The sequence below is a fragment of the Calypte anna genome, chromosome 6, assembly GCF_003957555.1.
Source record: "Calypte anna isolate BGI_N300 chromosome 6, bCalAnn1_v1.p, whole genome shotgun sequence".
NCBI classification, from domain to species: Eukaryota; Metazoa; Chordata; class Aves; order Apodiformes; family Trochilidae; genus Calypte; species Calypte anna.
The window spans coordinates 6,995,285-7,066,760 of record NC_044252.1 but is presented as its reverse complement, the minus strand read 5'-3'; the positions used below and the strand labels follow the sequence as shown (position 1 = coordinate 7,066,760).

Sequence of the window (71,476 nt, the reverse complement as noted above, 5' to 3'; positions counted from 1 at the left end):
TGGTAGAGAAATGTCTTCTTCAAGTTAACTTCCAGCCCCAAAAGATCTGTAGCCTCTGCACAGCAGGATGTTACATACTGCAGAGCTGCCTCTGTGTGAGCAACGAGGGCGGCATCATCAGCAAAAAACAGCTCTGGGACCTGGTGATTTAGGGTCTTGGTGTGAGCCTTCAGTTGCCTTAGATTGAATAGGCTCCCACTGGTACCACATCAGATGTAAATACCATTCTCTTCATCGAGGTCTGCAATGGCCCTTTGGAGCATCATGCTGAAGAAGACTGTGAATAGAGTGGGTGTGGGAACACAGCTTTGTTTCACACCATTGATTATTGGGAAGGATTCAGAGAGTGCATCACCATATCCGACTTGACCCCACTGACCCTCATGTAGCAGGATGATAATTTTGAGAAATCTGGGGGGGCATCCTAACTGTTCCAATATCTGCTACAGGCTTTTTCTGCTCACAGAGTCAAAAGCTTTACTGAGGTCAACCAATGTCACAGAGTCCTTTGTTCTGTTCCCTGCACTTCTCTTGCAGTTGTCTGAGAGCAAATACCATGTCTGTGGTACTCCTATTGTCTCTGAAACCACATTGGCTTTTAGGTAGAAGTTCCTCTGCCTCCATGCTTCCAGACTTCTGATGGAATTCCATCACCCCAGCTGCCTTGCCAGTTTTCAGTTGCTGTATGGTCTTAAGAGTCTTTCCCAAAGTAGGGGCTATGTCTAATTCGGTTTTCACCAGTTGTTGTGTAATGTGCTGAATTGCTGAGCCTTGCACTACATGGCTGGCACTGAGGAGAGTCTTAAAGTGTTCAGACCATCAGTCCACGATGGAGGCTTTATCTGTGAGAAGTACTGGGCCATCTGCACTGAGTAGGGGGTTTTGGACCTGGTGTGTGGGTTCATACACTGCTTTCAGAGCTTCATAGAGCTCTCTGTGGTCACCTGTAACTAACTGCACATAGTTTGGTGTTTTCTGCTAGGTTAATCCACCACTTGTTTTAGATGTCTGAAAGTTTCTGCTGGAGCTTACTGCATGCAAGACGAAAGGCTGCTGAGCGAGGTGTGCTTGGTGAGCAGTTCTCTTCTTCATCAACAGTTCTTGGATTTCTTGGTTGTTTTCATCAAACCAATTTTGTTTTTCTTTGAGGAGAACCCTAGGGATTCTTCAGAGGAGAATGTGTTGCCAAAGCACTTCAGGAGAGGGAGCTATGAGATGATCTACAAGTCTAGTTTGAAGGTTTACCTGGAAGCTGTTTCTCATTGTATCTTCTTGAAGATCGTTAACTTTGAGCCTCCTCCTTGGGATGCCTCCCCTCTTAGGCTTGGGCTTAAAGTAGAGGGTAAGTTTGCATCACACAAAGCAGTGGTCTGTATGACATTCTGCACTGGGCATCGCTCGGGTACGACAGACATCACGGACATCTCTCTGGTGCACTAAGATACAGTCAATGAGGTGCCAGTGCTTGGATTGAGGATGCATCCAAGTTGTCTTCATGCTGTCTTTCTGTTGGAAGACAGTGTTGGGGATGATGAGCTGCTGCTCAGCACAAAACTCTAGCAGGAGGCATCCATTGTCATTACTCCTTTCCAGGTTGCACATTGACACAGAAATTCAACATACTTGCAAGAAGCAAATGGATGAATATTGACACATTTCCAATTGTTGCATTTTTAAAAAAACTGCTGCAACCCCTTCTGATTTTTGATATGTCTCAATTCTTCCTTCAGATTGTGCTATTCTTAATGCCACTATTTTAAATTTATCCTGTTATCCAAAAGGAATAAATTAGTCAGAAAAAAAGAATATTTAAGAGATTTATTATCTTTGATAATGTTTCAGAGAGTTCTTCAAAGTTTTCAATTATTAATAAGTGCACCAGGTGGTTCTTTTGTGATTCTTAAGTGAGGCAGTCACTAATGGCAAAAGGAGTTCTGATTAGAGGCAAAAACAATTGTCATCACTAAAGATGCTGCGTGAAACACTAAATGATAATTTCTGTTGCAGAAATCTTTACCTCCTATTCAGTACCCCATAAATTGAGTAGTACTCTCATAAAGGAGCACAGACAAACCTGTCCGTGTCACACCCAGCCAGCCTCACATTCTCCTCCCCTTCAGGATGCAGGGTGTCCTCAGACTATCACAAGTGATGAAGCTCTGCGTAAGAGCTTGGCTGGACTCTTGATTTCCCTTGGATTGATGTCAGACACTGCCATTATAATGGGTTTGTTTTAGCAGTGGTTTAAGTGACCACATTTCAGCTGGCCTTGCAGTGAAGTACCAGATGCCTGCACCCTGGTCTGGCTGAAGGGCACTGATGTTAAGTGCTCTCATAGATTTCTCCCTGCACCTGCAATGCTACCTAGGGTAGAGGGAAAAGTGCAAGTTAAAAGGTGCCTGAAAATGCACCCTGGGTACCCTCTCTCTGGGGCTTGGCAGTGCTGTAGAGGAGACCCTGGCTCTTCGTTTTAGACTCTCAAAATGCCCTTCCCAGGCTGCAAGGTTACTTCTGTACTGATGCCTTGGGTGGTCTTACTGGGGTTTCCAGTAAAGCTCCTGTAGTTGTATAAGTCAGTTCCACAGCAGAGGCTGTCAAGTAAATGTGAATTGTCAGTGTGCACTGGCCAGGACTTTTCAAGGGGAGACTTAATTAGTAAAAAGCAAAACACACTTGAAGAAAGAGTATGTTTCCTCATATTTGAGGGAAGAGTACATTTCCCCAAATAAATATCTCCACTGCTGTGGGTAAAATAAAATTGTCTAATACAGATGACAAAATCATTGTACATAATTCACCATGACTAGAAATAGCTGTTTAACCAACTGCTCCCAAAAGGCTTGTTAAATATGAAATATTTATTACTATATTTTAATTACAGGTTTTAAGCAATACTTAAGTAATTTAAAGGGATTGGCTTCATCTTGATTTCAGAATTTTTTGTGCTTAAATTCTTCTTCATCAGTTGGTCTTTGTGCTAAAGTGGTTTGCACAAACATATCCTTAACTGAACAGTGTTTGCAATGTTGGTTACATTGTACAGGAAAAACAGTGGGCAGTTCTTTTGGGGTGTGCAATATGTGAGAGAAAAACATATACATAGAGTACACAGTCTAAGTCTTCTTTCTTCCCTTGAGCAGCTTAAGATATCAAAAGAACAATAAATATTCTGATTTACACCTTTAAACCTTAAATACTGTTCTGTGCCAGCATATTTTGCAAATAATTACTTTGAGGAAAAATTTTGGTTTATCAGAACTTCAAACTATTGTTGACAAAACTGTCATCTTAGCTGAAGCTTCGTGTTGCTGTGGGACTCTTCATTGCAACAACTTACTGCCTATTCAGAAGGAAAACTGAACAGAAATAAGGCAATTCAATCTCCAGTGATTCTAAACAGTTCCCAGTTACACTCTTAGATAATTAGCTTCTCCTGTGATGTGTTCATTTAATAGATACCTGGTCATATGTGACCATGTTTATTTAATGTACTCTGCAATATTTATACCACAATACACCCGTCTCATTATAAAACAGACACTCTTTAATTTATTTACACACACATTTTGAAGCTCTGGCTTAGACAAAACTCCACAGGCTTCAAGAAAATCTGAGTATGCACATGAGTATATGACTGCACATAAATAATTTTTTGCAGAGACTTTCAGCAAAAAAGAATTATCTTTTTCACTTCAGCATCACTGTTCTATTTATGTTCATTAAAAACTAGGCACATGCTACACGATGTGTGATTTTATGTTATTTTTTTTCCTTTTAATTTTTTCCTTAAGCCTTTATCACAGCCCTCAGACCCCTCATTAGACATATCAGTAAATTTGTAATTTTCATGAGCACTGTGCTCTGCAGCTCATAAGCTTAAAAGATTTATGCAGAACTTTGTAACTTGTACCTGTCTCTGTAGCAAAAACCATGGGTAAGTAGAGATCTCATATTGTTCCTCAGAATTAATTCTAAAGCCCTCTAATTTGTAGTGTTTCTGGCTACACTTTGTATCACCTCAGTGGCTGTCCTCCTGGGTACATTTACACATACACCTGTATGTGAGTAAATATGTGTCTGAACAGTGCTTTTGTGGGGGTGCAGAACAAACCTCTCTTTTTCTTTAAAACTGCCTTCCAAAACTGATCAAAACTGAACGTTGTAGCAAGGAAATGGCCACATTTCCAGTCCATCTTAAATTAGTAATGCATCTTGTCTTTTGCTTGAATTAACCTATGTTGAGTTATGAGTCTTGTAAATTGTGCCTTGACAAAGCAGAAGATTCCAACATGTATTCTCTTGGGCTGCTTTCCACTCGTAACACATGTGGGCATTGATAGGGCATGTTCTCAATATTAAAAAAAAACAAAAAAACATAATAACCGAAGGAAATATGGGTGCTTTAAAACAGCTGTTAAAAACAAGTATCACTTTGTTGCCTCTCTTTTAAGCTGGAAAAAAATATTTAAGAAAGAGTTTACTACCATAAAGAATTTCCCTGAAGAACTGTGGAGTGCCATACAGGTAGCTGTACAGCACTTCCCTTTTACTGAAGAACTGGAAAATGTTTTAGGGAACACAAGATCTCTGCAATTCAAATCTGTTATCTCCATTTCAGATGAAGGAGATGGAGAAGGGATTTCCTAGAGACTGCAAAGTGAATCTGTCAGACTTTCTCTTAATATGTAAACATGATGCATGGAAGTTCTTAGTGCTGCTGTGCTTAATATTCTGATACTGGATGGGCAATATGCAAAATGAACAGGAAGGAAATTTAGCTATATATAGTATCACTGGTTTTTTATTTAAAAAAACTCCAGCCATTAAAATAATTCAACTTTGTTCTTCCAATGAAGTTTAAACTGTGAACTGTGCTGATATCAGCTGTAAGTTGCCTTATTTTTTTAAGTATATGATCAGCAGTGCACCTGTGGGAAGTTGATAATTACCACTGCACAGACACTTTGAAACTAACAAAAAAAATCTTCTTGTCTTTTCTTGAAGTATTTACAGGGAGTGATTTCCTTTCCATTCATTACTTCCATATCCACAAAAAAGCCCCTAGGCCTCTGCAGATTTTTCTTTAAATCAGGCTGGCCACCATGTGAGTGTGTATCTCTGCTGGGAATAGCTGTGACACTTTTGCATCAGGCTTCTGAGAATACATTACTTCAAAATTAAGTGGCTGCTGTCTTTTATATGATAATGTATGGGATAACCACCTGCAACTCTGGTAAGGGTCTAGTTACACTGGTGGCCAAAAAGAAAAATCTTTTTGCTGAGAGTGTAAAGAAGCACATCAGTAGAGTGCTGGAAAATGCCAGCTTGCTGCTCTGGAAACGTGCTCCTCAGATGGGAAAGAGGCTTCGTCTCTCTTGATCTCTATTTTGAAACCAAACACCAAAAAAAGTTCCTAAATTAGGACTCCAGAGATCCTACAGTCTATACCCAGTACAGGTATCAATTGGTCTGTGGAGTTGGCTCTCTACCAGTTGCAGAGGTAGTCTAGGTCAAGTCAGCTTCTAAATTATGTGCTTGAACAAAGTGTCTGCCATTAAATAGGACAAACTCATTCTATGGAGGTGCAGTCTGTGAGGAAGGCTGGGTGCCACACAGCCATGCTGCTGTGTAGCCTGTGTTTGGTGTAGTTGTTTTCATCTTTTTGTTTTGTTTTGTTTTTAATGTATCGAGTATTGTTAATTTGTTTCTTGATAGCTAATGATTTTTTTTCTTCTCTTCTCCCCTTTATAAGAAATTACCAGAAAAATTGTCAGATTTTTTAAAGCCACTTACAAACCATCAGGAAATGTGCATGATAGAGCTTAATCATATTATAGGAGCTTGTTACTCTAAAAGACAAACTATTTTAGTTATATTGTGTTATTGTGCCATTAGTACCGTTTGACTGCCAACTGTGCAGCAGCAGGGCTCCAATCAACAGGAGCATTTGTGTGTTTTCCATTGCAAGTAGTGCCAAGTATAGGAGGCAGAGAGGCTCTTAGTGGTACAGTTCTTTCAGTGATTAAAAATACTTGAGAATCCATTTCAGTGATCAGAAATGTGTCTTAATGAGACAATTAGTCAAACCATAAAAGCTGCACAGCAATTTAGTTGGCGTTACGACTGGAATAATTTGCTGCTGCTGTTTTCTTTCTCCCGATTTGACTTTAACACAATAGTCTGGATAAAAGTCACTGTAGAGAGGACTCACAGGTGAGGTGCAGTTCTCAAATGGCCATGATTATCCGTGGGGCAGATAATTCCCTTAAAAATGAGGGAGATTTTGAGGAAAAAACCAGTTGTTTCACATACAAAAAAAATCAAATGCCTCTGTCCAAGTGGCTACTACAGTAGCCTTCAAATATCCAGCTGCTTGCTAGTGCCATGGCAACTAATTACAGGTGTGTGGGGGGACAGGTACTGAACTGAAAGGGCTATTTCAAATTTGTATATATTTTTCCCTTCTGTAACAAAAGCACAGCACTAAGGCCCAAGATCTCTTCATGCCAGCTTTCTAGCCAGCTGTGATTAAAATGTCTGGTGGAGCTAATTTTTTATCACGCTGGAAGATATCTCGCTGTCATATTAAAAATCTTTTTCTCATCTCTCTCTGGTCTTTCACAATTCAATCATAATATTACTCTAGAGCAAAGTCAGAGCAGTTGTTTTCAGCCCTTACTTGTCTTGGCATTTGCTGCTTCTCTTTCAGACCTGTTCCTCAAAGCTTGTTTGTATTTCTTTCAGCTGAACAAGTTAATCTATTGAGGCTTAATATCTCCCTGCAAAACTTCTGGCATTCTAACTTGGAGGTATGTCAGAAATGTCTTCAGGGTGACGTTACAGAGGGCACTAAACAGAATATGACTAAAACCTTTTTTAAAGGTAAGCTACTGAGTTTACTGAGATACCCACTTCAGAGTTTATCTGCCTGGACTGTTGACATTGATGTGTCCCAGCATTCCATTCTCAAGAGGTTTGGGGGATCAGTCTTCTATTTTGGGGAGTAATTTCTACCCAGAATTAACATTATTTAAAGTAACTTCATCTAATTAATTTGCATTTACCTAAGAGGACCATAAACAATTTACTGCCAGAGAAGAAAGCCATTTGTTGATGGCCCACTGAAAAATGCAGTAGGGTGGGGTTTATTAAAAAAAATCACCTCTCTGCACCAAGGGCTGCACTGGAGCTGGAGGCAGGACAGCCTGCTCAGTGGTTACAGGTCAGAGTCACAGTCAGGTGAGAACTAACTCACTACTCTCAGGGCAGAAACCCCATTCTGCTGTCCCTGGGACTGCCTGCTGCAGGAAGTGCTTTCATTATCTCTGCCAAGCTTAATTTTATTGGTCTGCTCAATATGGTTCAGTCTGAATATTTTTCGTTTCTAATCTTGTACATGAAACTTGTAGAAAGCAAAAATATTTTGGACTTAGAGACAATTCTGCTTTTCTTGAGTATTGTTTTTTTCTCACTTACTAAAGAATATTTTTAAAGCTTCTGGCATCTTTAGATCATTGGCAAGGGACTGTATTTGGGCATAGTGATAGTGTTATTCTGACCACACTTGTGTGTTGAATCATTGTCACTGTAAATGTGGTTTGATTATTTGTGTCTGCAGCTATCTCCCTAAGAAACTAAGGCCCAAACAAAGAAAAATATTTGCTATTTTGAAAGCAAAAGGATATCACAGTATTTCTGTGGACTGAAACCTATTGGGTTTTCTTGCAAGCATATGCTGCAGGCAGGAAGGCCCTGAACAGTGCTCTCCCAAGCATGGCCTTACCTCAAAACCCCTCTTTTCTTCCTGACTGTCCCCTCAGATATAAAGGAGTGCAGAACTTAAAAGTGTGAATATTAAGAGAATTTGGACTGTTCATGCCTTAGGAAGCATGCATTTCAAAATGTAAGTGCTTTCAGTGAGAGACTGTGATGAATAAAACTCTGTATTTAACTAAAATTCAGGTTGTTGATATTGCAGTGAAATAGTCTTCCTGCTGACCACCATCTCTACAGTGTTCTGCTCTGGTCTCCCTTCCAGAATAATCTGATGCTCATCTGCCTGAAGGACAGCTGGAGAAGGGCAAAGAATTGGTAGCCAGTGCTGTGTTTGGTTTCCTGTGAACTCCCAGTATATCTACGTTTTTGCACTTAGGAGGGCAAGGAGCAAGTAACAGTGTTAATGTAGTTAAGTGCTGTACAAAATTCCCCACAAATCCTATCAGTTTTAATCTCTGGCCTCACTATTATTACTAATGGATTTCCTTTGAATGAAGCCTCCACCCTCTGTCATTTCTAGTTCTAGCAGTAAAAAGGCAAGAAATTCATTATGTACTTGTGTTTGCTATTAACTGGCACAGCAGCTGTAAGAAATGCAATGCATTTATTTGTAAGTACCATGGAATAAGACTAAATTCAAAAGAAATCTCCAATAAATGTTAAGATGGTGCTATAGAACAGCTGGAACTTTAAGTGAACAGCCTTGGTAACCCAATTGTTCATTGACGCATAATTCAGTTCACTTCTGCTGAAAGAGTAATTCCTCAGGACATCAAAGACTTGAGATTTTGTGAAGCTGAGAATCAAACCAGAAGGGACAAAATCCTTTGTTGACTCATGATCATTTGTTTAGATGAATTAGGTGTATTTTGGGTTTATTATGGTACATTGTATGGTGTAAATTAATCAGAACTGGGAAAATAAGAGAACTGCCTTATAAAGCAATTCCAGCAACACAGGAATGCCATGTGTTTCTGCCTGGGCTCCATAGGCTTATTGTTTTGCTTTGGTTTTTTCCAATTCATCTTATTCTATTGACTTGTTTTACAAGGCAGAAGCAGGTACCTGTACAGTCAAACATTCAGGCTCTTGCCTCTCTTTCTGTGTGAAGGCTGAGACAGCATACTGACCAATACACATTCATTATTTTGGTCTGTCTTTTGGAGGTAAAGGTTTCTGTCCCCTACCCTGGTTCTGTTGGAGCTTTATGACTTGCAAGATATTTTTAAACATGCCACCTAACTGTGTCCACCTATGACAACTGTTTGCAGCATTTTAATCCAACTTAATGAAAGGCTTCAGAAAATGGCTGAGGGAGAAGTCTGGTTCATAAAGCACCATGCTTTCAGCTGCTGTTTAGTCATCCTCATCAAGCAGCTCTCCCAGCTTTCTAGGAAGCTTAAATGGCCATCTCTGACAATTAATTTGCATTTATAAAACAGATGGAAGAGACGACATCTCTATCCTGTTAGCTCTAAATGAAAAATAGACCTTATCATTTACCCTACCTTGAGGTCTGGTCTGTCTCCCTCCACGTCAGGTGCAACCAAAGGCTCTAACTCAGTGTTCCACCTGTGTCCCTGCCCGGTTCCCGGCTGAGAGCTCCTCAGGTTGGGGAAAGCTCAGCTCCCAAAGCCCTCCTGGCTCCGGGAGTAGCTGCCACCCACGCCATGATGATCACTGGGAATTGCGGGTGAACTGGAGGCAACAGAAGTTACTTTTGTGCTCTCGAGTACTTTGCTTTAGAGCTAAATTTGTGCGTAGCCGTTTTATCTTCGTTAGGAGTTTATTTCAGTCTGAAAAGCTCGGTTTTAATGAGGTTGTGTAATTGGAACAGAAAAGAATATAGACGCTGTAATAAAAGCTTACTTTAGCAAACGTAAACGATGGAAGCCTCTGTGATTTTCGAGGCGTATTTAAGGACCAGCTCTCTCCTCTGTCACACAACACACCGGCTGGCGCCTGCCCAGCGCTGCGATCCTCCCGTACAGCGCGGCCGCAGCGAATCCACGGCAAACCGGGGCCGGAGGCGGACTGCAGGGGGGACGCGGAGCGCGGCTCCGCCAGGTGAACAGCGGGGTCGGGGGCGGCGGAGGAGACGGCGTTCAGCCGCCAGCGCTGGTGGATGCCGGCGGCGGGGCCGCCCCAAGGCACGGGCAGCTCCAGGGCTTCGCTTGGTGCCGCCCGCACCTCGCGGCCGCGGCGGGAGGGAGAGAGGCGCGCGCCGCGGCCGTTGGGACCGTTGGCAGTGCCGCTCCCCCCATTCCCTCCCCTGAGGGACCGCGCCCGCTCTGCAGAGAGTGGCGGAGGAGGGGACGGGGTTCGCGGAGGGCTGATGGGCACAGAGAGGCGACAAGGACTTTGCTCTGGTACTTTTTATTTGCGGCGTGGAACTCCGCCTTTAAGTCAGCTGAACTGGTGATAGCAGCGTAGACTTCAGGTCAAACGTGTTATTGATATAGACAGATGGATATATTTCAGTAGAGCACAAAACATAACAGAAACAAGGCGCTATAAATACACATGTACATTTGTCATAAATCTATACTATATTATAAAAATAAAAGAATCGCTAAGATAGTTCTGTGTCTTCTGCAACTCGTACACCAGAAGTTCAGCTGCACTGTCACAACCATGAACTGCTTAACTACAGATGGCACAGGGGCTTTGGCAGCACTAAAGGAGTGAGGTCAGGTTCTTACACCCTTAAACCACCACTGTTCTGCAGTCAAGCTTCTTTCATTTTTGTTCACTGTGAATATAAAAGTTCAAAAAAATCAGCTTTAAATTTCTGCACCCAGTAGAGAATGTATGTGATTGTACACGTACAGAGAGTGTGAAACAATTACCTTCTTAAAATTCTCTTGCAGGGTGTTTGTATGTCCCAGGCCCCACCAAGAGGTCTCATTAAATCATTGCCATGCGTTCATGTAATTACTCAGTCTGCCAATCAAGATTTTTCTCTCTTTTTATAATGAACAATCTGTTTCATAGTTTTCTGGTTGGAAACATTTTAATAGCTTTACGTTTGGTTTCCCTAAGTGCATGATCATAGACTGTGCATTTTTAAACTTCAGAAGAGAACTTCATTTGTGTAACACAAATAATTTTGAGTAAGTGCCTAAGATAGATGCAGCTGCAGCATGGGATCATAGCACACAGGTGCAGGAGATTCCATTAACAGAGAAGAAGCACAGTCCCTTATGATGGTCATGCTGGTAAACTGAGAAATCTGTAATGCCATGTGCTGTTTTCTCCATCTGTAACTTCATCAGGACTTTCCAGTTTAATCAAATCTAAACTGAACCTGAAGTTTCTTGAATGAAGCCAGACACTTTGCAGATACTTCTTTTAGCATGGGTAATGGCTTACTTTTAGCACGAGTGCAAATGCTTTCCTCTGGAGGGACTAAATTTGTTGAAGGTGCTCAGTTCACATATTGAGGCCAAATGCTAAAACTAGATCTTTAAGTTTGTAAGATACAAGTATGGAATGGCGAGGTAAATAAATAGGAAGTATGAGTTGTCACTGGTTTCTTCTTTGAGCAAAAATCTGGTGGCAGTATTTTCTACCAATGGTATTTTTGAATGTTGGAGAATCCAAAACACCTGTTACAGCAGCTGTAGTCAAATAGAAGGCTCTTAAGAGTAAACTGGCCTAAAATTCCAGGTGTGCTTATAGTTTCTGCCTGAATTCTCAGTGACTAGGTGTTGAGTACAGGGTCTGAGCTACTGTTAAAATTCCAGCCAAAAAAACTGAAAGCACAGGTAATATTTGTAAATAAATATCAGGAACTAGGAATGGAACCAGGGATACAAAATAAAATTATATATTTTGTTAGAAACAAATTCATAAATAATATCTAGTCATGACATTTTTATACATTTAAATACAGTTAGAGTTTTAAACATACAATTCTACAAAAAAATCCTGAGATTATAGTGCTACATTTATGTTAAAAGTGCAGGATGCCTTTGTAGTGAGATAGGACAGAAGAAAGAAAAAATACTGGGAATGTTTCAAAGAAATTTTTATAGAGTATATGAACAAAGTCATATTTTGAACACTATATTCCTTACCTGAACATTTGCTTTGACTATTGGTTTTCTTTATGTATTTTTACATATTAACTTTTATGACATAATATTATTTATATAATCTAAAGATAGACCACAGCTCTCTGGAGTAATAAAACATAACTATTCTTAAATATGAATGAATTAAATTTAAAAAAAATGGGCCCAGCCTTCAATTGTTGTAAATCAATTTATTTGCTCCAACAGAGCAGACTTGCTCCAATTGATTAGCAGGCCCACTATGCTTTCATATATGGGGTTGTGGACAGCCTTCATCCAGCAGACTTGCTTAATTGCATGTATGAAACTCCAAAGAGGCAGTAAAATAAGCATGGTAATACATAATCTACTGAATCTGTATCTAGAGTTCTTAGACAGAAAGGGGTCTGCACTTCTGGTTTATTGTAATAAATCTATTACTCTGCTTTTAGACTTGAAAGTTCTCAAACATGTGATTATTCAGTCTTCAAAGGAAGAAAGGAAAACTCTTTTTCTCCAGAGAGAAGTAACCAGTCCCTGGCCAGGCTTTGTGCTCCAGACTGCCTAGGAAAGGATCTTCATTGGAGTTAGTAAGTGTCTTCAGTCAGTGAGTAAGTTCTATTCTAACAATGATGATGTGTAACACCTCTAAGCAAGGCAATGTATTTCATCTTGAGAGAAGGGAACTGAAAATACCAGTCCTTGGAAGGATTCATAGAGAGTGAAAGAGGTAACGAGAAAACCCTCAGGATAACACAGAATATGGGAACTACCAGATACTATATTGTTTTCCTAACTGAATTTACTGCATAGTGCAGAATATGATACTGTACATCTACTATTTAAAATATAAAATATAAATCCCTCCCAAGTGGGATGATGCAAAGCTGATATGAGTACCAGTATTCTCAAACTGGTATTTTTAGCTCTAGCTTGGAGACTTCCTATATTGCAAGTTTGCCTCTTCATTCCAGTTATTTATTGCTCTTTGATTTTTTAAGTGGCTGCATACACCCTCTTGCTAGTCACAGTGATTAAATTCATTCCTATGTGAACAAAAAAGGTCTTAAATAGGACTGAACTGAACTTATGCATTGTCTCCGTGTCAGTCTGGATTTTGCTCATTGACAGAAATATTTAATTTCTTAGAGAAAAAATTCCCCAGTTCTCTGTTGCAGGTCTTATCTCCAATATGCTGCTTTCACAATGGGACTGGGTTTGAGGCCAGGGCAAATCAGAACAAAGGCTAAAATCTTTCTGCAGCACTTTTGAATTGGAGAAACATACAAACACTAGCATAATCTTCCTATACTCTTTTTTGTGAAAAATGCAGTGGCCATTCTCAAAAATAATCTGCTTTTCTTCTCTAGGAGATAGCATTGTGGTGTAAAATACTCCTCCTGCAATTTCTCAAGATTTAACAGCATCAGCCTATTATTTAACAATGTTACTCTCAAGATTCCTGATAGGGGAAATTTCTTTCTTATTTCTTTACATTCAAATCTTGCAGGAAAAGATGTATTTCAGAACCACTTGCAGGGGGTATTACTTACTTGGTGTGCTTTAGTATTTAATTGAGGCCACATACAAACTTACTCAATTTTTAGGCAATAAAATGGCTAAGTTGATTATGGTTAGAAATGGCAGTACATACAGCACATACTCGTATTACTTAGTCCTTCATTTCAGCTCATGACACCAAACCTTTTTTGTTGACTCTAAAGCAAGAAATGGTAGATTTAGTAATTATAGGGTTTTAAAGGTTAGCAACAATGCAAAACAAATTATATTTTGGTTCTACACTAATATATTTCTAGCACTATCTTGCCTTTGAATGGCTAAGTAATTGTTTCTTCATAAGGTGAATTCAGGGGAATAATTCACACAGCTTCCTAGAGTTTGCGGTCACTCTGCAGCTGTGTGTCTGCTTCTTGATTAGCAAGTGGCTTTGCCATGGTAGAACTGCATTTGTTGCACAGATCTCTCATTTCTAGGAGACTTTCTTCTACAGCTTTTGCAAACTTGTCTGAGGAGGTTTCTTTACAATCTTTAAAGCTTGAGATGCAGAATAATATATGCTCTGGCTGAGGGTTATAGCATGCCCCATAACCATTGGGCACCACAGGCCCGTAGCAGCAGAACATCTCCATAGTAGTCGGAACCTGGTTGCAGGGAGAAAGTCAGGAATGAACTCTGGTTAATCAGGGCACCTGAAATCAGCTTGTTAGGAATGAGGAAAGACATGAACAAATGCTACAAATGCTGCCACCTATCAAGTATTACCTCTTTCAGAAGTCCAGACCTGGAGCTGCCACTTGCAAGGTAAGAGTTTATCTCAGTATAGAATTCAGTTGTTCTGTTTGTTTGTCAGACTTTGAAAACTGGTATAATTTGAAGTGGATACAATGCACTTCTTTGCTCCCTTTATATAGATTTTTAACAGCTACAAGCTTTGTTACTGATAAATAAGGAATTTTTAAGGGTGTATGTAATTCTGATATGTAAAATTATGATATATAATACTTCAAGGTTTTTAATTTCTTAAGGGTCGCTTAAGGTTACGTTAAACTTGTAATGTGAGGAGTGTAGTCAATTATAGAAAGCATTATTGTGTGTTTCTAGTAATAATTTATAACTGTGATGCAGTATAAAACCATATCTTAATGCATCTAGCTGTTATATTTCTGTTAAACCTTATTTTAATCATGGCATAATGTAGGAGTGAAACATTTTCTACTTCAGAAAATAAAGTAAGTGCTAGAAATCTATATATTTCAGACTTTGTGTACATGGGCCTTCACAAATGACATTCAGCTTTTTAATGGTGTAGAAAAAGCCATTAGTCCTGCTAATAGAGCCATTGAATTGTCAGATAAATTTGCTGTGCAACAGCCGAAGGCCATAAAGCTATTCAGAAGCACTCTTTGCTCATGGATAGTTTCTTGGAGAATTTATGTAGTAGTATGTTGGTTCCACTCACTTATGTCTGAAAGCCTACAAACATTATGACAAGATCAAATTACTTATTAAGGTTTGATGCTGTAGCATGATATTGTAAGTCTCCTTTGTTGCATACTTGCAATCTGTGCAGCTGGGTTACTATTTCAGTAAATGAATTCCTACATAGATTTCTTCTTTCATTAGGACTGCTGCTATATGCAATGAAACATTTAAATTTTAGGCTATATGCTATAAAGACATTTCCTTATTAAGATCATTAAATGTTGGAAATGTTGACTCTTAGAGTACCTTATTATAGCTGCAAATAACTGTATATCCATAAATATCTGTAAATGTCTAAAATGTTTGTAAATCCAAGATGCAAGTCTGAAGACATTGCAGTCTTACCCTGAGTAACTGAAGGCTCTTAAAGATACATAACCCAGCTACTGTTAGGAGTAAAACTCCCTCATGGCTCCCTCATCCCTTCAGTCTCTCAGAGTTTGAGCCTGTTGGGCTTGTGGCTTTACTGTCACTAAAAGAAAGAATTTGCACTAGAGCTGTCACCTTAGGGGAAAAAGAAGAAGAAAAGGAACAGGAAGATACATAATTTGAAAAGTAAGGAAACACTGACTCCTCATACAAATTTTACTGGGTTTGTTTATCAGCATTTCCAGGAAGGGCTTTGGACTACTGCAAGGGAGGTGTGTTAACTTCAGTCAGTATTTACTGTGCTGATTTTGCAGAAAGAACGAATAACTGGATTAAAAATATGAAAATTTTTGTAGACTTCTCGGTGTTATCAGGTTTTTGATGTTTTGTTGGGTTTGAGTTTTTTTTTTTGTTCTAGGAGCTTTTTGTTCTGTTGGGTTTTGTTTTTTTTGGGGGGGGGGGATGTGGGTTTTTGTTGTTGTTCCTTTGTGTTTTGTTTTTGTTTATTTGTTTTAAAAATTATTTGTTCTCCCACTGAGCTACAAGATGTAGCAGGAAACAAATGAATTAGCTTTTGCATAGCAAGGCCAGTGACCAGGAGAGACTCACCTGGCTGGTTGAGAGGATGAATCGATTGCTTGTCAAATATGTCTCATCTGTAAATATCTCTGGCAGTTCTTTCATGTGTTCCCGTGCCACCTCTCTGAGCCCTAGAAGATGGTTGTCTATTGCCATTCCAGTTATAGCCTGTGTACAAGATAGGACACCAGCATTTAACTGAGTATGGAGACATTTTCTTAGCTGTTATTGCTTTATTTTCTGGTCAGAGTTGATGAACATGGTTTGAGTGTTCAGATATTACTCTGAGTACATGCTTTGCTGATGATCAGTAACTAGAAATTCATATAGTGCTCTGAAGATGTATGGATGGAGCTGGTCTTGAGATGTATTATGTGTTGATGTTATCTGGTGTGCTGGGTGTTCATCATCTCTTACAGGTGAATATCATGGACTGAGCTTCCAAAAATGCTGAGGGGAGCATGTGGGATAAAAAAAATTTCTAAGTGTGTTTTGGAATTTCCTTTGCATCACTTGGATTATATTTTAAGATATGAGGCTCCAAAACACCTTCAAATTGGAAGAAGTGGACCTTTCATTGCCTTTCTGCCTGCCTCTCACTCTGGCAGGTGAAGCATGTTATTCCATAGCATTTAGATCCAAAGATTTGGTAGATGTCTGCAACATATTTAAATGGATCAGAGAATAACAGATAGATTTACCAGTGATTTATCACTACTAGGTTGACCTAGTATCACTATCACCACTTAAGAAGACCGAGATTATGGTCACAGATACCATCTCAATTTAATTTGAGTAACCCAGTTTGCTCCCCCTGAGCTGACATCATTTCAGGGGTGAATTATATCAGGAGTAGCCTTTACTTTAGCCCTTGCTATAGTCGGGTAATTAGAAACAGTAAGCGTAGGATAGTTGGATGGCACCATCCATGTACCATGAGCACACAGTCAAATTAAACAGGGCTTAACAAGGAAGAATAATGTGCTTGACAAGCAGGAGATCTAGAGTAGTCTTACTTGCCATCCTTCTTGCTCGTGTTTTGGCTCCCCATCATCTTCAGACCAGAACCAGCCATGCTTACCTCTAACCCTGCTCCCAAATGTCCTCAGTTTCCTCTCCTGTCTCATGGCTGAAGGTTAGGAGCAGGGGCACACTGGTGGCCAGCCAGCCAGCTCACACCAACTACTGCCAAACCTGTAATACCTCTTGCTATGCTCGGGTCTCTACTCTATATAGCTACCTAATGCTAGAGACTTAAGGAATTTGTGATAGCTTTAAGATCTTTACCCTGCTAGCAAATGTGATTGAAAATGCCTAACAGGATCAAAAGTCAGTAGAGGAAGATGGGCAGCCAGAATCGTTAGAGAATTTTTGTTCTTTAGGAAACCAAATCAAAATTTTGTCATCTGAAGAATATCACTGAGCGGTTCTTGCAGCACTGAGCTGCAGGATTGACTTGGAAAAAAATGTGCATTTGAAATCCTTCAGTCTAAGTTTTTTCAATCTGGTGGGAGCATTAATTGTGAGGACTGAGATGCAGGTCATGCCTGGTGACAGGCTGAAGTCATGTAGGAATGAAATGATGAATAAGGGACACTGTATTCCACTGAGAGCAGAACTGATATCCCTGTGGTGAAGGCCTCTTGCAATGAGGGAAACAAGCAACCTTAGAGAAGGCAAGGTTTAAAAAAGAGCACAGGTTGGTTTTCCTCTTAAGTGGAGAATTAAATAAAAAATAGACACAAGTTTGCTTTCACTCTGAAGAGAGGAATTATAACCACCAGTAGTGCCTGAAGCAAGAGGCCCAGTGTGCCTCATCTTGTTCGGCTTATTAAGGAATGGGCACCCATTGGTGAAGAGACTATTTGTTAATCAGCCCAGATGATGCTTGCAAAAAAAGTAGCATATTATCAAGGCAGTGTTTACATTGTTTTTCCCATAGAGGGAAACTGGCTTGACAATCAAAGGAAATATTTTGCCATGACACAAGATTTATAGGGCTGTTAGCAATGACATTTTTGCCACATAGATCAATGTCATGTCTGAGGAGAGGCCAAGACAGGCTAATGAAATAAACTGTGAGTCAACGCATAGGAAAAAACTGTGCTAAATTGAATTTTAGAGATCCACATTTAAGATACCAATGCTACTAGTAAGCCCTAACAAGGGGAAATAAAATCATTAAATTGCTTTTTGGTTTATGAAGTAGATTTCTTTTTTTTTTTTCCTTAGGAGTTATTACATTTCAATCTGTTACACGATTTAGTCAGACCATATAAGTCTTGCCCATAGTTTAAAGGCACAACAGAAAGGGAAGTAGAGTAAAAAATCCTGGAGACCTTTTGAAATGTAAAGATAATTTAATTTTCTCATTGCTATTTTGGAGGATGAATTTTATAACTGTTTCTGGAACTGAAATTACTCAGGAGGGGATGGGGGGATTTTATGGCTTTTTGTTTTGTTTTTTTCCAAGAGTTGTACAGAAATTCCATTGATTGTCACCTAGTAGACCTACAGGATTTTGAGTTAATTTTGAGATTACCCTAAAATGGTTCAGGTGAGACAGCTGCCCTGAAGTAACAGCTGCCTCAGCTTTAAAGGTAATGTGGAATCTCAGCTTCTAAGATGTGGGTTCCCAGCACAATTCTTGAAACATGAAACAGCTTTTCTCTCCTACTTCTTTTGTTTCACAGTCTTAGGAACAAATCCTGCCTGAAAGCAACAATTCACCTATCCAGTAGTCTGAGTACACCTTTGAAACCACCTCTAGAAGTGGAAGATTTCTTATATATAATGATTATTTAAACAGTAATCAACAGTGTGGGTTTGTTAAGCAGCATAAGTAGCAAATTCATCTAGCATAGCTGGTTATTAGAATTTATTAATGTCATGAGTGGGTTGACTAAGTTGCTTGTAGAATGTGTCTGTGCTTTGTCTTGGCATGCTGGGAAGTAGGGCATTACCTGAATTGTCTCATTCTTGATCAATAGCAAGCAAGTTGTATTTGATACTAAACAGATTTCTTCACTGGGGGGGCATCTCTTTTATTAGACACTGCATTCAGGTCTTGAAGAGAGAGCTCACTATAATAATTCCCTCATTGTTTATGACCTTTATTAGAAATTGCAGTTTGGAAAACCACTCCACCTGAGGATCAGGTCCTAGATAAGGACCTCTCTTCCCTAGGGATAGGGAACATAAGAAAATACATAAATGCTGGGGGTTTTTGGGGTGTGGAGGTGGAAAGCCCCACAGTATTACTGTCAAGACAGTATCATTGCTGTCTTGACTTGACCTGTAACATTATAGCTTACATGTCTAAATACCTGTAAACTTGGAGGATCTAGATTTTGCAGCTGGAGTTCTCTTTCTCATGCATGTTACACAGTAGTTAAATGGGCTGCTTTTAAGCCTTGCTTCTCATCCTGATAAGGCTCTCAGAAGTCCTTGCCACTTTTCTTGACTATCTGCATGGCTTACATACAGATTACAGACTGTGCAGAAAAAAAGGCTTATTTTGTCTGGCTACTGTTTTTTCTTGCAAACTTTTCAGTACTTATTAAAAAAATAACTTTATTAAATCTTGATTGCCAGGTTTAAGTTGCAGGCCACTTTTCCATTGCTACTTTATGCAGTGACAAATAGTGGAGTCCTAATTCATGTATGGGACTCCTTATTATGACACAGTTACAGGTCATAGAATAATTTGGCTTGGAAGGGACAGCTAAAGGTTATCTAGTCCAACCCCCAATCATAAACATTTCCCAGATGCACATTCCCCATCAATTTATTGCATACAGAATGTCATGTTCCATGTTCCATGACAGTTCTAGATAAGAGAGCTGATGTTCAAGAGTGATGTTCTTGCCACTGATGTCTAATGCAAAATTTTGTTATTTTGCTTACAGGAAATATTTTTAAGGTGAATTTAGTTGAATATGTCTGTATGTTCAGAAATTTTTGTAGGTGTGATATAGCAGTGTGATATACTTTCCTTTTTAGAGGTGTTTATGTTTTCTGGTGTGTAGATAGTTAATGATTGTATCATACTTTTCTTGAAAAAAACTGGCTAGTTCTTATTCAGACAAAGCAGTGTTTTACTTACCAGAATAGTGTAATTAGTCTGAGCTGTGATTGCATCCTTAAATCTCTGCATCTTCTCAGAATCCTGTTGGGAGAATCAAAATATATCTGTTATTGAATAAGTTCTCAAAGCAATAACATCTTCCATCAGTTAACTAGCAAGTGCTCAGAAATGTCTTTTGCTCTTGACTCAGGTATAACGAGTCCTTATAAATGAAAAACCATATTTGATATCCTGATCAGCAGCAGTGCCTGGTTGTGCAAGGGTTGAACAGGCTTATTGGTGGTGGTTTTTTTGAAGGTAAGACTTGCAGTTTCATGGAATCTTTCCATTTTGGGGGTGTAGATGATTACTAATTGAATCTCTAATCGAATCTCAATTACAAATTGTTTTCAAAGCAGCCAGGCAGTATGTCTTCTCCAGAATGGCTTATCTAGACACTGACAGTGATATTAATGAAAACCATTACTGATATTTTACTAGCTGGTCAAAAAATTACTCCCACTGTGTGAAAAGGCATCTAGCATTTTCCAAGGCTGCTCTATCCTCCACAAATGTGTCACATTTCAGATAACAAGCTAGTAAATTTTGACTCCTGTCAAATGGCAGCCTTTTGTATTAAGGGAATGATCCTATGAAGTAGAGCCCTGCTGTACATCAAGTTGGACACTGCAACTTTGGGAGACCCTGAAACAGCCAGAAATGGCTGGGTCTCCAGATAAACAGACAACCTTCAGCTTCTATGGATGATGAATGATCTTTTGAACAAATAATTCATTTTAGAAGCAATTCAAGGGCAGCATCGGGGACCTTCAAAGTAGAGAGTCTGATATTTTTTCATAGGACTAGAACTAGGCCTTAGTTCCCTTATACAGATTAAATTACCAAATGCAGTCTTTAAGTCTGATGAATTTACAGCTATTCAGCAACCTCTGCAGTGTCAGATGATGCTTCTTTTACAGCAAGTGTCAAAGGCATGAGATATTTCTCTTGCTAGAGTATCAATCCAACCCAATTAATCTTTGGTGACTGTTCAAGCCATTGTTTGAAGATCATTTGTATCAGCACCAAAGAGAAATTTTTTTAAAATTTGTTTTCAGTTAATGACTATTAACAAACAGCATTTTGGGGGAGTTCCAGGCTACTTAAACCAAGTGATGCCTGTCTTTGCCCAAAAAAGTAGAATTAACCCCTTCACATCCAGAGGCAATCTGTAGGTCTAAAGAAATCACCTTGTAATAGGGCTGTGCTAAGTGAATTTTATTTCTTATAATTCTGTGATAAAAATATGTATAGTATTGAACTGAATGATGTTCCCATCAAAACAAAGATTTCTAAATGTTTGGAGGAAAGAACAATCACAGATCAGTTGAGTGCTCCTTGCATCTCACAGTGGGCAAGAAGCCAGGAAAGCTATCAGTGGACTGGTCTGCATGATGACTGCAGGATTCTCAGAGGGAATGAAACCATAATTCTCCCTGTTTGGCACTGCCAAGGCATGGATTGTAAGGATTTGGCTGAGACTGAACTCACTGTAGACATGCATGACATTCTTCTGCAGCCTTCTGTGAAGCAATACAGCCTAAGATTCTATAAACAGTGGGCAGAATCTCAGATTTGGATGGTGAAATGGTGAAGCTCTGGGAGAGCTGGAGAAGTCAGTAAGTGTAGGAATAAGGAAGGTAGGAAGATATTGTCAGAAGGAACAAGAAGGATCTGTCAAACCAACATGTTAGGAGCAGGCTGACTCCTCCTAAGGCTGCAGTCAGCTTGCGGAAGTGTGTGCTGGGGCTGGGGTATACTGAGCACCCCAAGCATGGATGGGAAGGTGTGCACAGACAACAGCAGCTTCTGATGAAATACAGTCAACCATGTTGTCAGAAAGGACACTGATAGCAAATACCAGCCTCCTCTTGACTACTGTATGGTAGTCACTATTATGTGTAACAGTATGGTCATTATCTGCCTTGGATTACCCACTCAGCATAGGGAATCACTTCTTTTGAGTACTCATTTGAACATGGAATTTATTTGAGTCTTGTTCATCATGAGCTAAATTCTGGCCACTTGTAAACTAGAGGAGACTGAAGAGACAGTGAAGGAACAGACCAATTCTGGGCAAATATTGTCATCTTCTGGGACATTAGAAGTTGGCTTACAATGCTTCATTACTTAACGCTTAATCTACAGCCCAGCAATACTTCTGGCAATGCTATGCTTGATTCTGAAGTGCAGCCATGTGGGCTGTTGCCACTCTAGTAGGCTTACTGTGAAAAATAATCTGTATTTTGGCAGTTTTCTGCATCTAAACAACCACCTGGAAATTCCCTATATAGCAGCAAAGTGCAGTGGGTGGAAATGGCATGCAGAGAGACTTTGAGGGAGGCTCTGCAGGGATGGCAGGAAGGACAGTGCACACAGCTGTTTGTGCAGCTATAGTGTCAGCTCTCTCAGATGTACCCCTTTGCATCCATCCCCATCTACTATGTACAGTACTCGTGCTTCTGGCAAACAGATGGTGGTGTCTCAAAGAAAGGCAATTCAATTTTTCCTTTTGCTGGGTGATGTCAGGACCGTTTGGAGTGTTGTTTTATTAGCTTGATGAAGTTTTTGCATTGTTATGGTTCAGCCCCCTTGAGGACCCTATAAAACAAACTGGATTTGGTAGAAACATACCTTTAAAAGAATAAGATCAGCCAGAACATATCTACCATACCCAGAACAGAGCATGTGAATTATGTCACTTGAGACATTGCTATCTGCAGCAGATCCATCTACTGCAGGGGGTTTGTCAGTCCCTTCCCCTGGTGTGGCAATATAATGATCCTGAACTTTGCATATTCAGCATAGCTCTCTCTAGGGAGCAGAGTTTGGATCTGATGATAGATCATTCAGAAGACAGTACTAAGCCTAAAATCAGGTGTTGGGGTTTTTGTTCCTTATAATTTTGTGTTTAGACACCCGTGAATCTTCTGGATACTTAGACAAAAACAAGGAAATATTTCTGTTTAAATTAACAGTTGGTTTGCACAAAACAAAGCAAAATCCTGTCAGGTTTGCTACCCTGCCCTATGCCTTTATGGTCTTGGATAACAATTTGTTAATTGAGACTGGGGATCAAAAAATGCATTATTTACTTAATATTTTGCCAAAAAAAAACCCCAAACCAAAAACAGAGGGAGAGAGAGCAACATACCGATAGAGCTGTCTTGTTATCAGTCATTGCTTTTACAAAAGCAAATGCTTCCAAGGTAGCAGACCTAATATTGTCGACTCTGCCCTCATTAAACCGGCGAATGGAAGCACTTTCGTAGGTAGGGACAAGTCTCCTGTGGCATCTGAGAGAATGAGGAAAGAAAAACAAAGGAAATTTTTTCGAGAAGTCATAAAGACTAAAAGAAATACAGGCTTGGTATGTTTTATTATTACGGCATGATTTTATTATTTGGATAGTATTCATCTCAATGTTGATAGAATTCTATAAGAAATTTAAAAAAGATGGATGCTCACTCCTTTCTAATATGAAAAGCTGCATGTAGCTGTATACATTTTAGTTATGCATTTCCTGTAAAGAATGACTTGCTATGTAATAACCAGGCTAGTAAAACTAAAATTTACTGAAAGATCTCAAGGAATGTTTTATTTGTGCTGCATCATAAAATAATTGTGTAATTAATCATTTTCTTACAGGAACAAAATAAGTTTTCTTTAAAACAAGAAAAAAGGCACTCTTGAGTGTCAATGAAAAATAGAAAACTGAAAGGGGAAAAGGGTGCTATTCGAGACTGTGAGCTGGAATGTAAATGCACACAGCACATAGAACAAAGTGTGAAGACTATTCTTTAATTTGGTTCCAGGTATATAGCTACAGTTCCTTGCTTCAAAAGACCTACTGTGCCTTCCAGTTGAAGCAGGGTTCTTGGAACATAACTGTTCCCTAAGGTTTTTGTTGCATGTATGGGATTTATATAATGGCTGGTATACAGTTGAAAGTCTTGGACCAAGTCATTGTTACAGTTTGGCTAATGGAATATGCAAAATGGATGTTTGACAGATGTTCATGGAGTACATGAAAGTGTTAGGCATCTCTGGTTTTGCCTAGGTAAAAAACACTTCAGCATTTAATTTGGTATGATGAAGAATTATTTGAGTTCTGTGGGAAACCATGCAACTGATCTGGAGCATTAGCTGTTGTGACAACATAGAAAGAAGCTTTTAACTTTGATAGTGTCATGGAAATTGGAGGATATTATCAAATCTTGAGATGCCTGTGAAGAGGGAAGCAGCAGTAGTTACTAACCTGTGTAGGAGCTCTGATCTGCTGTGATGCTGTATTATTTTTTCCTGTGAATGCTTTTGCCTCTGTTGTGCAGGGAATGCATGTGGTGAGCTATGGGTTACTGCATGGCTGCTCACAAGCTACTTGCAATGGCAAGGGAGTATTTCTGTCCCAGGGACTTGGGCTCCCCTGCTGTTTTGCACTCCCTGCCATGTGCCCTCACCCTCTATGCCAAGTTCAGGGACAGCTGTGGGAAGAGCACTGGGTGGAGATGGTGTGTGTGCACATGGGGATGGGAAGGTAGATCAAGAAGAGAGAGAGGGAGAAAAAGAAGTTATACTCTGCCTCGGAACTGGGTGGCAACTATTTTGTCTGACCTACAGACCTTAGGCAAGATCACTCATTGCCATGCAGGAGGCATTTTTTGGCATTCTGAAATAAAAAATAGATCCTCTGTATAAAAACCACGTTGTCAATCTCCTCTTTTGCTACCTTGTGCCCATGATTTGAATTAACCTTACCTGTAAAATGCCAGCTGAAGTGCTACTTGAATGTAGGCATCTGGGCTAATCTTTTGTTTCTTAATAAATTCCTTTCCATAGTTCTCAAACTTGTAGGCAATAAAGTCCAGATTTTGCACTATTCTGGAAGGCAAAGAGAGAGAGTCGTTACTGTGGGGGGAGATGCAAGAATCTTATGTTCCATTTCTGTTTGCAAATAAAACTCAGAGATTGTTTCCTGCCTGTACCCACTCAGAGGTGAGAATCATAGAATCATAACATCAGATGGGTTGGAGAGGACCTCTGAGATCATCAAGTCCAACCCTTGATCCATTACTGCCATGGTTACCAGACCATGGCACTGAGTGCCACATCTCTCTTCGTAAAAACCTCCAGGGACAGAGAATCCACCACCTTCCTGGGCAGCCCATTCCAGTGCCTGATCACCCTCTCTGTAAAGAATTTCTTCCTAATATCCAACCTAAACCTCCCCTGACAGAGCTTAAGTCCATGCCCTCTTGTCTACTTGGGAGAAGAGACCGACTCCCCCTGGCTCCAACCGCCTTCCAGGGAGTTGTAGAGAGTGATGAGGTCTCCCCTGAGCCTCCTCTTCTCCAGAGTGAACAATCCCAGAAGAGGTGGTGTCTGTTCTGCAGACTGTCCTGGCCTTTGGTAACTTGTTTCTAGTAATTTGTCAGTCCCTTTTAGTTGCACAGGCTCTAAGGTCATTCTATTTCTATTTTAACTTTTTAAAGCCTAATGCTTCCACTCCTGAAGCCTAAGCCAGGGTCTCCTTTGTTCTCAACTGATTTCTGTAGAGATTTAGAACCTGATGAAAGCTCCTAGCAAGTTTCAATTTACAAGATTACTACCTTTATTTAGAAACAGAAATTAATTACTCTGCACCCTGCATGCTTTCATACTCTCATGTATGTGGTATCTATAAAGATCACAGGCCTGAGAGTTGAGATGAAATAATTTGAAAAAAAAAATCCTAACATCTCTTGTTTCCATCCCCAACCCCAAAGATCATGCAAACCTTTTAGAGTCTGGAAACACAGTCAGAACTAACCTTTGTAGGAGCAACATAGATATAAACAAATTGCATTCCTGAATTAAAACTGTTTATTTAAACCAGTTGTATTCTACTGTCCCATATGCCTATCCCCATTGCCCTGCCTTTGCCATGGATCAGGTCAAAACCCATAAAGTGCATTCACAAAAATAGAGAACCTTCAATGTTTGCATCCCATGCACTAGGACTCAGCTCTTTGTCCACTGGTGGACTTTCCCAATATTTACATGGGAGGAAAACAATGATAATGCAGCTCCTGAATACAGTGAAGTGGCTCCAGCCCATCCGGGTACCATCTTGTAAAGCCATGTTCTATATGTCCAGTGTAGGAAGATGAGGAGGAGCAGGAGGGCAGGGAGAGTCCTTTAGGAGGAAACCCATGCCTCCACTCACTGTAGTAGGGGGTAGTTCTCATCTTGCAGTCATTGGTGAGGAAAATGTGGCATCTGTTCTACCTTTGGAGTTTTTCTGCTGATGATGCCAAATGTGCCTGAATTTCAGGGGAACATTTCCATCTTAGTCTCCGTGGAGCAGGAAGCTCGCTCACTGAATCAGCTCGAACTAATTTCTTGGAGCTTTCTTTCCTGTTAGTATGTGAGAGAAAAGTCATTAAGGTCACAGGAATAATCTCTTTGGTAAAGACTGCTTTTTTTAGCAGGTAAATGACTGATTTCCAACATCAGTAGGTTTACAGAAAGGAGACTCACATGTGCTTGAGCAAGTGTTCAGTGCACTGCACCAGTACGATGCCATCAAAAGGGGAATGTTCACATACAGTACCACAGACTCCATCTCTTCCTACCACAAACTAAGCAAGGAAAAGAACAAGTGCAAGATATACAGGGAATAAATAGTGTTCTGTGTAAGTTACCCATTATGTTAACAAAAACCACTGTCATCAGTGAGGGCTTTTGTCAGTTTTTCATGATGTGTCAACATTGTTGGCAGTTGGAGATTATTACATTGCTTCACCCTGGGTCTGTTGCAAAATGTGAAGAAAACTTTAAAATAACACAATCAAAATCTGTTCAGATAAGAGGCTGAAGAAATCAATACTTCCAGGAAGGTCTCAGAAAGAATGTAATTAATATGTCATTAAATGAGTAAACAGTCTGTTAAGTGAGAACTTACACTAACTTAAGCACATGCTAAATGATCAGTAATCTTTGTAGGATGTCAGGAAAAGGTGTGAGAAAACAGAGAAATCTATTGTGCTTTTCTTTTTTGTTCTGGGATGCTATTTCAGCATTTTTATTTAATTTGAATGAGTGCATGTCTGTATCTGTCTACCTCCTCAAGTGCAAAAGGCAACTTCAGCAATGGTGGGAAGGTGAGAGCACACCTGTGTTGGGAGAATCTCCCCCTTCCCCTGCCAGCAGGGTATTAGATTCATCTTCCCCAGCCTGGCAAGGTACGGGACTGCTCACAGCGAGTCTCCCTTTGGCCCCTTCCCCTCTTTCTGCCACTTGCTTCTGAGTGGTCCCTACCACGAGTAAGCAACATCACAGTACTGTAAGGTCTTTACCTGCATTGGTTTGTCATACCAACGATTGGCCCCGTTTTTATGGTAGCCTCCCCCATGTAGCAGTTGCAGTGCCATGTTTGTATCATTCAGTTCCACCCCACTCGGGCTGTCCAGGCACACCAGGCATATGCACCGTTCAATCATGTCAAGAGAGTCACGGTTAGTGGAGTCTGGGGACAAAAGAGTGAAACAGTGACATCCTCTTGCCTGTAATGCAGGACTGGCTGGGGAACCCTGCTGCCTTGGGGAGTACTGAAGATCAGACCCTGCCTGTGCAATGAGATGGTGTCTGCAGAGTTCTCTCAGCAGCAGAATGTCTCAGTGCAAGGAAACGTGACACCAAGGCATTAATTCATCTCTTAAATTTTGCAGTATTTCTGTGTGTCTTTCATATGATTCAATAATATCCCCTTTATTTTTCTGCCTTTCACTTCCTGAAGTAATTATATTACAAAATAGATCTATTTCACTCTTAAAGCCAGCAATGCTTGCTTATTTTGTATATAACAGTTAGAGAAAGGATGAGTGGAAAACAGAACTTCAGAGCTCATGCTGTTGCTGCAATATTCTCTGAAGCAGCATGGCCTATACTTGTTTTGTGCTGTTCTCACATTAAAATGCTTTTCTGGACAAGAAACAACAGGAACCATGTTGGTTTTGTGTTCTTGTGTTAAAACCATCCTGTCTCTGGACTAGGTATATTGACATAAGGTTACATCTATGGATGAGGCCATGAAGTTTAGTTTTTGAGCATAGAATTGCCAAAACCATGGGTTGGCACATTCCATTTCACTTCTATCACTAATGTACTGCTGAGTAAAATATACTTCTTCTGGCTTCCTTTCTCTGTTTCTTTTCCCTGTCCTGTCACTCTTGCTTGTACAGGTGGACTACAAAGTCTATTTTTACATTGTCCTCAGTGCTTTCCAACCTGTATTTATGCAAGTTGTTTTTTTCTCAGTTTCTTAAACTCAGTATTATAATGAAGGTAAAGATTTATTTGCTCTTGAGAGCCAGTTTGAGGCATAAGAAATATTTAATTGTGAGCACTTACTACAGCTCTTATTTGAAAAGAGAAATATGGAACCTATAACAAGAACTTGTATTATTCAAAAGCATGTAACATCACTACTTGCTGTTAAATGCTTTTTAACAAGACCAAAGGAAAAAGGGCTTTCTAATATAAACTTAAAATTCTTTAATAACCAGCTTTTATCTGCTGGTTTTGCTAGATTTTGGTGAGAATGTTCTTAACTAAAGATATGAATTCAGAGTGATCAAAACTTTTTCCAAATCTGTGCTAAGTTCAACAAATCTGTGTTTAATTTGGGAGGTAATTTTAGCCCAAAGAATGGAAAAAACTATTTTAAATTAAGCTATCCTCGTTTGCACTTGAAATATGGAGCCAAAATGGTCATGCAAGTTTTAATGTTTGCAAGTATGAAAAATAGCTGGTTCCTCTGAAAGAACAGCGTTTTTCATGAAAATGTAAGAAAAACTGTACCTTCCCAAAATGAGTAACGTAGGTTTGTGAGGAACTAGTAAAAAGCCCCAAATGCTTGTTATCCCCCAGCTTTATTCTCCTGATACTGTCTAGTAAGAAAGATCATAAATATGCAAGAAATTAGGTGTCAAGAGCAAGAAAGGCAAGTGACAGCAGTGGCTGAGAAGGAAGAGGGGAAGGTCTGACCTCTTGAAGGTTATGTTCAAGTACTGTTTATTGCTCTCAGATGGATTCTACAAGGGGGCATTGAGGGACTGGGGGACCAGCCTGACTTCTTGCAGGCTGCTTGGGGACCTGATGAGTGCATAGCACATATTCCTCCCTTGCCCACAGAAGCAGACTCCTAGGGAAGACACCTGGTTGGTGGTTCTGCCAGCTCCTACACAGACTTGAGCTGGGAGATTGTAATTGATGAGGCATGCAGATAGTCTGAGCTTTCTGCCAGCTCTCTGTGCTGCCATGTGAAACACGGATGACCCTATGAAGTGTCTTCAAAAGCATTCAGAAGCTTTATAAGGGAGAAGACATACAATGTCCTCTTGGCTGTAATGTTCTTCTAATATCTGACACTTTCAGGGTTGGCTGTAGTTGTGGTATTTATTCTGCTAATCACCTTGGTATATTAGTGCAAAGGTGGAAAAGATCCCTGTGAATGGAAATTAACCCTGTATACATCAGCTGCTGGTGTTTGTGGACAGGCACCTTCAAGAAAAAACTGCTTGGATAGTGATTTACAAACTGCTCACAGCTTGCTCAGCATTCTGCTTTGTGTTGTCTGATAGGTTTATATATATATTTCATTGTGGCTGCTGCCCACACATCTTTGGCAGATATGAAGCCCTTAGTATAAGGGCATAGACATATTACTTCAGGGTATCTTGAGTTGAGGTATTATAGTGAATAAAATTAAGTTCTGCTAGAAGCAGAAAAGTAGGGGAAAGATGCTTTTACAGAAAGAAACACACGTGTCTAGAGAGCTGATCAAACAGTGAAAAATGTAACATGAAGCAGGCAATGAATTGCAGAAGAACTTAAGACCCATGACTTGGGATGGAAAAGAAATATTTCCAGGAAGCTAATGCTGCCTGTTATTGGAAGAGAGCAAGAACTATATCCAAATAATAACTGGTGTCACCTTTCCCAGATACTTACTAAATATTTGGATGAATGAGGCCTGCTACTTTCTATTTTTCTCCATTCACTAGAGAGGGTACACAGCTAGATTCGATAGGTGTTTAACGTGAAGATGCCTTTGTTAGACAAGATGAAAATGTCAAATACTTGCCAAAAGCATCATTCCTGTTGGTGCAAAATGGATGTGAAGAAAGACAAATCACAAAATCTGATGTAATGTAATTTATGTGATGAAAAACATAGAATGAGGTGAGAGCAATTTTCATGGCATAACAATTAAACATGCAGATCCAAAGGCTCAAACCTAGTAGCACACATCTGAACCCTTACAGGTACTGAGGTTCCTCCTGCTAGAAAGGTTCAGCAGTGAAGTTGCACATTCAGTCCTACATTGGCTGTAATGTTCATTCCCAGCAAAGAAAGGCGATGATGGTGAGGATGAAGATGATGAAGAAGAGAAAGCTGGGGTTGCTGCTGCTAACCTTTCATAAGGATTGTCCTGGCCTCTGCCCACTCTGTTCTTCCATCAGTTGTCAGCAGGCCAATTGGAGGCAGCATTTCCTCTTCATTCTCTGCCATTTTGGCTATCTTTCGTAACTGAGTGAAAAGATCTCCCTCACTGAGTCGACGGAAATTAATGACAACATCCAAAACAAAAAACTGCAAAAAAAATTACAGGAGTCAGAACAGTCACAGATGGGTTGGACCCTTACTGGTCCAATATTTTGCTTTCTCCTGTGTGGGTGTTGAGATGCAGAAGTTCTGCCTGGAGAGAGCCAAACCTGCAGGCAATGCAGTATAAAACCACTGGAGACTGGCCCAGTACTGTGTCTTCACACCAGTGTAATGCCAATTGCTATAGGAGACTTATATTGGGTGCTGGGCTCAAATAAAATATATGTTATTTGAAAAAGCTTTAAAAAGCTGAAGGGGTAAAATCAGGAAGTATGTAAATTATTTCTATGATATTAATAGTTTAAAAATAACCTAGCGAATCTAGAGAAATTCCCCTGGAGATGAACAGAACATCCCAGAAAAGGGGCCATCAGGATCTATCCCTCGTTCCCAGGGGCCTGCAGGCACAGCTCCAGTACTAGAGACAGTCAAGTTGGGCTATAAGGTACCCTGCCCAGCCAATATGCTCTGCTGCTCGACTGCACTTACTGGTTGGGACTGGTTCACTCTGATGCTTCAGTATTTCTGCCTGTACCTGAGCTAACTTCTACAGGCATAGCTTAGGCTCCTCTGGAGGGGGTGGTGGCATATATGCCAAGCATCATGTGCCAATACTTGACTGTCAAGAGAACAACATTTCCAGTGAATGCACTCTGATAAGATTTTTTTTTTCCTCTGTGGTTTCATCTCTGTTTAATAAACATTTTTGTTTGAATCAAAAAGCAAATGAATTCTGCTACATCCCTCCTTTCTGCATCACTGTACTTGGAACATAATGTGGAATAAGGACAAAAATGCTGCAGAAGCATCTTTTGGAAATACTGACAGTTAATACTTGGGAAGAAGTGAGCTCATATGTAGCACACTAATGGTGTTTGTGAACAGTGATGAATTTAGGCTTTTCTTTAGTGAATTTAAGCAAACTAAGAAATATAGAAAAGTATAAAAAAAGAACACTCATTTACCTGATTATTACAAGCAACAATGATGTGCTCTGGTTCTGGCATTACACTGCTTTTCTGGGCCACAAGGGTATCTTTGGTATGTCCTGGAAGACGATAGGAAGAAAAGAGTCCATAGTATTGCTTCATACAGAGAGGATGACCAGACAGCTGTCCACGAGCAAAATCAACAGGTAAAGCATGGCTGGAGAGAGAAAAGGAGAAAAACAAAGCCAGAGGAAAAGAGGGGAGAGAGGAAAGAGAGACAGAAAGGAAAAGAAATCTAATCTGTCCTTTGTTCTGTTACAATTAGATCAGGTATAACACAAATTGAGTAATAAAACGAGATTACAGTTTAAGTGAAATAGATGAATTCCCATACCAAAGTTAAACACATCATTCCTGGCAGCTTCATGCATATTCATTAAGCAGTTGCATTGTCATCTAGTAGAGATGGAAAGAACAGCAGGTCACAAGCAGCTTTGCAATGCACGTGGAAAGCCTGCCTGAACAGGACCCTGGAAACTTGCCAGGACAGAATTCAGAACAGCTGGGAAGAGGAAGCACCTTAAAACTCAGGTACTGATGAAATTTGCTGCATATCACAGTGCACTGTACTGTGAAGAGAGCTAAGAGAGGGTCAGAGAGGGCCTTGCCTGGTGAACAGGAATGCCTGGGGCAATATTAAGGGCTTCTCTCTTTTCCAGAGCCTCTCTTATCTGCTAATAAGTGCCAAAACCCTATTCCATTTTTGTTGAAAGGTACGTTTTTTATTGAAAAACACTTCCTAAAAGACAAATTTAGAGGAGAGAAAAAAAGAAGTTATCACAGTTATGGTGATGGATTGTAAAATATCCCACTGACATTTCATGGAATAATGGTTCTGTCAATTGGGAGAGACTGCAGAGACCATGGGAGGAAGAATATCTTCTTGTGGTGCAGAGGTTTTCCCTCAGCAAAAGAGGACAGCTTCCAGTCCAGCCTGAGAAGGCCAAAGAAGCAGGCAAGAAGGATTACTGTCCCACAGCTGATACAGGGTAACATTTTATACTAGTTTTATCTTGTTCAACTGTCTCTTTAGAAATTAACTCTCTGATGCAGTTTTAAAACAGGTATATTCATTTTTGTTCCTGGATTTCAAATCCTCTGTTATCGTTTATTTCCTTGTACAGGTACTCAGTGTTCTCCTCTCACATTCTGCAGAATGCACAAATCTTTTTAGATTTAACAGAATTGTAAAGAACATCTATGATGATGGAAAAGAGGGGAATAGCATGGTAGATTTAGATAAGAGGATCTGTAATTATAGCCATTTAGAAAGGGGTTATTAACTGTGAGTGATGCTACCAGAAAATCTTGTACTGATTTAGGAGATGTCTGTCTAAAATCTTATAACTCTTAAGGTAAACAAGCTAAGCTTTGTTTGAAATATTTAGTCCTGGCTGAAATATTGTGCATCTGCATGTGGGATGATCCCTGAGAAGCTAGCAGTACACTTCCTGGTGGAAGCCCTCAACACCAACAAGGAACTGAAAATGTTACAATTATGGTGCCTGCATAATTACACAGGAGGGGTGATAAGCTAACAGTAACAATATGAGGACACAGGAGTGACATTTAAATGATTATTGATTTAAGGCAGACAGATCTTATCACAGGAGTCTTTGGATCTAGAGTAGTGAAGTCAATAAAAATTTAATCCTTTGAGCAATGTGGTTTCTTTAACTCATTGCAAATGCTGTCACATAGAGAAGAAACAAACTGTATTAGTATGCAATAGTACTTCCCAGCATGCCAGAGCTCGTGTATGCATTTGCATGGAATATCTTTGGCAAAAGATTATTGTTAAATAAATACCTGTTCTGTACTTTCCAAGTAGCTGTTACACTTTTGAAGTGAAAAATTAAAAAACCTCTTCCTCTTTCTTTTATCTAATCTATAAATGATACAGTCTTTATTGTTTGAATACGAACTTTGCCTTCCTCATCCAAATAAGCATTGGCTAAAGCATATCACATAGGCCTCTTGTATTGCCAGAAAGGAAAATGACCCCTTCCCTAGCAAGGTACAGCAGCTGTTGTGCTTGGCTCTCTGCTGTTTCTCTTCTTTGGTGAGCAGTGATTTCAGTAGCAGTTTGTTCATGCTAGGTGAGGTTAAGAAGTGCTATGTAAAATGCTGTTATGAGCTATCTCATAGATGCCATAAAGAATCATGAATTTTTCCTGTTTTTATACAAAGTAACAATAGTATCAGTAACTTCTTTTTGATACCCACTGAACCAGCCTGGCTTCCTTCTGGTGGTGTAAGTTATTTCTTTTTTGGGTGAGGGAAGCAGGAGGGCTGGTGTACTAACTGGAGGGTGCAATATATGGAGGGGGTGTAGCAGATGTCCAGTGCCAGGGAAGATGTGCAGCCTGCATAACTTCAGTGCTGCTGCTCTCTGAGGCTGGGGAGCACAGACCTCCTGGTACATCCTCAATAGCCTTTGTTAGGCAGATTGTGTGCCTAACAGAGTGTGTTGGGCTGCACTGTATGTCCTCGGGTATGACTACCAGACATCAAAAAGGATCCTCCTCCAACCTGATAGATTGCAGTAATGAAGCAGAAAGTGCACAGAAGATTGCTAAAGCACTTGCCCTGAAGCATGGTGGAAACCCAGCCCTTCCCAATGGTGGAGAGGTGCAATGCAGCCTGACTCCGGGCATGTTAAAGCACCCTTGAGTTAGAAGCCCTGCAGGTACTCAAGCAGCAGCTCTCTTTCCAAGCTACTTACGTGTCCAGTAAAGCTTTATAGTCTTGCACTCCTGAAATGAGATTGGCGGCAAACCTGCAAGTAGCAGACAGAAGTGACATCAGTCTTTTGTCATTTGGCAACACAGAGCTTTTTTCTGAGAGACAGAAAAGAGCCTAAATGATTGATGACAAAGCATAAGTCTTCTGGCTTGGCAAGAAGAACCCCCTACCCCCACCCAAACTCTAAATTAATTCACGTCAAGAGAAATATGAAATCCTAGAGATGATCCCTTCAAATGGTTAAAGAGACTACCACAGGAGGAAGTGTGGAGGCATTTATTTAGAGAATGGGAGCACAGGCTGAATATTTATTAGAATACTTAATGTGGGTTTCAGTATCAACACTCATAAGCTGCCCTATTTATTAGAGTACTTCCTGTCCTAAGCAGATATTCTCTCTGCAGAACTATCAACAGGTGTACTATTTCCTGACACAGTCCATTTGAGCAGTGTCTGAATGGGAGGCTCTGAGAAAAAAATTTACTTGTTAAATCACGTGCAGTAGGAAATGCAAAGTGGAGATGTGTGCACAATAAATTTACTCAGTAATAAATGGAAGTGTTTACAGTTATGTTTCAGGTAAAAAGATACACTGGCTGTCTATGCAAAATAGTAAAATAGCACATATCAGATTCAAAGTTCTGGATACTTTACAGTAGGATAAATTCACATGCAGCTAATTCTTTCAGTAATGAGCGCTGAGAGAGGGATAAAAGCCAAGAGGAAAACTGCCCTGTATGAGGGCAGATTTGGTCTGGTTTACTGTTTTAAGAGAAGAAGATGTTTTGGCAAAGGCTGAAAAATGGAATCCTTTTTTAAGCATGTCTGGAGAAGTATATTCTGTACTTGGCTACTTGCATACCTTTTCAGTTTTCAAATTATTGTTATTCTGCACAATAGCTCAAAGGCGGAAGGTCAGTTCAGGGCTGGGAAGCAGTGTTTTTGTTGGGAGGAATGATTTCTGAATTCTTATTCTTAAATCCCCCATGTTTCTAGTGCCCTTCTGGGCACCTGGGAGTGACAGTTTAATGCCAGGGTGGCCTTTTCAGTTTGCAGGGTGGCTACAAGTCACAGTGATGGCACATTAAATATTGTTTCCCTTTAAACAATGCGTCAGAAATTAGTATTTATTTTTTCCACCACAAAATTGTTGACTTGAATAGTACTGTAAAAAGCTCTGCAGATATTCCGTTAAACATATAAATCCCCTGGCATTGTTTTCCTGCAATAATGTAATAGTAATAACACTTTCCTTTCTGCATATCAGTAGGACTAACCCCAGAAACACTGTCTTCAGTCAGCAGGCCTAGTGGGAAATAATTCAATGCTTACCCTTATTATAAAATGAAACTTTGTTGTCTCTTTGCAAAAGCATTATATTTGTAATACCCTTTCATTTAGCAAAAGCTGCAAGTTGTAGTATGTTACCTCAGCTGGTCATTTACATCCTTGAAGTACTGACGAGCAAAGATAATTGCTGGGCTGGAATTGACTGGAAGAGCAAGCCGGTTGTTGAGGTACATGTCATCCAGCCAGTAGTTGAACACCTAAGGGAAGGGGACATGAAATCTTAAAGCTATGAACAACGTGCAGAAAGGCAGTCTGAGCAAGAGGGGAGAGTGCTTGGTGCTCCTGGTGTCAGGCATGTGCTCTGATTAATGGAGCTGCTGAGCATTTTCACTCTGGGCTTTGTGACCTCAGCTCAACTGAAATCAGCCACAGTTCCATAATCCTATTTTTCAATCAATGGCACTTTACAGTGTATTCCATTAAAAAGTAAACAAGCTCCATATTGTGGTGGTTTGGATATTTTGCTGTTTTCTTTTCTCTGCAACAAAAAATATTTGAGTACAACATGCTAACAACTGACTCTTGAATAATGATGGAGATATATTTAAGAGATGGACAGAATTTTAATAGTGATGATTTCCCTCAGGGGGCTTCCAATACGTGTCAGTGATGCCAGGGTCTTCTGTTGTTAGCCATCAGATACTGTCCTGCAGCAAGGCAGTGGGAAAAGAATATCCTGAGCCTAATGGTTCAGTCCTGCATATACTGGCATGTGGTTAGGGCCCCTGGAGAATTCCCTCTGTGTCCACTGATACAAATGCAAATTACTGATGTTTGACCCAGGCAGAGAGATGTATTAAATTTCTAGCCATTTTTTATGGAATACACAGATGTACAGTAACAATATTTCTTTATGTCTGAGCAGTTTGAAGAAGAATCATTTGGAAAAGGAGGTTTTTATAAAAAGGCCTTTCTGAGTTTAGAGGGCATACTTTGTGTTTAAGAACTATAAACAACGACGAAATTATGCAGAAATAAGTATGAATGCATGCATCAGTTGAAAAAGTTTTCCTCTGAGGTATTTCATTGCTGTTAGAACAGATGCTTCCCCCACAGTCTCTGGAGTCTTCAGGAGAACAGGCTAGAGCTGTACTCCTGTCAAGCTAAATTCCAAATAAAAACATTTCTAGTTTATCTTAAGAATCATGTATTTAATTTTAATAATTAATATTTAAAGTTGAGATGTTCCAGGAAATGCTGATACATCCTCCCTAATTTTCATTCTGTAAGTGGTTAAGTGAAGAGCTGTTTCCCAGAACACTATTTGTTATCAAGAACAATATTTAAGCAAATGTTAATTTAGCCACTAAAAACATGTTTTGAGACAATAATAAAATGAGGTTGGTTGGCATTTAGCGGGACCCTCAGACTGTGACAACAATTCAGAAATTAAGCACTGATTTTAAAGTAAAAGCATTGCCAGTACTGTAGCCTTTTTTCTGACTATAGTAGCAATTTGATGGAGCTTCCTTGTGGGTCACACAAATGAAAAATTAAAGGAGGCCCACACTGACATCAGCAGCAAATCTACTGGATTTCACTGAATGCATGAAACCATTCAGTGTCTCCCATATTTGCTGGGATTAAAGAACTTCAATAAAAGAAGTGTTTCTAGTTTTCAGGTGCCATGTTCTATTATGGCTAATGCAGGCAGGATGAACTGTGGCTTTGTGGAATGGTAAAATCTATTTAATCTATGGCTTACTTAATTTTCCTGTCTTGGGAAGCAGAAGGCTGGACTTTCCTCAGGGTAACTATGGTATAGTGTGACAATGAACTGAAAATAACAGTTTAATTTAAAAAGAATAATTTGCATTGCAAAGTATTTCGTTCCAGAATAATTTTAGTGGATCAGAGTTTTGGCTAGATAGAAAGTGCAAGATACATATTTTGGCTACATACTAAAAGTGAAATGCACTTTTACTAAACCTATTAGAAAGCATTTTTTGTTGTTCTTAAAGGGAAAGAAAGAAATTTCATCCAAGTAGGATTTAATATAATGCTTCTTGCAGGTAGAGCTGACAACTGTGTGTGCTTGAGGTACATGAGTTCCTTCACTTATGTCAACAAACTGGTGATCTGAAAACATAATAATGACATGGATTTTAACATAATTTGAAAATTCTAGTCTACTATGTCTGAAATATTAATTCCTTTTGGTGGAATCTGATGTGACCTGTTTGACTGACCCACCAAAGAAAGTAGTGATCACACAGAGAACGTCACAAAGAGTTGTAAATTAGCATCCAACACCACAATTTTTTTTCTCATCCATATTTGCTTACCCAGTTTGTTGTCTTTTCCCTTCTTTCCTCGAGGATTTGCTGCAAGGACTCCCCTACCCCTCCTGCAATTCCAAACTGCTCCACAATGACCTTGGTCTTTCTAAATTGCTCCTCTGGCACCAAGTGTTTCATGCACTGAAGGTACATGCGCAAGGTCTGTTGCAGTGGTGGGACTGGAAGTTTTGGCACTGCCTACCCATAAAATAATTAAAAAAAGATATTAGAAAGTAATTTTACTTGTTCCCAAACCGCCCCCTTTTTTTTTTTCCTTATTTTTTAGTTAAGATATAAATGACGTCAAATGTCACACATCTATGTGTTTATTAGCAGCAAGGGTATTCAGGTGATAGGAAAAAGATTTGAAAAAGCAAGAGGTATTATGGTAGTATGGCAAAGCAAGCAAGGGTTACCACCACAGATCCAGCAATGGCTCACAAGTCCTTTGTAGCTGTTGGTGGGGAAGATCTCCAACCAGTCACCTCCAAGTATGGTTACTTCAAGACTATCTTTCCTCCTCTTCTTGGAATTATTCCACCCATTCTAGGAACCCCTTATCATGGTTTTCCACCTCCTCCACGCATGCCCATTACCATCTCCAGGGGTTGCTGGTGGTCTCACAACCACCTTAAAACACTTTCCTCAGTTTGACCCAGTCCTGGGCACATATGTGGTTAGTAACCAGTCAAGAGTTCCTGTTGTTAATCACTTCTGCAGGTGCAAAGATGGATCTTCAAGAGACAAGAGTTTTGACTGTTGTTCTTGCCATTTGTGTTGCTTAAGCAATGTGGTTAATAAGGCAATGCTGAGACAACAGCAAACAGGCTGGTTTCTCACATCTTTTTTAAAATCTATTTCTTCTGTTTTATCAGTAAGGATAGCTGATTTCTGCAATGTAATTGTGGGACTTCAGGGGAGTTTCATTAGGTCTTAAAATGCCTGAATTTTAGGACTTAGCATGCAGTTGTGTGCAATACTGAAGCAGTGGTACCTCTCCAGTAGTTCCTTTTGGAGGCCTTTAGCCAATGAGGTTTTGAAATAGGTCAGGAAACCAGTGGAAAATGAAGAATGTTCATTGGTAAAAAAAAAATAATCTAGAAATACTAGGCCAAACAAGTCAAACAGGCATGATGCAAGCCAGCAGTCTGAGATAGAGTCTAGGAAATCTTCAAATACATTAGGACATAATAAATTAATGCAGCAAGAGAGGGTATTTGTTAGTAAAGTTCATTTAACTTGTAATCAGTAAAACGGTGAGTTAGCACTTGCCAGATTGTTAATATGATTGTTTAAATAATTGCAGAAGCAGAAAAGTGCAGGTCTGTTTATTAGTCCTGACTACATATGATCCTCATAAAACCTGTGTTTCACCTACCAAAACGCTGCTGTTGCCCAGTCCAGAACCCTTCTTGAAGGTTTGACAAAACACGTCTGTTTATGCATGGTTTATTCTGTTTTGAGCAGGAAACCACAGAATATGGGAAGAAAACAATCTCATGCAATCCATGCAATTAAGCTTCCTTTCTTTTTTAATGTTGAATTAAACAAGTGAAGTGTAATCGGTGATTTAAAAGGCAGAGGAATTATGGGGGCAATGGGAAAATCAAGCAGGAAAGTAACCCATAAAAGACTGGCAAATTGCAAGGGGTTGTGATGCTCTAAGAATGGTTCCTCAGGGAGGCAGACGTGTCTTCCAGTTGAGAAAGGCTCATCTAATACAGCTGTGCTTATCCAGTAGCAATTCATGTAAACCATAACCTTTTGGAGGGTTTACTTCTCTAATTTGACATTTTTCCTGCTAAAGCAGGTGAAGTTCAGATTTTTTAACTAGATCCTTATAAAACAGACAATCATTTTCATAGGATTGCAGGACCATAGTGTGATTTTGGTTGGAAGAGATGTCTGTCAGTCACCTAGTTCCATCTGCTGCTCAGAGCAAGGCTATCTAAAAACTCCTTTGCTGGCACATTCAGGGAGGAAGGGGCTGGGAGAAAGTCCTTTGAACAGGAGGCAGGGAGTGGGTGTCATGAGCTCAAATACCAGCTCTGCCTTTTGATACCCACAGGAATGTCAGTGCTGTGTTATGTTTCCCTATCTAGAAGCAGATTTTTCAGATGCTAATAAAAAGTGTCATAGGATCACCTGTTACTAATGGAAATGCAAATCCAATTTAGCCTGTAATAGACCCTGGATCTCAGAAATAAAAGAATGGCAGTTCTACAGTTTCAAGCTATGTTTAGTCCAGGCATATCTTTTCTGTCATTGATTTCTCTATCAGTGGAAACAGATGTGCCAAGTAGTTCTACTTTTTGATATCTAGCTTTTGCCCTATCTTTCTAGGTATCATTACTGTACAGATCATGACTCTGCTTAGGAAAAAAGCTTTCAGCCCAAAGGGTTGACTATTTGTAGGCATACACATTTGACAACTTTTAAACCAGCTTGAACATGAATCATCTGTAATACTTTGATAGTTTTATACTATTAAATCACTATATGCCATCTGACTGTAGTAATTAATCTGCTGTTGTGTAATAATATTTCACTTACTGGAAATCCTCACAGGATGTTGGGAGGAAGAGTGTATTTGGAAAGGAGAAGCATTACTGTTAGATCAAAGTTGCTGACTATAAACTACTGCAGAATAACTGGTGTCCCCTGAAACAAATACATCAAGTCTGGAACAAGAACTTGGTTTACAATTATTGTATTAATATATATAAATTTACAGCATTAAACACTGTCAAATCATCTATCTTTAACATTTTTTAAATTTTTTTTCTTTTGTTTTCCCAGAAATAGTCACTTACTGTCTCATCTTTACTGGATGTGTCTTTCTCTTTCTTCTGCATGTTTTTCTCTAGGACAGGCATCCCTGCATTTCTTTTGATCTTTTGTTGAGGACAGAAATTGAAGCCACTTGGGGGCACTTATGGAGCCTCACGCCTCAGTTCTGGAAACAGAAAAGATTTAAAGTCCAGTCAGTGTCCATTATTTATAACTAAAATGTACACGGGGAGTATTCCCTGCGCAGGCATCCATAGAAGCTTCAGAATGCAAAACTTGAAGAGGAATAGAAGTACAACATTCAAAAGTAGCAGAACTGAGCCCCGTGAAGATTGCTCTGACATTGCTTGTCTTGTTTTGCTATAAATTTCTTTATCCAGAATTATCTGCTGCACATAAATGGTCCCTTCTCAGCATGGTTTATTTTGTCACTCTGATTTAGGATGCAGTGCATCGTGCTGTGATCTGCATGCTCTGTATTACTGTTCTGTGCTAGCTGGAGGAAAGAGGTGACTTTTTTTCGTATGTACTTATGTTAACACAGGTAATAATAATAAGGTTGCAGTTTTCTGCCTAGGGATCTTGCATGTCCTCCCTTTACCATATTTATATGAAAGCACTGCAGTCTTTAAATGTACTTGTCATTGCATGGATGTGTGGACTCAGTGAGATGCTGTCATCTCTGCGTTAAAGATGCAGAAGGGAGCTTGATGGAGACGTGCCTTTGGCCCCCTGCAGGCTAGAAGCTGGCAGTGTACCAGCACTTTGGGGCATAGCTCTGGGCTGGGGAACCTTGCCTAGGTTGGCAGGCTGGCTGGGGGAGGACTGGCAGGGGTAGCATACATTGCATTTGAGCTGCTCCTCACAGCAGTCTTTGCAAATAGCATATACGTATCCAGGCAGACAGCTTAACCTGCCAGAAGTCATTTGTGACAGCAGATACTTCCACTTGTGTATCTCTGATACTGTGCTTATCCTGGTTTGCGCTTTGAAAAATGCCTCTTGCTCCTTTTATGTACAAGATTTAGCTATATAGTATACACGTTTATTTTACTGTAACAGTGCCCACACCAATCAGTTGTCCTTCAGTTACAGTTTCAGTTACTCTTGCTAAACCAGAGTAAGCTCTGTCTTGATTGGTTCAGTCGGGTCTTGACAGATCATAGGTTTTTTTAGGTTTTGTTTTGGTTTTTTTTAAATTTTTAATGATCTGGGAGTGTGTATATGTAATAACTAACTAGAACATTGAGTTTTCTTTCTGAAACCATTGGGCCTGTACAGTTAGGGCACTTGAATTATTTCTGCAACAGCTTTTATGAACAATTGGGATAAAAACTTACAGTCTAAGAAAAATTAAGTTTTGCTTAGCCATGGGCAGGGATGTTTGTGCATTATTACTCTCCTGAGGAACTGGCTTGGCTGTTCCAGCCCTGTGGCTTCAGTGTGTCTCTGCCAATATGTATGTGGTCACTCACACCTTGTGTTGATCCTGTCCTCCCTCTGTCCCACACCAGCTGCCAGTGGGGCCATGTGCTGTGAAATAGGTTGTGTAAGGTTGAGAGATGTCCCTGGGGCCCTGCAATGAGCCACACAGCAAACTCATGTTGATATGTCATCTGCTCATGATTTCAAACCAGATGAGAAATGATTTCCCTCTTGGAAGGGCCACATTAACCTGCTGTGCTGCTCTGCTCCCTCTCATGTGCTACACTTAGCTGTGCATTCTATTCCTAGCAACACAGGTTCAAAGCACATCGAATAGCAGACAGTTCCTGTAACTCCTGGAAGACTGTGGCTCACCCAGTTGTTTGTCGTCTTGTCCCAGCTCTCCACTTGTGTTCATACACAGAGCAGCCATTTTGTTTTCAGAGCCTCTAAAACTGTATTCCTCTGAAGGAAAAATCCTGCTGGTATTTTTCTCACTAGGACTTCTGTTCATTCTTTCTGGTTTTTTGTTTTTTTTTTTTTAAACTGAAACATGGAGTCATACTGACTACAAGTCCATACTGGCTCTGTGTCTGTGGGAAATGCTTCTAATAACTAACTCGCATATCTGTAAAATCAGTGTGAAAAAGAGTTTGAGGATGGTAGCCTGGACTCTACTTCTCTCTGTCATGGGGATGATCTGAGGCTTTGTCTCCAGTTCAAGCGCTGCCAGCTTAGTATCACACTGAATCCTGTATTAGCTTAAAAAAGGACAAGGAAACTGACACAAGAGAAAATCCTTCAGAAATTCAAGATGACTTCAAAGTTTCTCACTAGATTGGCTATGAGGTGCATTGTCAAAGTTATTAGGAAGGGGAAAAAAATAATCCTAGCTGTTTTTATTTACAGCTGGCTTAGGTGGAGGGTAGGGTGAGTGGCTTAGCCGGGTGGCTGCAAGTTAACAGCAGGATACAGAGCCCTGGTGCCTTCCCCACAGCTCAAAGCAACCGCTCAAAAACAAAAGGCACCGATCTCTCTGACAGCAGAGAGCAAAGGACTGAAATAAGCCCGTGTGTTTAATACTTGAGTTCTCCATACATTGTAGACTCTGGAGGGAGCTTGCAGTATGCAACGCTGTTGGGGTATTAAACTCAGCCCCCATCTATTAATCCTCACAGTGTTATCAAGAAGATAAGCTTAAAGTTCTCTGGAATCTATGCTTTATATTAAGAAGAGTGTACGAGTTACCAGGAAAACGTGTGAAGTGCGCACTGCTGCGCCGTTGACATTACAAGAGGAGCCTGGAGCCGCCCTATGGCCTCCCTTCAGCTCCCCGCGGGCCGCAGCAGCGGCGGGGCCCCTTGGGAAGGTACCGGCGCGCCCCGAGACCCTCCCACACCTCAGCCCCGGCGGAGCCCCTTCCCTTTCGGACCGTCCGTCGCGGCGGCCCCGTGGCATTTGATGAAGGATGCCGCTCTCGGCTCCGCTCCGCTCCCCTGCTCCCAGGTCCCCATCTTTCCCTCCCCGACGCCTTGAGCCGCGCCGTCGGGGCCACGGGATGGGCAGCCCACTCGTCCGTACCTGGTCGTCGGGGCTCCCGGGCAGGCTCGGCGTGTCGCAACTGCTCCGTCCAAGCTACCACCGCCTCCTCAGCGGCCAGGTCCCCTCTGGGCAGGGGCGTGCGGTGCGCGGCTCGTCCCCGCCGCCGCCTGGCTCCTCCCCGCCCTGCGCCCCCGGCACCACCCGACCCAGCCCTGCCCGCCCCTCCCTCTGCGCGCAACAGGCGCTGCCGCTCTTCTTCCGCGTCCCGGACGCGTGGCTCTTGTTCTACCCCTTGTGGAGGCTGTACCTGGCGGTGGCACCTGTGCCAGCTGTGTCCCAAGAGGGACGGCGGGAGAAGCCGGGCAGACCCGGGCTCACACGCTCCCTTATCGCCGTCGGGGTCAGCCGAGAGGGTCCCTAACGGCGACAAGGAATGCCCCTGAGGGTTACAGCTCTCGGTGATCCGCGTTGCCACGGGGCTTGTCGTCCGTGTGGAGAAGAGTAGCCCTGGGCCATCTGAAACGCGGTGGCCCAATAAGGCGGGCGGAGCTGCCTGCGGGCTGCCGGCATCACGGCCGGGAGGGGAGGAAGCCCGCGACAGGGTGGCAGCGGTCTCGGGAAGGGTCCGAGCTCTGTGGGAGCTGTCCTGGGGTTGGCGTCGACCCCGGGGCGGCAGCAGCAGCGGCGGACCGGCCCGGGCCGGGCATGGGCGGCAGTGGGGTCGGCCCCGGGGCGGTGGGCGAGAGGAGTCGCCGCTGTTTTCGCTTACCGCGAAGAGGACGGCCGGGGTTTAGGGAAGAAGGGTTCAGCTCCTGCCGCTGTGGCCGCTTGCTCCTTCGCCAAACCCACCGTGCCAGGGCACCGTCGTGGTGTTTTCATGAGCTTTGCGTCGCGTGATAGCCACTCGGCCGGCCCTACAGAAGCTGCAACGCGGAGGGGCAACGCGTCCCACGCAAGTCAGCGGAACAGATGAGTGGTTTCTCCGCGTCTCCTTCGCGGCCCCCAGCTCCCCAAGGAGGGGTGGAACCCGTTTAGTAGTTGCTGTGGCCGTTTATATAACTTTTTTTCCCGCTTGAGGTTATATGGAATTTTTTTTGTTTCTTAATTATCCGGGAATTTAAATAAACGATTTTTAAAATATTAAGATAGATTTACAAGGCAAACTGTGCATTCTGGTTCTAGTGTGATCGGATCGAAGATTTCCACTCTACGCAAACGTTTGAATGAAGCACTTCACCCATCGTTTGTTTTGTTTAATCCCTGTCGGGTGCGTTAAGGTGGCCACGCTGCAATTGGGGCAGCATTCAGCACCAAGAAAAAACCTTTCCTAGTGTTGTCTCTAATTGCTGATCAGGTAATATTCGAAAACTGAAATTCATGATTATGACAATTAAATTTGCGTGAGAATACAAGGAGCTGTTTTTAGGCGATCAATAGCATGTTTGCAGTGCGACTTGTTTGTCTGGACTCGTTAACTTACGTTTTAAAGAACGAATGAGAATGTTGTGTACCAGGATTTTCTCCTGCGTGATTTTGGTAAACGATGGGCTTTGTGTTATGAGGAATTGTTACCATAGGGGTAACGCTGAGCACTCAAGCAGCCCTAAACAATGAAACAAAGACAATCGATCCCCTTCAATTCCATTTATTCTAATCGTATTACTCTTGTAATTTGGACTTCAACATAATGCAGCATATTGCACGTACCGGAGAGCAGCACAAGAGAGAAAGAAAAAGTACAATACTTCGGTTTATTCCCAAGGAAGAATAAGATGTGATAGTTGTTGCTCTTATATACATGAAACCGACTGAAAATCTAAGTATATGTACACAAGATTTACTAAGTCCCTGAATCTGCCATTCAAAATTTTACAGACTTTTTTGCTTTTCTTATATATTTTTTACAGAGATATACAGTATGTCACACACAGTTTCAGCTTGAGAAAATTTTGCACAATTATACTCCAGCTACAAGGCTGTTGGGATTTTTGTTTTGTTTTGGTAGTGGTACTTTTTTTTTTTTTGAAGGATCTTCCCCCCAGATTTATGATTATCCAAACAATTTTCTTCAATCTTATCCCCTCATTCCCCACCCTCTCCACCTTGCCAGAATACTGAAAGGAATACAATTAAAAATAAGTCTAGAAGAAAGCCATTACATCATGACAAAGGTTAAACTGTATATATTACATGTCAGTACAGAAACATAAAGCAATAAAGCTTTTATCGCCCCCATTCCCTCTCTCTCACATGCCCCTCCTTGCTCCTGGGGCTTGGCTGCATGGGGGAACCTAACTATACTCATAGTCTGATGAGTCCTCAGACACCCCTGTCAGGTCTTTGTGGTAGGAGTCCATGCCATTGTCCCCTGTCTCGCCCACTGGCCGGAGGCTTTTGCCTTTGCGCTCCTCCATTTTGATGGTGTCATAGAGTCCCTTGGGTCCTTCTTCAAGGAGGATATTTCTCTCTGAGTGAGAGGGTTTCATTTGGCAGACATTTTTGAGGAGGAGGAGGACAGGGGCATAAAGCACATTGGCGAGCCCCATGCCCAGGTTGAGTTGTGCAAAACCCATGGTGTGCACAATTTGGCCGGCCACGATGGGCCCCAGGGCATACGCCACAGAGTAGGAGATGTCTGCGATGGCATAGACGCTGCCATAGACAGAGACATGGCGTACATCCACCAGGAAGGCCAGGGTGGGCAACAGGGCCGTGTCCACCAGGGCAATGCCAAAGCAGATGCCACAGAGGGGAATGATGACCTGCCCAAAATTCCTGCAGGCTGGCACCAGGCAGGAGCTGGCACCAATGATGGCCATGCCCAGGGCCCCATAAAACCACTGAAGGTGGGGGTATGCTGCGGCCAGGCGGACAGTGAGGTAGACGCCCAGCACGTGGGGGAAGAAGGCGGGCAGCCAGGTGAGGCCCACCTCCCACTCGCTGGCCCCCATGGTTGCCTCCATCCAGTTGGCGATGGTGGGCTCCAGGAAGGCCAGAGGGATGTTGCAGGTGGTCAGGGCCCCCGCTACTACGGCGATATAGGGGTCGAGCATGAGGCGGTGGATGGGGGTGCCGACGGGCATGTTTGCCCGCGCCCCGGCAACCCAGGGCGGCGCCAGGGCCAGCAGCAGCAGCCCGTCGAGGAGGCAGACGCAGGCCAGCACAAGGAAGGGCACCCGCCTGCCGGCGAACTCGTAAAGGACGCCGCCGAAGGGGGGGGCGGCCAGGCTGCCGAAAGAGATGCAGGCCAGCGCTGTGCCCAGGGCGCGGCTCCGCGCCGGCTCCTCGGCGTAGCGGTCGGCGATTAGGGCGATGCCGGCCGTGTCGGCGAAGGCTGAGCCCAGCCCCTGCAGGCTCCGTGCCGCGACCAGTGTCGCGTAGTTCTCCGCGAAGGCGAAGGTGATGGTTGAGAGGAACAGGACAGCCAGCCCGGTCAGCAGCGGCACCTCGTAGCCCACGCGGTCGATCAGAGTGCCGCTGAGTGGGTTCACCAGCAGCTGCAGGATGGCCTTGGAGGCGAACAGCATCCCGATCCGCACATCCTCGTTATCCCCCGCGGCCGACGGGTACCGCACCGGCAGGAGGCTCCGGTTGCCGCCGCCGCCGCTCTCGTTGCCCCCCGCGGGCGCGGACGAACCGGGGGCGCCTCCGCGGCCGCGCATGGCCGCGATGTAATCGGGGATGATGGGCACGATGACCATGTAGAGCATGTTGTCCAGCAGCAGCACCACGCACACCACCAGGAGCAGAAGCCGCCGCTGCCGCCGCGCCTCCCCCATGGCGCTGCCCAGCCGCCGCCGCTGCTCGCCTACCGCCTCCGACAGCCGCGACACGGCCGCCCGCGCCCGGTCCCTGCCACCCGCCTCCGACATCTCCCTCAGTGCCGCCGCCTCCCCGCCGCCCCCCGCATGGGGCACGGCGGGGGCGGCCCCGCCACCTCCTCCTCCGCCGTCTCCTGCGCCGCCCGGGCCGCCGCCGTTCATCTCCCGGCGGCCAGTGCCAGCCCGCGCCGCCACTGCGAGGCGGCTCCGAGGGGCCGGCCCTCCATCACAACACTAATAAGCGCCGCGCACGGAAACCCCACCCGCCCCCTTCAGCGCGCCAGCCCCGCGCCCCCCTGCCGCCCGCCAACACTTCGCGCCCCGCCCCGCTCCGCTGTACCGCGCCGGCGGCGACACCTCTGCCCGGCCGCGGTAACGGAGTTGCGGGGCGGGGGTGCTGTCGGTCCCTACCCGCCCCGGGGGTGTGCCTGGGGCGGGGGGGCAGTGAGGAGGAGGCCCCACCCCCGAGGCGGGCACCCGCCAGCATCCTTTACCGCCCCGACGGCGCGGCTACCCGCCGACCTCCGGGCGGCATAGGACGCGGCCCCGGTAGCTTCCCAGAGCGCTCACTCTGTCGTTTCCCTGTGGGTCCGAACGGCGCAGGGGCAGCGGGCTGGGTCTGACGTGCGGTCGCCGGTGCTGCGGTCCTGTGTCTTGGCGGCTCTGCGCCACCTTGCCCAAGGGGGCGGTCCGGAGCCCGGCTCCCCTACGGGGGCCGCCGATTACCGACCCGGATCCTGTGCCGTGCGAACCGCAAAGGTCCCCTTTGCCCCCGCGGCGGGGCAAGAACAAACAGCCACCATTCCCTGGCCGCTCTGTCCCTTCGCGGCGCAACCTGAACCCACCGGCTGCCGCCGTCTGACCCGAGAGCTGCTCGCCGGGGTAGGTGGCCGACATCCGGCGCAGCTCCGCCACCCGGGAAGCCCCCTCGGCGGAGTGGTCATGCCAGGGCAAGGTGTGGGAGCTGCCGAGGCTAAGTGGGAACAGGGCTATACAATGCTCCTACTAAGGGCAATGTGATAGCACTGGGGATAGCACTTCCTCCTCGGAGGCCACAGAGGCTGCAATGAAAAGCAGAAAGCAATACAGTAACCATCTCCCTGCCTACGTGCAGGTTTGTGCATAGCACCCAGACAATTACCAGGGAAAAATCTTCCAAGTGCGATGGTATCACAGAGTTCCCTCATTCTGCTGGGCCAGTGCTACAACTGGAACCTCTGGGAACATGGAGCCTCTGGGTGCACTGGCTTTTGTATTAGGAAGATACTTCTTGCATAAAGCAGACGGTAAATATCATTACTTGTGTAGCAGAGATGACACGTAGGCTTATCCAGTAGGCCGCATGAAGTAACTGGATCTTTCAGCCAAGCAGTCCCTGAGTAGATGGGGAGTTTGAGTGCCTTCATTTGCTTGCGTAGCTGGACTTGCATGGCTGAAAGGGAGATGATTTATCTGTCAGTTGCTTTATCTTGTTCTGTTGCAAGAAAAACTGTCTAGATGGCTAGAAAGACTTTCAGATGGATCCCCGCATGGGGTGGCATACAGATCGGATTGTGCTTATACACTTAAAATAACAATACCCCGAGATAGCCGTTTTGTCATTATTATTACTATTTGTTTTTTGTTTACTGTTCCAATGTAAAACTGCAGAAATACATCAGTGTCAACAGGAACAAAGCTCTTGACCTGGGATTCTAAATAAGCTAGTATTCTAAATGCTTTGAATGACCATTTCAGAGTGTAGAACAAAAGTGTCTGAGGGAACAGAACAGTGTTACTGGAAGGGTGCTGAGCTGCAGGCCATGACTGCTGCACTTGGCTACATGGTACAGGCTACTTCTCACTGCAAATTAATTTGGCTGGTAAAAAGCCTACCAAGCACAGCAAAGAGCATCCTCCTGTGGCTCCTCAAAGAGGCCCTGAGGTAGCTGACTGAGAAGATGTTTCTTTGAGGGACTGGGGGCACAGGAGGAGTTGTTCCCAGGATGATAAGGAAATTGCTGAAGAATGCATCTCCTGTTTGGGATGGATATCACGTTTGCACTAAGTGGTAATGGGTTGGGGGCAGATATGACTTTGGATCATTGCTGTGCTGCAGTCAGGAGTATTGGAATCTTGGCTCTTGCTTGATGAGGCACTTTATTTGATTAAAGTTTCCCTTTTAATCAGAGATATGGCCATTTCCCGTCTCTAAAATGGAATCTGGCTCTGGGGGTCATGTCTGGATAATAAAGGGACTGGTTCTCCTGTCTCAGGGGAGCTGATATCAAATTTATTACCATCAAGGGAGAGCAGAATTATACTTGTAAAATGTTGCATAATAAATTTAGCCTTCTTAGTAAATCGAATCAGTGGATACCCTTATCTCCAAGAGATGCGTCATTGCTATGTGAGCCTCTTTGACTAGACAGAACTAATGAGGAGAAAATGTACCTTCAAATGTGGTCAAAGTTGATGAACCCATAGCAAATTAAAATATAGAAATAAGTCTCCCTGGTGTTTGGCTTAGAAACTCATAATTACATTTGGGAAGGGACTTCAGAGTGAGATGGGATGATACGACTTTTAAAATTTTGTACTTTTATGCCAAAGCCCAGAAGATGTGACACTTGTTTCCTTTGAGGGAGGAATGTGGAGGAGGTGATGTACTTCATTTGTCCCCCAGTGCAGAACATGTGGTTTTGGAAAGCTGCTGTTAATGTCAAGGAGATGGAGAAGATTTTAGGTATCTATAAAAAGCAGACTTGACCACACCAGGACATCCTACCACCATCTTTGTTCTGGAGGATGTAGATAAGGGAAAATGGAGCTACTGATGAAAGTTTTACCCTAGAGAGGACTTATTCTTTTGTCCAAAAAAACCCCAGGTCCAGGAAGGGAAATTACGTTTAGGATCTTTGAGATTTCAGAAAGAACACAGAATATATATATCATATGTAACATCTAAACCTAGACATATGTAGTTGAACATGAAGGGAAAATGGGGTTTAGTATGACAAGCTGGTCACTCTTCTAACACTCACTTAAGCTTAAAAAGACAGTCATACCTATGTTGGGCATTTTGGAAAAATGAGAAAGGTTTCTCTCCAAACATCAAAATAAATATCTGAGTAGCTAAACAGAAAAAATGACTTGTGTACAATCTATGCTCACTTGTCTTGCTACCTACTGGATTGATAGTCCTTGCTCTTTGTAATGACAGTTGTTTTTGATGTTGTATCAGGGTGATTTTTACAGAGAGAGAGAAGCAACAACTGCTGTGATCCACTCTGCTGGATTTAAAACCCCAAAAGTTAAGTTAATTGTGCATCCTCTGGAGTCTTTCTTCCACAGGAGAAAAAACTTTTTGCAATGACGAGTCCAAAAACAATGAGTCAAAGAGTTAGAGTTCCTCATGTCTGCAAAATATTAATTTTCTTAATGGCCTGAGTACTTAATGTCTGCACTGGAGAGCTGTCCTCTTAAGGAGATGGCAGTACTTTTTATCACTTAGTGACAAAGTAATTATGTGTTCCTTTTCTGATTTTAATTTCTGATTAAAAGACCACCTAATCTGATCCTGCCAAATAGGAGAGGCTCATCTAATTTGACCAGCATGTTACAATCTTTAGAAGTGTGGTGGAGGATAAGACAGGAGATAGAAGGTAAAGTCCATTTTCAACAACTTAATTTCAAAGGCATTTTTGGGAACAAAATGGAGTTGTCAAACAGAAACCCATAAATTATTGTCATTATTGGAATTATCAAGAAAACACTGGCTATTTGTCCTTGTTGATTAACATACTGGAGTATTTCCGTGGTAACTGAGATTCCTGCCCTTCCAGCTGGTCACTAAAATCTTTGTTCCCAAAGCAGACAGACAGAGAGATGTGTGCAGGCAGAGGTGCACAGATACTCACACAGGAGCTTTGGAGAACACAAAAGAGAGAGTTCTGCCAGAGGGTGGCAAATCCCATAACTGGTGGCTGGGGAAAGTGAGGCAGTGCTGGATGATCCTGGTCCTGCTCTGGGTTCTGGCTGGGCAGGTCTGCTTGGCAGGACTGGCTGGACAAGGCTTTCTGCCTTCAGCCAAAGGTCCTTTGGGAAGGAGTGGCCACTAGGCACAGCCTTCTTGGGTAACTATGTCTGTTGTTATTCTCTGTAAATACTTCATGCTTGATTCAGATATGGTAAGGGGTCAGGACTGTACATGAAACTGTGCCCATCTATTTCTGTTAAAGCTGTTATTCAATAAACAAAACTGCTCCTTAAAAATGGTTATCATAGTGCTTTTTTTTTTTTCCCTGGGTTATGTTACGTTATGTTATGTTATGTTATTCTACTCTACTCTACTCTACTCTACTCTACTCTACTCTACTCTACTCTACTCTATTACCCATACTTCATGCTGCTTCACTCTTTGGCAGTAATGCCTAGAAGGAGACAGAAAAATGAATAAGAAAGAGAAGAAAGAAAAAAAATCAAAGGTTTGTGTCTAAGGTTATGTTAGCCCTAGCAATAGTTGATGTTCTTGTTAATTGCAATAGATAGTTGTGCAGTTAAAATTTTAAAGTTCAAAGGAGAGCTATTAAATTACAGTGTGTCTTCCACCTCTAAAAGTACAGGGTATTCTCTACCGTACAGTCATGTCTGTATTTCTAAATGGCTGAGTGAATGGAGTTCCCACTTCCCATCCCCTGAGAATACTGAGCTGTCCAATAAAATTCATGGCTTGAGTAGTCTCCTAATGCTCAGCTTGAAATTTCTTGTTTAGTTCCTGCTATGCCTATGTCTCCTGTGTGCATCATCTTAAGCCACCCTTGTCTCTGTTTTACATCCTTCAAACATTTGTACTGTCAGTCCCAGATTAGATGAGCACCACAAATGGTGTCCATCTTGGACATGCAAGAAGCAGCTAGGAGACCTGGGAAGACTCTGGTCCTCCCAATGACTTCTTTTCTTCCTAGCACTTTAGCACCATTTTTGTCCTATCATGTCTGTCTTTGTGCTTTTGAGGAAGCCTGTCAAAACAGTTCTCCAGCCAACTATAGAAATACTGCCTTTTTCCAAAATTACCCTTTTTTTCAACTTTCCAATTGTAAAAATACAAAATCTGTTTTTGCTCCAAAACCCCTCAAGTTCCTGCATGCACTAACTTATCATCCGGGTTTGCAGGAAGTGGGAACCTAAGAAATATTTTAATGTTACTGATACTGAACATGCTTCTCCAGTAGCCACTCAAACCTACTTGCCCTTTGGGGCTTTGCCCAAATCAAACTCCTCATTAGCTCTTTGTTGCTTAACAGGCTCTCGGAGCTAAGACAGCAAGAAACACATCTTCCACACACTCACAGATAGTTTCTGTGGCTTTAAAAGCAGTATCAGATTGGCAATTGGATTTCCTGACAGTTTAAATGTGGGTTTCCATCATGCTGGGAATTCTCCTTGTGCTGGCTACAGAAGAAGGATGTTTCTTGCCTTGATGCCAAGGCAAAAGGATGTTTCAAATAGCCTGTCAGATATTTTGTTTTGGTGATCTGTAATGTGATCCACATTGTCCCAAGAAGATCCAAGTGAATATGAATGTTTTGCTTAAATGGGGGGGGGGGGGAAATCTCTAAAAAATACATTTGGAGGATATATTGTATGTGACATATCCCAGTGACAGGATACAACTCAGTTTGTATCTTCATGCTATCTAAGTGAAATTTCACTGTCAAGAAAAGCTCTGGCATCTGGTAATGTCTTTCTACAAAATTATTGCAAAGGAGGCAATTCTGAGTGAAGTATGAAATAGGTATTAGTATCTGCATACAAAGAACATAATGTTGTAGTGGATCCTACTTTTCCACATGATTTATGGAATTGAGAAAAAATAACCCTAGATAATTATCAAGTGTATTAGATATTTACTCATGCATACATCATAGGCATGTGAAGTGTGGCTGTTACAGAATTTATCACTGTTCTTGCCCATTTTGTTGCATTGTTTTGTTGATAACAAGCTACTTTTCTGTAGCTTTTAGCCGTGCCTTAACATTTTGAATGACTGTGGCATTCTATGATTTCAGAGTATTGGAAAGGCTTGAGAACAAGGGGAGAAAATACTCCTATTTGCAGCATGGGTGAAATCAGGTGAGATTGAAGCCACCTTGTAGGTACTTGCAGATGTGTAGGATTAGTATCCACACAAATTAAGAAGGGAAGTTAGGTGTGCATCAGGGTTGGTTCCTCAGAAATGTTTAAAGCTGAGTCTATCCTGCTAGGGAGGGTGCTTTTCCTGGGAGGCCACAGGTGAGGCCAATCTTGGGCTGGGACAAACTGCTCCTCAGTTTGAAGTTGGAGTCAAGGCCTGGGGTAGATGGTAAGTAGAAATAGAAGAATGCAGGAAATAATTTCATGGTGCTTTTTGTCACTTGGAGATCTCTGTTGTCAGGGCTTCTTCAGAGCAGTGCATGGCCCGTTTGGCCCTTTTCAGCTGGGGACTTTTCTTAGCAAGGTACAAAGGGGAGTGCCTCCTGCTGGTGCTTCTAGATCTATCAAAGCAGCCTTTGGTATTTCTGAATGGAGCTGAATAATAGTCCATAATTAATAGTATATTAGATAAGTTTTTTTTGGGCCTTTGTTTGTGAGTCATCTGAAGGCATTTTTTCAGTTGTCTTACTTAGTCTGTTGGAAAATGTTGTGGGTTGTTCTCAGCATGAAGGTTGTTTTCAAAGAACCTGCTGTAAACAGAAGATTCCTGGCATTAGAAACTCAGACTGCACTGGCTGGCTCTCAGGGGTTTTGCACCTCCTGTTGCCTCCCTGCTGGGGCTGGAAGCCATTAGTGCCAGTTTCCCCTCTCCTGCCTGGTATCCCATCCTTAGCACATTCATGCTGGTGCAGGGCTTTGGGAAATCTTTCTTGGGTTTGATGCTTCTGGAGACCCTTGGTTGGTGAGAGCTGGGCTTGGCAGTGGAGCAGCAGGTAGTGCTAGGCAGTGTGGGGTCTGGCTGGTGCTGTGGGGGGCTCATCCTGCTTCCTGGCAAAGCAGTCCTGGCCCCTGCTTGGGGGCTGCAAGGTCACTGCAGTCAGGCTGCACAGCACTGATGGAGAGACATGGCTTATTCTGGCCTGGCTGTGGAAAAAGTCAGATGGCTTAAGAAAAGTGTGAAAAGTCAGGTGCATCACTGTTACTTAGTTCTAGAAGTGTGTCACTGCTTTGACTGCGTGAATGCTTCTCATCCCCAAAGCCTCTGCTGCTGCCATCAATTTTGTCACTTATATGATTTACTGTATTTGCTCTTTTCTTTTTTCTTTTTCGTTATGTCCAAATCAGGCTCCCCTCTGCTGCGTTAAAACAGTTTGAGATGACTCTGGAATTTGGTTCGAGATTTTCTGCAGTTTTCTTAATAATTTTTAAAATAAATTCCTACCCTTCTTGAATCTGAGAAAACTAGGTTGTAAGTGGAATAAAATTCCTAGGAAGTGCTGAGATTTTCCAGCACATCCAGTAACTTTGTGTTTAGAAATTGTACTGAAAGCTCTCTGGAGGATTTGCAAATCTGAGGAGATGAAGTCCATATGGTAACCAAGGCAAGGCTGGCTGGGTAGCAGGAGGAGCAACTTGAGAATCAGCTGAGAGCGCTCCTGCTCTGAGCTCTCTTGCTGTCAAAATGTGATGGGACTGATGGTGTCCCTCTTGTAATCCCAAACAATGTCTGGTTATGTAGGTTAGAGTCAGAACTTGAGGGTTATTTAGCAGTTTGGCAAAGTGAATGTGCAGGATTGTGTTGTTTGGTTTTTTCCCCTATAAGCACAAAGTTAGGGGGCAACTTTTCTTTGACTTTCAATGTGATGGTGGCACTTGCAGGTACCCTGGATCTGCAGGTTGTCCTGATTTTCCCCAAGAATTTTTCAGATTTGTATTGATATTATGGAGAACTTGTTTTCAAGAGAGTTCAATCATGTCTCTATTATCTGAACATTTATGTCTTCTGTGTATTGGAAAAGAAGTCTTCTTGTGTATCGTCAGGTCTTTCATGCAGGGTTCTGTGCATCACTTCAGCAAAAGAGAAATGCAGGGACCATGCAGCAGTGAGCTAAAGGATGTTTAACATACATGGTGAACTGAAGATCCTCTTTTGATGGAGACAGATGATGCTGCATTTAAAGGGCATTCTTTACCTCTTGGCAAGGTTTTAGGATGTCAGTGAGCTCAAATAAATTCCTAACAGTTAACTTTTAAAGAGATTTTCCATTTCCTTGATTGCAGCTGTATTTAAAGAAGAGGACACATGAAAATTGAGAGCAAGAAGCAATGACTTTGCCTTGCCTGCAACACTGGTAGAAGCAGCCTATTCTTAGTGTGCTGTAATTCTCCTCGTGCTGTGAGGCTGCCTTTGATGCCAAGGCAAAAGGCTAGAGCTCTCATCTAGGAGACTACTGTCCTGCATCTCTTACACAGTGTGCATTAACTGGAGAGCAGGCATCTGATTAACATGCCTAGTGCTGCTATAAATCAATCTGTATATGCTTAAATAAGTTACATCAGCCTAATGGGAAAGGATGTGGCAAGACAATTAAAAGAATTAACCCAGAGCAGGGAGGTTGACATTGTGGAATAATCTGTTACTGAAGTGTGGTGACCAGGCACCATGGTGGTTCTGACATCAGTCACTGCAGGAACCAAGCCTCAGTCTCTCCTGAAGACATTTTCAGAGGGTCTGGCAAAGGGGGGCTGGGGCTCTCAAATGCTTGAAGGGCAATGAGGCTTAATTATTTTTATTATTAATTTTTGTTGCTCTGAGGTGGAAAGCAGCTGTGTGTGAATGAACTCAGTAGTGTGTGTGTGTGTGTGTGTGTGTAAATAAGCCAGCTTGTATCTTTCCTGCCAGAGGAACTGGAGCATAAGCAATAGGGTGCAATCAATTTTAGTGATTTAATACTGTCTAGGTAAGCTTTTCTTCTTAACCACTGACTCAAGAAGGTTGTCTTGCAATATTGCTCTTATGCTTTAGTGAGTTGCCTAAATAAGTAGTGCAAGTGGCCACCAATGGAAAGCAGAAATTCAGACTTCTTATTAGATTAAGATTACAGTGGTCATTATGGTGAATTTAATTACCAGGGGAAAAAAAAGGGGGGGGGGGAGGGGGAGGTTTCTAAAAAAAGGAATGGGATTGTTTATCTTAGTTGGGTTTTTTTTTCCCCACTTGTGAGAAGTCAAGTGGACAGTATATCTATCAGGCTTGTTCCCTTAGAGCATGCATTGCAAGCATCTATTAAAGTTCAAGAGAATTGCACAGGAGTTCTCAACAAATGAACCCAAGTCCTTCCCAGACAGTATTCATTACCTGAATTCAGTTTACCCAAGCCCTGTGCGAGTTAATGACAGCCTCTGGTTCTCCATTTCCCTTGAGTCTGCTTGAGGTTTCCCTGGAAGATTCCTGTGAAGCTACTCATGGCTGGAAAACACAGTCAATGTAATGCCTCTGGAGCCAACACAAATCTCCTCCTTTCCTGCCAGTTCAATGCAAAGAAAGCCATAGTATGTGCTGAATCTCAGTGAGTTTTGTCTCTGTCACACAGGCATCTTTTTTTTTTTATTTTTATTTTTATTTTTATTTTTTTATTTTTTTTTAATTTTCCCCTGCAGCTCTGGCTGAGGCAGGGAAACCTGTGCTTGCAGGTCACTTTCTCTTAGACTTATCCCAAGCAGCAACAGCTCCTGGGGCCATAAAGGGGCAATGCAAGGGCTGCTTCTTTGGAGGCATGAGGAAAACTCCACCATATATCTCTGGGTGTATGGAGCTGACATGAGTCCACTAGACTACCGAAGCCTAAAGGGCAAGGTAAAAATGCTCAGTGTTGCCAAGAAACTGAGTTATTGGCTGCCTTACCCTTCATTTGCTAAGTGTTTCTCTTGGTCCCAAGGCAAATCAGCTAGTGCTGGGACTCATTTTGCTGCCGCATTACTGCGAGGCAAGCAGTGAAGCAGCTAAATGTGCAGTGTCCTCCCTTTCCAGACAGGCTGTGGTGATGATTGTGAAGGAGCTGCTTGTTGGTGCTGCTCTGGGGGCTGGGGTGCTCAGGCAGATACTGGCTTGCTGAAGAGCTCTCCTGGGGTTGGAAACAGGCATCTGCTACCCCTTCCTCTGGGGGAAAAAGGATGGTCATTTAAAGCTTCCTTTAGCAGCAGATAGTTAAGTCCTATTTAAGCCCTGTAAGGATATTCTGAAGACCAGGTGCTGTGACTGTACCTGGCAAGTGGTTGTTCTACTTGCTCTGCTTCCTGCTTGTTGTTTTAGACACCCTAGCAGTGAGATAATGTGCAAGATGAGATTCATGGCTGGTTTTCGCTGTACCAGTTACATATATAATGGACCTCAACTGGGAAACCCTACCAGGACAGGGCTGGGGTAAGGGTTAGTGTAAACCCAGCTCTGGCCCTCCCCTAACAGGGGTCCAGATTTGTCTTCTAGCACAAGGCCTTTAGCTAAGATCTATAATCATTGAACTTTTGACCCCAGTCTCTGAAGTAATGCCAAGTATGTTTAGCACACATACAAATGAAATGGAAATCATTATTGGCTTGCTCATGACCTGCTGAAATATGGCTCCCCTCCGGGGGCTGTTTGCATTTCCCTCAGCCTCTCTAAGCACTCAATCTTTCAGTAGTTTCATGTGCTACAAATTGAGTGACACTATACTTTTGATCAGAGCTACCTGCTACTGGCTGTTCACTTCAAACCTTTGTCTGCCTTAGGTTTTCTCATGATTACGTTGTGGCCCTAGGTGTGACTCCTGAATACATCTAAATCATGGCTTGCTGAGAGTTGGTCTCAGTCTGTCTTCTCTGTTCTTCCACCACCAAGTTTCTGGCAAAAGAAATGCAGATTTGTGCATTGTCAGGAGGCTGTGCTGATCCAGATGACTGGCAATCCAAATGGTAAACCCTTCCAAACCTGAATTTAATTTCTCTCCTTCCCTTCTGCATGCACATACTCATCATGTCTGGACCACCACGTGGGTGTTGGCAAAGCTGACCTCTTCTTTAAATAACAGTCATGGGAGCCCCTTCCTTCTCTTCCAAGTAAAGAAAACTCCAAACACTCAGAAATCTCTAATTTATTTATCTGAAATTCAGGGATAAAAATATTATATTTTTCACTTCCTTCCTAAGCAAAGATTAAAAAATGACCACTGTCCTTATCTCAAAAATCAATGACAGAATCGCTCCTTATTCTGTGTAAATACAGAGTAATTACCAACACCTGAATTCTCTCTTGCTAGAGTGTCCTTTTATGTTTGTGTAGAAATGATCACAAAGAGAAGGAAATCCCAGTATTCACCATTCTCATCTTACCTTACATTACAGTTGAAATATACTGAGTGTTGATCCTTCCGTTTTGTAACTTTGGATGCCTGCTTATTTTTTTTCTTGAGTACTTCTTTAGTAAACAGCAATTTCTTCTCCCAGATGCATTCTTTTTGTTATGGTAATGCTTGTGCAAAATAAGAGAAGACTTGACTTAAAAATGTAATGACCAACTCATTAAAAATGGAAAATGAAATAGCCATGTTCAGCTATTTTAATAAAGAAGATTGTTTAAAGTTGTTTGTTTGTTTGTTTAAAGCTAGAGTCTGTGTTGAAGCAGTGACCTTTCTCAGGCAAAGCAGCCTGCATTTGCATGCTCTTAGCAGCCTGGGTGGCAGCTATCCCAGTGGCAGCAAAGCCCACTCCTTCAAAGAGGATGGCATGGCTGCAACTTGGTGTGGAAATGAGGCAGGCCAAGAGAAGCAGGACCCTGGCTCTGCTTCTCTGCCTGCTTTGCTCTTTGCTGCAGTCTGCTTGGGAATCTCTCCACTGCACCTGTGCAGGGGCTTGGAGACAGGGAAGCTGTGCCTGTCTCTAGCATTGCTCTTACACCCTGCTGATCACTTTGTACACAGTACAGAGGTGAGTGTTGCTCTGTAATGGCAGATTTTCTAGGATATTCCCAGCATCCCGTTAACCTATTTTCTTTATGTCACGGGACAGCTTTTTGCATTCATGACAGACAGGTAGTGGTGCAGTCAGAGCAGTGCCTGCCCCATGGTGTCCCACTGCTCAGGAGTGCATATCGGGCCCAGGGCCAAGGGGAGCAGTGCAGAACTGGGGCAGTACAGGAGGGAATCGAGCCTCCTGCTCAGCTGAACCACGTGGAGGCAACTGAGAGCTCTGTGGCTCTCTTTGGTGTCAGTGCACAGGTGTGCACGTGTAGGTTTACCTTCCTGAAGCTTCAACCATCTGGGAGATGCTTTTGCTGTGAGCCTGTGCGCACAAGATGCTTTCCATTGCACTTGGTTAGAGCTTCAGGCTGTGGGCCAGTTACTCTCTCAGCAAAACCTGGGAAGCCTCTGTTTGGGCAATCAGTGCAAGTGCATCCCTGGAGTTATTTAGGAATACAGTTGGAGAGGCAGGGAGACAAGTCTGTCCTTAGACTTGCTGGAAATCAACAGAATGTCCAGGCAAATTCCTGATTTCTGAAGTGTGACCTTTTCATTGAAGATGATATAAGGGGCAAGGATGAAGGGAACTTGTTATTCTGAAACTCCCCCGAGTTTTTTAGGTTCTATTCATTGCTGACATGAGACAGTATTGCATCAGTTGTACACACTAAGGGACATGGGGTCCTTTTAAGTCCTATAGTTTTCAGTGGCTTTTCAGAAAAGCCAGGGCAGGTATGTCAGAGGCTGGTTGCACAGGGAGAATGGACAGAAGCATTAAGCATTTCTTTTGCCACGGTAGCATGAGTTAATTATCTGCTATACAACTCTAATTCTAGGGAGCTTCCCCAAGTGATAGCTTGAATGACAGATACGTAGGTGTGTCAAGTGTCCCAGACTCTTCAGTGCTGGGCTTTGTTAAGCAGCTGTTAGAGGCACTTGAAGCAGATTTGTGGGAAGTTAATGCCACCTTCTGGTTACAACTATAACAGCAGAGTTGTTCTTTAAAATGGGAATATTGCTACTTGTAGTTGATGAACTGGAATAGTCAAATATCTAATTTCATTAGGAGCTTTCTTTAATGCTTTTATTTTAACGCATTTTCTAACGAGTAACAGGAACCTTCTCCTTTGGATTCCTATTTTATACTATAAGAACAAAATCACCATGCTCCAATCTGCTGCTACTGACCTTAGAAGGAGAGGGCTCGCCATCCTTACTATGGAAAATTTGCCACAGTGGCAATAGCAAAGGCTCAGTTTTCGGTAGTTAGCAAATGTTTGAACTCCTGACATGTTATTTAATGATACCTTGCTACTTAAGGGCTGCTTTTAATATTACAAGTGACTTTTTACCCAGCACAAGAGGCCTTCCTTACGAAAAGTAAAGAACTGAGTGGCTTTGCAGGAACGTTATCATAAAATAAGGAATTGAAATGATTTTCCTTTATTATTCATTGATCTTATGTGTAAACTTTTCACTAACTGGCACTAAAGTCAGAAGAGATTGTGACTAGAATTTACTTGTTATGCTGGGGTGATTAGAAATGATTTCTAGAGGTCCCTTCCAACCTCTAACATTCTATGATTCTATAAACGAAGGGGTCACACAGCTTGGGATCGTTATTCTATAAGATGTTTCAGATGAAAACCAAAGGCCAGTACACGAGTGTAGGTGATGGGGGAGGGAGATCCCCACAGCAGGGCTCTGTGGGCTCTTTGCTCGGGGCTCCTTCCCCAGCAGAGGGTGCAAAGACATCGTGGATTCCGGTGGGTGGGTGGCTGGGGAAAAATCCCTTCTCGTTTCATCTCGGCCCCAGAGATTGTCTGCTGCCTTGTGTTTAGGGAAGTCTTTGACAGCAAGGAAAAAGAGAGCATAGAAGCAGCAGAGTGTAAGCAGATGGAGAAGCATTATTTGATAGAATTTCCTTTCACTTTGCACTTAAACCAGTTGCTATAAGAGATACAGCCTGGCTGGGAATGGGGTTCATTTATTTACTGTAACTCACTTCTGTTTACTAGATAGTATGTAACTGTTAATGACAGCACAGCATTTCTGCATGTCTTTTGTGTGAAAACGTATTTTATTTTCACATTTGAACTATGGAGTAGCTGCTGCTTTTTCATTCCTTAGCTTGAAGATCTGATGCTGTATATGTACGTAAAAAAGTTATTGGAGCATACCAAGAAATTAGTTCCTCCTTTAAGTTGACGTAGCTCAATAAATTAATATCTCCTCTTGCATCTTAGCTTGTTTGATGTATAAACTTAATTCTCCATTACTTATCAGTATAAATACTGATTTGCTGCTTTAACAAGTATTATTCTTGACTGGTGTATGCTGATGCTGAATTACACAAAATAGCATCAGCTCTGATTTCATGTCTCTATAACTGATGGCAGTTGCATATGTTTTGAAAATTTGTTGGCAAATATTATACATTTTCATGAAGTCCTGTGTCGGGTATTTAGTGGTAGAATTATTTGAAAAGAATGAAGAATTAAGCATTTTTTCATAAAAAGTAATGCCTTCCTTGACAAATGTTGTTATCTTTGTCCTTGATAGAACATTTAGCAACTGCTTCTTCACATAGGGATTACCTCAAAGTTGGTTTTAATAGCAGTTTTGTATGAGAAAGTCCTAGTTTTGTAATCTCTATAAAAATTAATGCAGATCATCTCTCTGAGGATAGGTACACTATGTTTTATGATCAATGGAGATACTACTTTGTGACACTGAAATTTTGTTCTTGCTATTGTCACATCAGTAATACATTAAGGTGATGCCAATGAAGCTATGTCACAATGTAGATGTATGTTGTTCAAACAGTATGTTTGGTGAGCAGAAAACAAATACATGAATCATAAAAATATAATTTTTTTTAAATAAACAAATTTCTTTCTGGCAGGTTGTTTCCATTATCGGCGACCTGCTCAGATGCTTGGGTATCACCATCAGCTATCTTGATTTGCTCCCAGTTTGTCAAATCCAGATTTCAGAGTAAAATCCACAGTGTTTATGCAAGAGCACAAAGCAAACAGCAGCTGCTCTGTCTGGGCTGCTTAGAGCAGATTAAGCTGCAGCGAGGTGTTCTGCCAGTGGCCATTGGCCTGAAGAGACCGGAGAGTGAACCTCCCTCTGCCTTGTTATAGACAGCTTGTTACATCAGGAGCTGAGCTGTGCCTGGGCTCCTTAGGCAAGGAGCTGAGTGGAGGGGCCAGCCAGGGATTTAGACATTTCATCTATTTCATAACCACAGTCTGAGATGCACCTCTGGATCTTGGCCTTCTTCCTAATAACATTTTTGATTCTTCTTGCTTGATCCTTTAAATTTAAACACCTCTTTGGTTCTGTTCTTACTTAATTCTCTTTCCATAAAATGTGTGTGTGGGGTGCTGGGTGGGGGACACCCTGATTTCTGCAGGAAATTGTATAGCCCACTTCTTTGATTAAAAACCTAACAGAAACAGCCCATGTCTTCACTAAAGCTTCAGAGAAGACTGAATGAAGTCATGCAGTGGTTTAGGTTACAAAGGTCCTTAAAGACCTAGTTCCAGCCCCCCTGCCATGGGCAGGGACACCGCCCACTACACCAGGTCCCTGGGCAACCTGAGAATGGCAGCTGCACCTTGTTGGGAGCTTAGTCTAGAAGTGAAGAATCACAGAGACCTGTGGCTTTCCCTTCTCATTGCTCAGCTTTCTGCCACTTTGTCCTGTCATTCTGGAGCTGATGATCTATATTCAGCAGCTTTCTTCCTCATAATGTAATTTTTTGAGAGGAGGCCCAGCAGTGAATGACCTTTTCATCTCCTAGCTGTGCATGAAAGTATCAAGTCAGTGAATCTTTGATGTGGTATGTTTGGAGATGACCTTGTGGCATTCCTTTGAGCTGGCAGTGACAAAGGAGGAGAGCTGTTTTCTGCATTTGACCCAAAAGAGGGCATGAGTTGGCTCCTGGGATCCATGCTAGTTCCACGTGCAAGTGGAAAGCACAACTTGTTTGTATATCACTGACATTTTCTGACACTGATAAGCCCCAGTAGGATGCATATTTTGGAGATTCTTGCACTTCGTAGGTGATTAAAGTTCAGAGCCAACCTGAGGTATGTAACAACCACACAGAAAAACACTGCCAGGTGGATCTTATGGTTCCAGATCACTAAATTTCCTTCTGTAGTTTTGGGAGCTGCAGCAACAGTCAGGTGTGGGAAGGTAGGAGGCACAGAAAAGTGGGGACCCCCTCCTCGAGCATGGCTCCAGCCACCCAAGAGTGAAGATGGCTTCTATACACATCATGCTGCAACTGCTCCTCAGATCTGCAGCATCTGCCAGGCTGAGATAACTTGATTATCCCCAGAATGAGATTACCCAAAGGTGATATTTAATTTTCCTTCTGTGACAGATGATGGGAACTGACTCTTAACCTTTGGAATCATGCTGATGGAATAAGGTTTTCTTTAGGAAACCAAAGATGCTTTCTGCCCAGGAACCATAATTGTCTTTGTGTTATGTATCCCTTCCTGGCTCATTTTCCTATATTTATACATTGGATCACCAACTCCCTGCTCTGAGCAGGGGCTCTCAACTGTGCTGCTTGGCTATTGTGAGTACAGTGGGACAGTTAAGGTGATTTCTGACAGTGAGAGCAGCCCCATCTTGTGGCTCCGTGAGAGGATGTGCAGATGAAGATGTTTGGAGGAGGGTACAGCACCAGTTCCCTCAGAGAAGAATGTCTTGGACTGAATTTTTTGTCTGTAATCTTTACACGTATTTAATTTTGGTGTGGAATGATTAATTACTATAGAAAGGCATGAAAGAATATTGAAAAGGAAAACAGTGTGATACAGATATATTTAATGAGATTGACAGATTTTAGTGTTTTGTAAGGGATCAGTGTTATTTTCTCTAAGGGAAGGTGGCACACAAAGACTTCCACCACATAGTGACACAGAATATTACACCTGCTCAATAATTAAGGTAATCTGTGATCAGAACCAGTCTCTGCATCTTGCAGCAGAGCCCTGAATCTGTCTTTCAGTGACTGATTCTCCTTTTGCCTCAGTACTTAATGACAGTCAAAACCCTTGAGAGAGAGAGAGAGAGCACAGGGGGAATGAGCCACCTGAGCCTCTCCTCTCAATGGAAAATGCCCCTTTTCTCCCTGAGGAAAGGGGCTGGAGAGAGATTTGTATTTTCTGCTTCAGAGGATGAAATTAATTTTGTAAAGTGCAGCCTGTTTGGTGCTTGTCTGAGATGTGCTCACAGGGAGCGTGTGCTTCCCTCTAGTCAGGTGGCCTGCAGAAATGCTTAGCTGGGGGAAAGCAGTCTTATGGTAATGAATGAGGCAGCAAATCCATGTGCATAATTGCATGTGCTGTGACCACATCATACCATTTCCAGGGTCTGTTAGGGTAAGTTTTGCTCCAATTTCTTGCTTGTTTCCCTTTCAAGCAGTCATTCCACAAATGACTGTATGGAAAAGCTAGATTAAAAAGTCACTTAAGCTGCTTTAGCAGCCATTAGTTTAAATACACTCAGTAAACATTCATATGCCAAATCAATTCAGTAAATGGAGACAGGTCACTGTATTAAATGGACTTACAGATGCTCAGGACACTAGATCCTTCCCCTCAGCAAGTGATGCAGGGACTGTTGTCTCTCTAGCACTTTCCTCTTAGTAGAAACAGTCTATTAGGGAAATTTTTATTTGATCATTCATTGGAATTGTTTCCCCTGCTTAGAGAGGACTCTAGGAAATTCAGTGTATTTCCAGGACTGGGGGGATGGTGCTTCTTTCTAGGGAAGGAAGGTACCCTGGGAGTTGGGGATAGCTGGGTGGGTAGAGCTCTCAGTCCTTGGCTGATGTGCCCATGTGAGTGTGCTTCTGGAGTGAGAGAAACCCTGGAAAACAGCAAGAGAAGCTGTCAAAGCCTTTTCTGTCCAGTGATGCTATGTTAGAAGAGAAGGGCTTTCCTCCTGGCAACTTTGGCTGATGCTGCTCAGCCAGTCATGCTAAATGGTCACAAAGAGCAACATGAGCAATTGGGTGTCCTGTAGTCCTGTAGTCCATGGGAGAAGTGTCTGTGCTGTATTGTGTTGATACTAGTCCCAGATCTACTCATTAGGTGTTGTAAAACCTGCCCTGATGGGCCATGGAAAAAGATTTGCTAACATCGTTAGCAGGTTACATCTCAATGTGCTCCCTGGAGTGCTCTGTGTATGTGCTGGGTGAATGGTGACTGTGGGATCTCTGAGCCTCCTAAAAGTACCAAGAAAAAAACCCAACATGGTAAAAATGTCTACTTCAGAAAAGACAAAACAAAACAACAACCAAAGCTGAGAGATGCCAAGTGATTTTTTTTTTTTTCTGGTTGTGACATTGGCACAGCACTGCCATTGACTGGGCTGAGCAGATCAAGTGGCCTCACATCCTGAGGCTTCTGCCATGAATGCCTGCTCTTTCCTCAGCACCACTCATGGGGTAGTAGGCTGGGCTCAACAAGATTAATCTGGATGAATTGTACGCATGTTATTTGTACTCTTCATGGCTGGTTGTAGTGGGAATGTGCTTTCCCATCCTTCCTGACAGCTATTCCCAGGCCTCCAGAAAGGACAGCTGGAAGAGACTTGAGGCTGAGAGCCACCAGCAGGACCTGGCAGCTCCTCAAGGTGCAGATCAGTTATTTTGTTACAAATAAAAGGAATGTGATACCAGTTTGATTCCAGAGCTGTCTTGAGTAGAGAGTGAGGGAAAACTACTGTGAAATTGATCTAACTCCATTTGTTCCATGGGAAAAAAGAAAATTAAAATAAATTCCTCTACTCTGGCAGTGCTGGGAAGTGCCTAAGCATTGGCTGAACTGAAAATTTAAAGCAGTAGTAAAGAAATATTTTTCTCATTATGTTCCCCTTTTTGCAAACTTTTTAGGACAGAAACCATCTACAAAAAATATAGTTGTTGATTAAGGTTTCCTTGGAACCCACTAAGGCTGCTTTGCTGATGGGCAATGCCATAGAGCAACCTCAAATATGCAGCAGCCATGCAGTTTTCCAGCCTGTGGGCATAAGGTGTGGTGACTCAGGATAAGAGCACTTATTTTGTCCCTGTGGTACAAATTTGCCATTTCAGAGTTCTCTGGTAATGGTAATGCAGGACCAAACAAAAAGAATTTTTGTTGGGAGGGAGAAGATTTTTCATTTGCACACCAATTCTGGTCAGTGTTAGGTATTTCTGTGTCCCCCACAAGTACTTTTGGAGGTAGGGAACTGTAATAAAGTAGTTAATGATTTGTTTTCCTCAGAAGCTGCAATAGCAGGGAAGCACAGTACAGAGCCAGCATGGAGCAGTGTGTGTTGTTACAGTGGTGCAGCTTGGGGGCTTCCCCCTGGTAGACACCCAAATGTCTCTGCTGCTCCTGGGTCACCACAACTGCCCTCTGCCACCCATTGCTCCCCTGACTTGCTTGCTACAGCAAGCTTTTCCTGTCATTCTTTTCTTAACCTGGAAAAATATATGTTGACTCTTTAGTATTACAGGAAATGTCCCTACTTGTAACAAAAACATTACTCCCTTTCCTTCAGTTTCTAAGATTGAATTTTTTTTTTTTTTTTTTTTTTTTTTTTTTTTTTTTTTTTTTTTGTGTGAGTGGGATTGCCTTTAGATGTCCCTTAAGCAAATGACAGGAACTGTGTTACGAAGTCTGTTTTTGATTGATTGATCAGGGTTTCTTTTTGCTTTTTTAAGATGAGCGTAGCCTCTTTCATCTAGAGTACCACACTATTTTGTGCTGTATCTATGCCCTATAGTATCATTGCAGAGCCTAAGAAGATTAAACTAACCTGTATTTCATCAGGAAATGAGAGCATAGATAATTGCTTAATTTGCTGATCTCTTTAAAAGTATCACTGACCATGTTATTAAAGTTCTTCAGAACGAGAGTAAACAGAAACACTTTGTTCCAAGGGGCCTAGTTTATGAAACTGATTATTCTTTATCTAACTTGTGTAACCTAATTGGGATGTTTGTCCACCACCTATTGTAGGGGATTTAATTCCAGTCGAAGAGGTTGCTGAAATCAGGAATTGAGTTTGTTGGCAAATTGAATTATAAAGAAACTTCAGAAATGTCTCCTGTAAGTATGTTATTCCACCCCTATGTCCTTGCCCTTCATTTTGGTATCCCTCCTGCTCTTGATGGTGCTGCTGATTTCCTTGTGTCTCACTGAGACTGAGTGTTCTGCAGGTAGTGAAACTCTTGCTGAAGTCCATGAGGTGCTCAGTCTAGCTTCAGGAGGCTCAAAATAAATACCTGGAGCTTTTATTTCCTGATATTTCCTGCATTCATTACTAACTCATTGCTCCTTAGTTTTGTCTCCATGAGTAAACATTTTGTTTGTGCTTCTACTATACAATTTGTCTAGAAAACAAAATAAATTTGATGCTTCTTTAGGAAAAACATTTTGGAAGCAGCATGAGGGTTGTGTTTGTTACTATGGGCTCTGGATTTTATGCTTACAGCCAATTTGATTCTGCTTTTGATGTAAAATCCTAATATCACTTTTTCAATGTTTTTTGCTGGGATTTCACAGCTTTTGAAACAGCAGCTCACAAAATGTCTCGGGGGTCATGGCAGTTCACAAGAAAATTTTATGCTACATTATTTCTCCTTTGACCAGCTCTGTCTATCCTCTCCTTCCAATCTGTATTTAACAGATGAGTGTATCTCAGTAATGAGCATTTGAGAATATTACAGCCTCTGTGTGTGGCAGTCCTCCAAGTGAAAGAGGAGAACTCTGTGGGAAGAGTACTGGGTACTCATCTTACTGGTCATCTTTAGGCATCTGCTTAATTGTTCCTAACAAGCTGAAGCAAAATGGACAGGCAGACACAATCAGATATATTTTAATTTGCATTTCTATGACATTCTCTATGCCAGAGTAGGGTTTGGCAGTCATTCCCTCCCTAGAGTATGAGAAAATGCCAGGCTTGCTGAAGGTGAACTTCCCTTCTCTCCATGAGCTGCCTAAAAAGGGCAAAGGTAAGAGATGGAGAAACTTGCAGGATCCAGGATTAAGTTTTGAGATGAACCTGTAACTTTGTGTGTTGCACCTGATCGTTGTTTACTTCAGGATGATTGGGTTATTTGGATTAGTTTGCTGTTATGGTCCTCAGGCAAACCAGCTGATGAGAAACAGTTGGTCCAGAACAAGTGATATTGTAGAGGCAGAAATAGAACATATAACAAGTAAATCTGCAACCTGTAAATGTTTAAGTTAAAATCTCTAGCCCTGGCAGCCTGTACCCCATCTGCAAAGCTGGCTGCAGTCAGCAGGAGCTGGCACTGACTCCCTGGGGACAGGCACATGGGACACCTCTCCTCTCTGGCAACCTTCCTGAAAGCCCTGCTTTGATCCTAAGGATATATTTCTTCCTGAAGCAGTTTCCAAGTGAAAAGCAGGGTGCCCTGTGGTTGTTTTACTGAATTCATTCCTGTTGTAGATTTTAAGCCTGTTTTAGCTCTTTTCACTAGTGATTTACAATGATTTATTGATGATCCTTCCCTCTCTAAGGGCTGTATCAGTTTTCTCAGTGAAGGTCTCATGGGGCCTACACTGGTTGTCCTGGAAACACTACTGAGAGTTTGATTCATGGTGATGCTTTGATGTTCAGTGTTAGCTGTTTTTGCAAATACAGCCAGGATAAGGGCTGCATGAGCAGACTTAGTCTTTTGTTGTGCTGTTCATGGTGGCTGTAAGGTGAGTACTGTAACCAGACTACCTGTGTGTGGCAGGTTAATAGCTCACAAATTCTTTGGTTTTCAAAAAGCTATTAGAGAAATCACCACTGTTGAGGTGATCTGTTCCTGTGCACTGAACAGTTTAGTACAACTATTTTTTAAAGTGTGGCAATACTTCTAGGGTTTTTTAGGGCTACTTTTTGGTTTTGTTTTAAATTACTTTCCTGTGTAATTCACTGGAGTCAACTTGAGGTTAAAGCTAATTTAAACTCTGTGCTATATTTAGCATTTATGGTGCTAAAAGGATTATAGGAAAATAGATACTACATGAGTGGCCATAATCTTCTCACTGTTTGTGATACTTGAGTGTCAGAGAATGGGGTGCCAATCTGAGATTAAAGGTCTAATTTTAGGGAGCTAACAAGAGTCACATTGAAGCAAAAAGGTAAAGATGGATTAAATTTTATGGACTTAATTTTTTTAATTGGACCTCAGACCTGCTTAAAACGTTGCAATCAGAGCTTCAGCAAAGCTTGTGATTCTCAATTACGTACTATTTCCATATACCAGTTTAATAAAATCAAACCAGACACTTTAGCTAAACCCTTGATGGAACAGCTAGGATACATTTTTCAGAGGTCATTTTTTTCCACTGCTTGAAGTTTGACAAGCCACCTTCATGCCATTATTTTTAATTGCTGGAACCAGTACTATTTAACTACTTCTGTGTTACTTCCAACAAGACAGTGACAAGAAAGCCCAGCCTGGGATGTGAGGAACCAATGCAGATTGCAACTCCAATACAACCTTTTCATCACAATACAGTCATCTTGCCTGAAAACACTTCCCAGATCTTTTCTTTTCCAACACCCACAGAAAAGAAAAAGAGAAAAAATAGAAGTGTGAATAGAAATGCTGATAAAACCCCATCACTGCATTATATATGAACCAGCTTTTCTGAGTTAAGTTGTCTGTGCAACTGAGAAAAGAGTGGATGCTAGCACATAAACACTACAGGAGCCTGGTGACTTGGTGAGAGGTAGCTGGCTTACTGGTGTTTGCTCACAGTAACTGGGAGTTATTTCCTCTTCTTTCAGTCATGTTTAATGTCTGCCAGCAGGAGGAGGGATGGATCTTGCATTCTTAGTGTGACCAAAATGTAAACAAAATCGTCACCTGGAGAATATCTGAACTGGGCTCCCTTTTCTTACTGCTTGTCTGTAGGCTTTAAAATAACAATTAAACCCTCTTAATGGGATCTGTGTACCATATGGCACCTTCTCCACAGGATGACTCATGTTGCTATCCTGTCATTTGTTCATATCTACAAATAGTTTTCAGCCAGAAAATCAACATGCACCATTTAAAGGCACACAAGAAGGGATTTTTATCTTTAGCTAATTCTTTATTTGTATAACCTGTCTGAGGCATAGTACTATCTTGTAGTGTTAAGCCAGTGGAATAGAGTCCAGTGGTAAGCTCAGGCCTCCAAAATGTTATAGCAAAAAGAAGTTACTAAATGCTCAGTGCAGGATCTAAGCATAGACTATTGTGTAACAGGATGCTGACATTCTACCAGTTTTGAATTCCTTTGTAATATTCCAATTTCAGATGATAATGTATTGTCAGAAAGAACTGCGAAAGGACAGCAATAAACCAGTTCTATTATTTGGCCAATACAGTACAAGATACACTAAGGTATTGCTTGTCCTACCAATGCTTTTGATGCTGTTCCTTTTATCCTAATCCCATTTCAAAGCACTGAGGTTCATCCAGCAGTAGTTACACAGCTGTTTGCTGGTAGATGGAGCCTTTAATTATGGGCTGTGCCAGGGGATTAATGTTCCTAATTTCAGCTGAGTGGGTTTTCATTGGAGTCAAGACCCTTGGGTTTTTCTACTGATGTTCCTGGTCTAAACTCATTGCTGCTTCACGTGTTGCATTTATATGTATAGCTCATTATGAGGACATGAGAGTGGGAGGAAGCCGGAGTTCACAGACAAGCAATTTTGCTGAAGTGACAGGGTTTTATCTTGTCTTACCTTACCTTGGCTTGGCTTAATGTAGCCTGGAAATCACTGCATTCAGTTACTCCCAGGTAATACCAGGTTAAAACCTCATTACAAATGAGTATTTTTTCTTTCCTCTTTTTATACTTCTGCTCCAGTGACGTGTGAAAGGAATAGAAAAGATAGTTGGGGTGATGCAAGAAAAATAAACAACTTCAGGGACTATATGACCAATTAGTCTGACCTTTCATGTAAGCAGGCTAATTTGTTTCAAGTTCTATGTC

General features: G+C 42.1%; 2 protein-coding genes across 2 annotated transcripts; both read right to left on the bottom strand.

Moving 5' to 3' along the window:
• Positions 1 to 13,433: 13,433 nt before the first annotated feature.
• Positions 13,434 to 40,800, bottom strand: CHAT (choline O-acetyltransferase). Its single transcript, XM_030453428.1, has 14 exons — positions 40,735 to 40,800; positions 37,928 to 38,119; positions 35,721 to 35,839; positions 34,273 to 34,326; positions 31,524 to 31,704; positions 30,366 to 30,543; positions 27,246 to 27,415; positions 26,428 to 26,528; positions 26,176 to 26,304; positions 24,667 to 24,789; positions 23,063 to 23,204; positions 19,888 to 19,950; positions 15,813 to 15,950; positions 13,434 to 13,993 (listed from the first exon to the last, which is right to left on the bottom strand). The coding sequence occupies exons 1-14, from the start codon at positions 40,795 to 40,797 to the stop codon at positions 13,724 to 13,726; spliced, it is 1,923 nt and encodes a 640-aa protein (XP_030309288.1). The 5' UTR covers positions 40,798 to 40,800; the 3' UTR covers positions 13,434 to 13,723.
• Positions 40,801 to 45,969: 5,169 nt separating this feature from the next.
• SLC18A3 (solute carrier family 18 member A3) lies at positions 45,970 to 47,550 on the bottom strand. The gene has a single exon (XM_030453457.1). It carries the CDS (start codon positions 47,548 to 47,550, stop codon positions 45,970 to 45,972), a length of 1,581 nt encoding a protein of 526 aa, XP_030309317.1.
• Between the last annotated feature and the right edge of the window lie 23,926 nt (positions 47,551 to 71,476).

Excerpts from the sequence above, each read along its gene's own strand:
- CHAT (XM_030453428.1), bottom strand. The coding sequence starts at position 40,797 with ATGCCTGTCCTAGAGAAAAACATGCAGAAGAAAGAGAAAGACACATCC. Across the intron at positions 38,120-40,734 it reads CATCCAGTAAAGATGAGACA|GCAGTGCCAAAACTTCCAGT; the intron begins GTAAGTGACTAT and ends TTTTATGGGTAG. Across the intron at positions 30,544-31,523 it reads TTGTTGCTTGTAATAATCAG|TTTTTTGTTTTGGATGTTGT; the intron begins GTAAATGAGTGT and ends TTTTTTTTGCAG.
- SLC18A3 (XM_030453457.1), bottom strand. The coding sequence starts at position 47,550 with ATGTCGGAGGCGGGTGGCAGGGACCGGGCGCGGGCGGCCGTGTCGCGG.